This window comes from Cavia porcellus, unplaced genomic scaffold, assembly GCF_034190915.1.
Source record: "Cavia porcellus strain 051 isolate PalLab524CR breed Dunkin Hartley unplaced genomic scaffold, mCavPor4.1 scaffold_8, whole genome shotgun sequence".
Taxonomy (NCBI): domain Eukaryota; kingdom Metazoa; phylum Chordata; class Mammalia; order Rodentia; family Caviidae; genus Cavia; species Cavia porcellus.
The window spans coordinates 22,117,811-22,189,899 of record NW_026947491.1 but is presented as its reverse complement, the minus strand read 5'-3'; the positions used below and the strand labels follow the sequence as shown (position 1 = coordinate 22,189,899).

The window sequence follows — 72,089 nt, the reverse complement described above, 5'->3', positions numbered from 1 at the left end:
GCAATGAGGTTAAGTAGACATCATGGCCAGATGTCTGACTGTACAGTTTGATCTAATTACTTAAGGAACATATTTGGAACAGCACAGATTTTGAATGAGACCTAGAAAAGCTGTGGAGTGGTGGTGTGCTGAGCCGGAACCCTGGTGAGTTACCAGCTTTGGGACTAATGTGGGATGAAGTATGGACAGTGCAAATTGACACACATAAAGAGATGAATAGCAGTGATTAAATTTACACTTCCAGCAAATGTGTACTGTAGTTTCTTTGTATGCGTACAACAAGCTCTTTAGCCCTGGAGACAGGAATCATGTGTTTAATAATTTCACTGAATTCTGACACTAACTCACATTAAAGTCTCACTTCACGCTGTTGCACTAGAACTCTTTTAGAGCTTAAATAGGTAAAATTTGTGTTCCTGTCTTACTTTCTTTTACCCAGGATGGCCAATGAGACATTCTCACAAACTACCCTTTTATTCTTTTATTCTAATTTCTGGACTGAATGATAGGACTCAGGACAACAGTTAACTTTTGTGCATATTTCAATGTATTGGAAAAACAGTGTAGACCTAGAATATTCTCATGATCTCAAAGTCATTATGCATCTCAGGATTAACCAACCCAATAGTTTTGGTTAAAACACTGTTTAAGAGAGCCAGGAATGGTGATGCCTGGAATCCCAGCACTTGGGAGGCCGAGGCAGGATGATTAATGCAAATTCGAGACCAGCCTGAGCTACAAAGTGAGCTCAAGGCCAGCCTGAACTGCATATTGAGATCTTCTCAAAAAGACAAACAAAAAACATGGTTTAAGAATTTTTAAGACTTTGTATTGTGCAGATTTAATTAACTCATTGTCATTGACTCATTGCCAGTTCTCTTTTCCTTTTTAACAGATCAAGTGGGATTACTCAATATTTCTACCAAGTGGATAATTACAAACAAAACTGCTTTTAAAATTTCAACTTTTAAGTATTGTTTTGTCTTTCTACATGTCTGTTAAGGATAGCTGCATACAAAATCAATGCACTGCAGTATACCTGTGAGAAATGCTGAAAGAGAAATTAGAGAAACCATTACTTTCACAAGAGCATACAAAAAATCTTAGACTCAAACTACTAAAGCAAATGAAAGAACTTTATATTGTACAATACAGGACTTTGAAAAAAAAAGAGATCACAAAAAATGTATGAACATGGAGAGATTCCTTGTTCTTAGGCAGGAAGAAGCAGTACTATGAAAATGGTCATAGTCCCAAGATTTCTATACAGATTTAATGCAATCCAAGTCAAAATTTCAATACATGCCTCAGAGAACTAGACAAAACAAACTTAAAATTCATTTAGAGCTAGAGGAGACCTAGCATAGCAACAGCATTTCTGAGAAACAAATGCATGGCAGAGTTAAAAACAACCCCTGACCTAACATGGTATCACACACACACAAAAAGCTATACTGTTAAGAACAGCATGGCAGCTGGGGATTTAGCTCAGCAGCATAAGCGCCTGCCTTGCAAATGCAAGGTTGTGAGTTTGATCCCCAATGCCCCCCACCCAAAAGAACAGCGTGGGACTGGCATAAAAGAACACTGCATCATGAAACAGACTAGAAGATACTGAAAACAATCCAAATACTCAGCCATCATGTATTTGACAAGGGGCCAAACATCTTCACTGGAAGAAAGATATTCTCTTTATTAAGTAGTGCTTTAGTATTTGGCTTTCCCTATGCAAATGACTAAAAGTAGACCCATACCTCTCACCATGCAGCAAACCAAAATTGAAAAGGATCAAAGATCTAAATACTGAATGGCAAACAGTAAATCTTTTGAAAGAGGAATTTTAGAACTCTTGGAGACATAAGTGTAGGCAAAGTCTTTATGAACAAAACCCTTATTGCACAGAAAATATCACAAAGTATCAACAACAGCAATCTCATTTTATGAAAGCTTTTGCACTGCAAAAGGAACCTCCAATATAGTGAAGCAACAACACACGGAGTGGGAAAAAACTTTTGCAAGCTCTTCCTAAAAGGAGTATTATGTAGAAAACATAAAGAACTCAAAACAAATTCCTTGTGTTTAAAGACACAATCTTGAAAAAGATTTCTGACACATGTATGATGAAGAAGTAGAACAGACAATAAACATGAATCAACGTTGAACCTCACTGGTCATTTTAGGGATGCAAATTGAAACAATGCTGAGATTCCTCCTCACTCCAGGATGAAAGGCTATTATCAAGCAATCAACCAATAACAAATGTTGGTGGGGTTGTGGGGATACACTTCTAAATTTTTGATACATGTTTAGACTGGTGCGTTCTCTATAGAAATCAATGTCAAGATTCCTCAAAATCCAAAACAAGAGGCTCCTTCTAACACAGGTATTTCCCTTCTAGGTATCTTTCAGTAGGATTAAAAGCATCATACCACAGTGATAGACTGGCATCTGTGTTTACAGCCACACAATTTGCAATGGCAAAACCTCGGAAACACATCCGATACCCATCAATTGATGAATGGATAAAAAAGATATATTTATTTTTTAACCAAATGGAACACTACTATGCCTTAAAGAAGAATCAACTTGAGACATTTCTAGGTAATGTCTTTTTTTTTTATTTAAAGAGAGAAGAAAAAAAAAAGAAGACATGAAAAAAAACAATGCAGTAAAAGGGTACAAATAATACAGTATTTCTAGAAAAAAATATATACAATATGAAATCACCAGTTAACAGGCTACACATTATCTTCCCAGAAACAGCTGTCCATATTACTAAATTAAAGCATGTAAAGTGAACATTCATACAGTGGAATTGGAGACAGTTCCATTCAATGATCCAACAAAAGCTCAGTTATATGGTTTTCTGTCCTATACTCTCGAATATACCTGCGGTTATATCCCTTAGTCCACCTTACTTTACTCTCTTTTTTACAGTAACAATTAGACTTTTAGGGTTTTATTACTCTCACGGTTCTTATTACATTTTGAAGAGAATAAAAACAAATGTGACTAAGCAAAACAGAGTCAGAACAGAAGGGTGGGCATAGCACGTGATGCAAAAATAGAATAGCAGGTGATCAAAAGTGGTTACCATTGTGCCTCTTGCTATTTTCAAATTGAGTTGTCTATATCATCAGGTGTAACATAATTGATCAAAACAATATGGAACAAAACCAATAAAATCTACACTGAGGACCTTACAGGACTTCAAAAAAAAAAAAAAAAAAAAAAAAGGATGACAGTCAATCCATATTGGGCATCATAGTATATTTTATTGCCTTCAAAGTGATTGCCTATACCCTCAAACTTGATACTATCAAACAAAATAGAATATATAACAATCAGACAGAACAAGATGGGGAGAGCAATACTGGGGTTCAAGTCAGGTTAATAGGACAACAAAAAAGTTACTATAATATGTCCTGTTTTTTTTTTTATTTAAGGAGAAAAGAAAAAAAAAGTGAAAGGGTACAAGTTATACAGATTTACAGAAGAAAAAAATGAACAGTAGGAAATCACTAGTTAATGGATTACATATTGCCATCTTAAAAATAATTGTTCAAGTCACAAGATTAAAGCTTGTAGAGTGGACATTCCACCAATGATACTGCCAACAGTTCTGTTCAATGATCCAATAAAACTCTGTGATATCATTTTCTATCTTATACACTTAAATATACATGCAGTTATATAGTTTAGAGCACTTTCTTTTCCTCTCTTTTGTACAATGACTATTACACATTTTGGGTTTCATTGCTCCCACGGTTCTTATTGCTTTTTTGGAAGAGAGTAAAACCAAATGAGACATAACAGGAATATGTCCTGTTTTTTTTTTAATTTAGTTTTCCCTTAATTAAAAAAATGAGAGAAAATAGATTAATTTAAAAATAGGGGGAAGATTGAGATAAAAGAGGATATTGTAATAGAACAATGCAGGGCAGAACCGAGCAATTCAAGCATCATTGTGTTTCATCACCAGATAATCTAACATAATAATAGTCACCATAGTGCCTCTTTCCTTAAATTATTTGAGTGTAACTTCGTGTGCTATAATATCAAGCGTATCTAGACAGTGTGAAGCCTTTCAAGAGAATGCAAGAATTACAGGGTATTCAGAACCTACTAATAGAAAACAAATAATGGTTTCTATATTATCCCTTTGCCTATAAAGAGTTTTGTTTATACTATAGCATATAGTGAAATATAGTAAGATACAATATGTTAAAACCAGTGGAAACAGATGTACTACAGCTTGATGGGACTTTAAAACAAGACTTTATTAAATAGAGGACTTCTGGGAGAACATGGCGGACAGATAACAGCAACTACCGCAGGCTCTCTGAAAAACTAGGCTCAGAAGCCAGGTATGGTGCGGACTAAAGAGACATAAGCAGGTGGAGTTATGCTCTGCTGACTCAGGAACGAACTCGGCTGACAGAAACAAACTTGGAATGCAGTCCTGGTGCTAAAACAGGAACAGAAAAGTCTCGCTGCTGAGGCTGGAGCCTGCGCCATTGGAAGCCACGATTTGGGTTTCCCGCCGCGTAGTGGCTGGCTGCCTCTACATTGGCTCGGCAAGGAGAGAGAAGCGCAGAAACTCTGAAAACGGGAGTCTGTGAACGGAGTCGAAAACAGGACGGGCAGGGAGGCATGTTCTGACTTGTGGCGAGGTGAGTGAGAGAAACTGACACTCCACCACAGTTTGACTCCAGTGGACTTACTGGGCCCGAGCAGTCCTGCGGGAGCAGGGCGTGGTGGCGACTCCAGCCACACATTCCCCTCTCGGGCGGGATTGGTGAAAAGTGCCTGGCCTGCGTGACGCTGCCGGCGGACCCCGTAGGCTGGCCTAACCCAGATCCCAGAGCCTGACGGAGGCCGGGAGGGGCGGGCCCCCGAGTAGGCTGCCTGGTGCGCAGCGGTGAGTGGGAACACCTAACCGGCGCAATTCGATCAGGCTGTGGCTGACAGGGAGAGAAGCTGGGCCTCTCATATAAGCTTGCATATATAAGGAACAGAGAATATGGGAAGAGGCAGCAACAAGAAAGGCTCCTCGGCCCCCAATTCTGAGAAACAGGCAATAGCGGACACCACACCAATACACATAAAGCACCATATAGAGAGCCTCATAGACCAATTCAGGAATGAAGTTATCAACGACCTGAAGCTAGAAGTATGCAAAATAGTTAGAGAAATGCTAAGCCTCACCCAAGAAAAAACAGATGGTGGAATGGAAGAACAGAAAAAGAGGGGAGAATTGTTTGATGGAGAAAACAGGGAAAGCATAGAATACGTGAAGCAGGTTCAAAGGGACTACCAAGAAACTAAGAAGTCTATAGAAGACTGGCATAACAGCTTGAAAGAAACTAAGGACAGACTATCTGAACTGGAGGGCAGAATTGTAACATGGGAGAATGAAATGAAAAACTTCTTAAAAATAACAAAGAAACAAACAGCAATAATACAAAGACAAGAAGATGATAAGAGGATCCATAACTTAAGGATTAAGAACATAAAAGAAGAAGTAGGGACACAAACAAATGAACTACAAAAGCTACTCACAGAAATAATCCAGGAGAATTTTCCTAATTTAGCAAAAGGTAAAGATACCCAGATGTATGAGGCATACAGGACCCCAGCTACCTACAACCCAAACAGAGCAACACCCAGGCATATAATAATAAAAATTCCAGAAATTCAATACAAGAACAGAATATTAAAAGCTGTCAGAGACAAGAAACAGACCACTTACAAGGGAGCACCCATCAGAATTACAGCAGATTTCTCTGCACAAACCATCAAATCACGAAGAGCGTGGGGGGAAATAATTCAAGCTTTGAAAGATAATAATCTCCAGCCAAGATTGAGATATCCTGCACAACTGTCCCTGGAAATTGATGGAAAAACAAGGTGCTTCCAGGATAAAGAGGAACTGGGGGAATTTGCAACCACCAATTCAACTCTACAGAGAGTATTGCAGGATATTCTAAAAAAAGAAAAATACAAAGAATCCAGAAATAGTGGAGGCCACAACTAATGGAGCAGAGAACAAAGTGAAGAAGACAAACTGACAGCTACTGACAGAATAAGAGCTCAACAGAAATGAGGCAGAGAAGATTGGATGATAGGAACAGCTATTTTCGAGAAAATGACATCTTAATAGGTAATACTGATTTAGTATCATCTTGTTTTGAAGTCTCATCTAGCTTTTGTCCTTCTGTCTCCAATGGTCTAAATAGGTTGTATCTTACTGGATTTTATTATGTACGATAGTATAAGCAAAAACCTTTTAAAGACAAGGAGATTATACAGAAACCATTATTCATTTTCTGTTAGTCGATTCTAAATACTCTGTAATGCTGTCATTCTCTTAAATGGTTTTACACTGTTTTGATATACTTAATGCTACAGTATACAAAGTTGTACTCAAGGATTTCAAGGAAAGAGACAATATGGTAACTACTTTTAGGTCAGGATTATCTGGTGGTGAAACACTATTCTGCTTAAATTGTTATGTTTTGATCTGTGCTGTTTCGTTGTTATGCCCTCTTTTATCTCAATCTCCACTCCATTATTTACTTTTTTAATACTTTTTTAAAATTTTTATCCTTTTAATTAAAGAAAAAAAAATAACAGGATATATTATAGTAACCCACTTTGATTTTCCATTACCTCGATTTAAAGCCCTGTATTACTCTCACCATCTGGTTTTTAACTGATGTTCCCCTATTCTGTTTTGCTGGATAGTATCAGGTTTGAAAATTTAGGCATCAGCTGTGAAGATAATGAGATTCATTATAACGCCCATTCTCATTGACTTTTATCTACTTTTGAAGACCTACAATGTCTCCAATGGTTTGGTTTTGTCGGTTTTGTTCTTTACTGTTTTGTTCAATTGTATTATAACTAATGGTATAGGCAATTCTATTAGAGATAGAGGGAGGCATTATGGTAACCATTGTTGATCACCTTGTATTATGTTTTCACATTATCTATTATGTCCACCCTTTTGACTTGATCGATTCTGTTCTGTTATGTCATATTTGGTTTTACTCTCTTCCAAAAAAGTAATAAGAACCGTGAGAGCAATGAAACCCAAAATGTGTAATAGTCATTGTACAAAAGAGAGGAAAAGAAAGTGCTCTAAACTATATAACTGCATGTATATTTAAGTGTATAAGATAGAATATGATATCACAGAGTTTTATTGGATCATTGAACAGAACTGTTTGCAGTATCATTGATGGAATGTCCACTTTACAAGCTTTAATTTTGTGACTTGAACAATTATTTCTAAGATGACAATATGTAATCCATTAACTAGTAATTTCCTACTGTTCATTTTTTTTCTGCAAATCTGTATAACTTGTACCCTTTCTCTGCTTTTTTTTCTTTTCTCCTTAAATAAAATTTAAAAAAAAAGAAAAAAAAAGACTTTATTAAATCAGCACTACCTTTTATGTTGTGTTGCTTTCTTCAAAATAGCTATTCGTGCTATCATAGATACTAAAATCGAACAACCCAGGTTAAAACCATTGCGGTTAATGAGTGAAAACATTATATGGCTTCAAACCAATATGATTGGGAATCATGATTACCATGTACTTCTATATATTCTTATCATTTCTTACACTAGGGAAACTATTTGGTATTTATACATGTGAGTTTGATTTATTTCACTTATGAGTATGGTCTCAAGCTGTGCCCATTTATTTACAAATGTCTCAATGCAGTCATTCTTTATAGCTAAGTAGTACTCCATTGTATAAAAATACCACAACTTTTTTTATCCATTCTTCTGTCGATGGACACTTAGGTTGTTTCCAAGATCTGGCTATTACAAATTGTGCTGCTATAAACATGGGTGCACATATATCACTGTGGTATGATGCTTTCAGTTCTTCTGGGAATATGACTAGAAGTGGAATACCTGGGTCATAATGGGGCTTCCAGGCCTAGTTTTCTGAGAAATCTCCAGACTGACCTCCACAATGGTTGCACTAGCCTACACTCCCACCAACAGTGCAAGAGAGTTCCTTTTTCCCCACAGCCTCTCCAGCATTTGTTGTTGTTGGTTTTCTTGATCGTGGCCATTCTTTCAGGAGTGAGATGAAATCTCAGTGTGATTTTGATTTGTATTTCTCTAATGACCAATGATGATGAACATTTTTTCATATATTTATTTGCCATTTGTATTTCTTCATCTGAGAATTGTTTATTCATCTCAGATGCCCATTTTTGGATGGGGCCTTTGAATTTTAGGGGTTGGTTTTTTTTTTTTACTTCTTTGTATATTTTAGACAGAAGTCCTTTGTCTGAGGGGCAGTTCATTAAGATTTTTTTCCCAGTTTGTGGGTTTTCTTCTCACCACGCTGGAGACTTCTTTTGACATGCAGAAACTTTTTAATAAGAAGTGGTCCCAGTTATTGATTCTGGGAAGTATTTCCCGTGTGGTTTGAGTCCTGTGCATGAATTCTCTACCTACTCCTATATCTTCAAGGTTTTTACCCAATTTGTTTTCCAATAGATTTAGTGTTTCTGTTTTAATATTTAGATCTTTGATCCATTTAGATTTTATTTTAGTACATGGTGATAGGCATGGGTCTAGTTTTAGTTTTCGACATATGGAGAGCCAGTTTTTCCAGTACCATTTATTAAAGATACTGTCGTTCTTCCAGTGAACGTGTTTGGCCCCTTTATTGAAGACAAGGTGGTTGAGTGTGTTTGCAGTTGTGGTTGTATATTCTAATCTATTTCACTGATCTTCAGCTCTGTTTTGGTTTCAGTACCATGTTGATTTTACTACGGTTGCTTTGCAGTATAATTTCAAGTCAGGGATTGTGATACCTCCTGCCTTGCTTTTGCTGCTTAGAACTGTCCTTGCTATTCTAGGTATCTTATCACTCCAGATGAATTTTAGGAGTGATTTCTCGAGTTCTATGAGGTATGTTGATGGTATTTTTATCGGGATTGCATTGAATCTGTATAACAGTTTTTGGAGAATGGCCATTTTCACAATATTTATTCTTCCTATCCATGAGCAAGGGATGTTTTTTCCATTTTCTGAGGTCATCTTCAATTTCATTTTTCAGTGTAATATAATTTTCCCTGTACAGGTCTTTCACTTCTTTCGTGAGAATAATTTCTAGATATTTCATTTTTTGGGTTCCTAGTGTGAAGGGTGTGGTTTCTCTTATTTTTCTTTCTGTGACTTTGTTGTTAGTGTATAGGAATGCTATTCATTTTTGAGTATTGATTTTATAGCCAGCTACATTACTAAATTTATTTATTATATCTAGCAGTCTTTCAATGGAGTTTTGGGGATCTTCTATATAGAGTATCCTGTCATCTGCAAATAATAATAGCTTAAGTTCTTCTTTTCCCACCTTTACACCTTTTATTTCTCTCTCTTGTCTAATTTCTTTGGCTAGTATTTCCAGTACTATATTAAATAGGAGTGCCGATAAGGGACATCCTTGCCTTGTGCCTGATTTTAAAGTAAAAGCCTTCAATTTTTGGCCATTTAGAATGATATTGGCTGTTGGTTTGTCATAGATGGCCTTTATTATATTGAGGTAAAGACCATCTATTCCCATTTTCTGCAGGGTTCTTATCATGAATGAATGTTGGACCTTATCAAAAGCTTTTTCTGCATCTATAGAAATGATCATGTGGTTCTTACTTTTGGCTCTATTGATATGATATATTACATTTATTGATTTACGTATATTGAACCATCCCTGCATGCCTGGGATGAATCTCCCTTGGTCATGGTGTATGATCTTCTTGATGATTCGCTGCATCCTATTTGCCAATATTTTATTGAGGATTTTTGCATCTATGTTCATTAGGGAGATTGGTCTGCAGTTCTCTTTTTTAGTTGGGTCTTTCTCAGGTTTTGGTACTAGAGTAATGTTTGCCTCCAGGAATGACTTAGGAAGGATTGCTTCCCTTTCAATTTCATTGAAGTGTTTGAGGAGTGTCGGCATTAGGTCTTCTTTGTATTTCTTATAGAATTCTGCAGTGAATCTGTCTGGGCCTAGGCTCTTCTTTGTAGGTAAGGACTTAATTACATTTTCGATTTCATTAATAGAAATTAGGTTATTCAGTAGTTTTACATCTTCATGACCTAGCTTTGGTACTTCATATGCTTCTAGGAATCTGTCCATTTACTCTGTGTTATCAAACCTTTGAGAGTAGAGGTTTTCAAAATAGGTGTTGATGATTTTCTGTATTTTTATAGGGTCTGTAGTGATTTCTCCTCTTTCATTCTTTATTGCATGAATTTGAGCTTTTTCTTCCCTTTTTAAAAATAAGGTTGACTAGGGGCTTATCAATTTTATTTATTCTTTCAAAGAATCAACTCTCTGATTCATTGATTTTTTGGATTTTTTTTTTTTTAGTCTCTATTGCATTGATTTCTGCTCTGATTTTTATAATTTCCTCTCTTCTTTTGGCTTTGGGCTTGACTTACTCTTCTTTTCTGGATGTCTGAGGTGTAACATTAGGTTATTTATTTGTATTCGTTCTGTTTTCCTGATGTGTGAACTCAGTGCTATAAATTTTCCTCTGAGGACAGCTTTCATTGCATCCCACAGATTCCAGTAAGTTGTATTTGTGTTTTCATTTTCCTGTAGGTAGTGTTTAACTTGATTTCCTCTGTGACTCACTGATTACTCATGAGTGTGTTTTCAGTTTCCATGTCTTTATGAGATTTTGTAGTATCTTTTATCATTAATTTCTAATTTCATAGTGCTATGGTCTGATAGCATGCAAGGGATGATTTCAACCCTTTTGCATTTATTTAGATATGTTTTGTGAATTAATATATGGTCTATTTTAGAAAATGGCCCATGTCCTGCTGAGAAGAATGTGTATTCTCTTGTTGTTGGGTGGAATACTCTGTATATGCCTATTAAGTCTATTTGTTCCCAAGTGCGATTCAGTTCTTTTATTTCTTTGCTGATTTTCTGTCTGGTTGATCTGTCCATTGGTGAGAATGGTGTGTTAAGATCTCCTGTTAGAATTGTGTTACTGCTGATTTGGTTTTTCATTTCTGTTAGTACTTGTTTTATATAACTGGGTGCTCTGGAATTTGGTGCATGTATATTTAAGATAGTTATCTCTTCCTCTTGGAGTTTTCCCCTAACTAGTATGTAGTGACCTTCTTTATCCCTTCTGATCATTATTGGCTTGAAGTTCACATTGCCTGCAAACAGAATGGCTACACCTGCTTTTTGCGGGTCCTGTGGCATGAAATATTGTTTTACATCCTTTGACTTTTTATCTGTGAGTATCCTTTTGGGTTAGATGGGTTTCTTGTAGACAGCCTATGGTTGGATTTTGTTTCTTGATCCATTCTGCCAGTCTGTTTCTTTTAATTGGTGCATTGAGACCATTTACATTAATGGTTATAACTGTTATATATTGGTTTATTGTTGACATGTTTTCTTTCTGCTATTGCATCTTTGTCTTTCGGTTCTGTTTAATTGTCTGCTTTGTTTAGTGGTTTTTTCCTAGATGCATCTAGGCTGTATTTCAGTATTCTTTGCAGGGTTGGCTTGGTGATCATGTAGTTTTTCAGCTGTTCTTTGTCATGGAAGTATCTTATTTCTCCATCCATTTTGAAGGACAGTTTTGCAGGATACATCAGCCTAGGTTGGAAATCATTTTACTTTAGGATCTGAAATACTTCACTCCATGATCTTCTTGACTTTATTGTTTGTGCTGAGAAGTCTGCTTTGATTCTGATAGGTTTTCCTTTATAGATGATGTCTTTTCTCTCTTACAGCTTTTAATATTTAATTCTTTTGTTCGATTTCTGGGATGGCCATTACTATGTGTCTGGGTGTAGTTTTATTTTGATTGTGGCTATTTGGAGTTCTATATGGTTCACTGATCCTAATATTGGTTTCCAGTCTCATGTTTGGGAAATTTTCAGCAATTACTTCTCTAGATATCCTCTTGACATCCTTTATATTGTTCCCTTGTTTTTCATTTATCCCTATTAACTTATGTTGTTCCTTTTTGCGTCATCTTGCAGGTGTTGAATTGTTATTTCCTGATTCCTTGTTATTTTTAAAAGATCTTTCCTGTTCAATGGCTGCAATCTTGTCTTCAAGGTCTGAAATTCTATCTTCACATTCATTGAGGTGGTTTTTACAACTTTTGATGGAGTTTTTGATTTCCTGTATATCTCTTTGCATCTGCTTTATATATTGTTTGTTTCTTATATTGTTCATCCAGGGATTCTATCTTTTTATTTATCTCCTCAAGTTTTTTTTTTTAACTGTGTCTTCTTTAGATATGTTCAGCATCTCGTTCATTTCTTTTATCATTCCTTCTTTTACCTGAGAGATTATTTCTAGTTTGATTTCCTTTAAGGCTTCCCAGAGTTGCTTCTTTATTTCAGTTACTATTATTTCAGGTATGTGGCATATATTTTCTTCGATGCACATGGCTCCTAGGCTTTCTTGGGATGGGCTGGATGTTTGAGACTGCATTTTGGTCTTTCGTTTTGTCATTTTCCTATATTTTTGCACTTCAAGTTGTTCCAAGTGAAGTAGAGAGGTCAGCCAGGCTGGGACAGAGGTCCCTGCTCCCTCCTTACTTGCTGATTTCGACAGGAAGCCGAATCCTGGGCCCCAGGCAAAGAAAACAGTTTGCCAGCCTAGGGTGGGGTTCCCTGTCTCTGCTGGTCTTACTGGACCAACAGGGAACCAGAGGAGCCCGGCCTGCAGGCAAAGAGGAGAGTTCCACACCTCCACTGGACTTACACATCCTACAGACGGGGATCCTGGACCCCAGGCAGAGAAAACAGTTCGCCGGCCTAGGGCGGTGTTCCCTGCCTCTGCTGGTCTTACCAGACCAACAGGGAGCCGGAGTAGCCCGGCTTGCAGGCGAAGAGGAGAGTTCCACCTCTAGGTAATGTCTTAAGGACCCACCTTGAGACCACACTTGAGTGAAATAAAGTGGACACATGTGTTGAACTATCATTGCTTCCCTGATGTGACAAACTGAAAGTGGAATAAATAATAAAATGAAGGTTACATATTGTAAAATAGGAAAAAAAATGTCCAAATGAGGAAGGGAACTAGGGAGGAGGAGGGCATAATAGAAGAAAAGACAGAATCAAAGGAAAAATGGAAACAATGATTTTGTAATTTGGAAAGGAAAAAATGAAGCAAGAGAAAGGAAATAGGAAGAAAGATGAGTCAAGATCTACAGGTACAAATTCCATATGGTGGAGGGCAACATTATGTGTACATAAAATTTACCAATAAAATTAATCCAAAAACATTGAATACATCTAATGAGTCTTATTTATGATTTTGTATTTATATATAGTGTTCAACATTTTAATGAGGGTAAACATATCTTCTCAAATGTTTATCATGAAGCAAAGCTGAATTGGTATGGCAGATTCTATTCAACCAGCATCACTGCAATCCCCAAACTAGACACTGATACCACAAAAATATCAATCCAACATCTTAGGAAATATCAACATCAAAATCCTCAACAAAAATCACATCATGTAGTATCACAGGTGATTTAAAGCAACATTCAACCTGACAAAGTTGGGCACAATTAAGCTGAATCAATCAATCAAACAGAAGTGTTCAACGTAGTTAAGTCAATAAACATGATGCATGACATGGAAAGAAGGAAATAAACAATATGCAATTATCTCAATAGACTTTGAAAACACAATCTTTTAAATTTTATTTTAAACAGAAAAACAAATAACAATGAAAACCAGTTTCAAAACTAGGTAGTAAGACAGTTATAACACTTGATACATTGTGTATTGGTACCTTATAGTTATGCAGAGTACAGGATATTAGCATAATGTCTAAACAATATTAGCACAAAATATTCTTTTCAAGGAATAAACAGAAGCTAGCTATATAACTACCTTAATTATTTTGTATATAATATATATTTTTCCTTTTACCTATTCTTTCTTTCCTCTATCAATTTGTCTTTTCTTTTTAAGTTTCTTCCCAATTCACAATAACTACTGTACATTTTTTAATTTTAAATAAAAGAAAGAAAAAACAGAAAAATCAAGATGCAAACAAACTTTAAAACCAACAAAAGCAAAATGACAGGAACAACAACAAATAAACAGTAGCTATATAGGTTTTCAAAATAAGATGACAGTAATTTAGCAATGGTTGTTACACTGCATATTGTTATCTTCACAATATTTGCTTAGGTTACCAGAAAGAACAACAAAATAGTAAAATGAAACAAAACATTGGATTTCAAAAACAAAGCGGAGGGAAATTCCCCCCAGTGTCACAAGGTACATTAACATCCTCTAACTAGACAACGCCCAGACCACCAGCCCCAGGCCTGCAAAGTCAACCAAACAACATAAGAATCGAGCTGTCCTTTTAATATCAGCTGTGTTCATTTCACCCAGTCCTCAGGATCAGCCAGCTGCTTACAGGGTGGGAGATGCTCTTCTGGTTTTCCAGGCTGCGCATCTGTGGGTTCACAGGAGGGCATGCACCTCCTGCTGAGTAGTCTCCTCCAGATCCCCATGCAGACAGAAAAGGCATTCTTTTTTTTTTTTTTTTTTTAATTTAAGAGGAAAAAGAGAAAAACACAAAACAAACCAAAGCGGCGTAAGGGTACACGCAATACAGAACTACAAAACAAAACAAAACAAAACAAAACAAAAAACCATAACAGTAAGAAATTACCTGCTAGTAGATTACACACTATTTTCTTGAAAATAGTTCCTCAAATCACAGTATCAAAGAACACAAGGTGGACATTCAAACAGGGAGACTGCAAACAGCTGTGTTCAATGTTCCAAAAACATTGATAAAGTCAGCTATTTAACACCCCCAAACACACTTGCTGTTATATCCGTTAGAGCTCCTAGAAAAGGCATTCTTAAAGAATTAAAAACTGGAGTTTTAAAAATCTAAAGAAATTTGATAAAGACTAGTATATCCTGAAATAAAGAATGAACACACAGATAAGTAGAGACTGAGATAGTGATATATGACAAGTACACAAATAACATCCTGATGAATACAAAATGTTTAAATTTTGAGATAAAAAATATAAACATTTCCACTGTCATGTCCTGTATTAAACTTAAGTCTTCAAAATCCTAGGCAGATATAAAGAAAAAGAAAAAAATACACAAATTGAGAACAAGTCAAAGTCAGACAGAGTGGCAAATATCTCAGCCTTGTGAGACTGAGGCAGAGGGATTGCTGCGCTGAGCTACACAGTTAAAGCCAGCCTGAATCATGCAGTGAAAATGAATTAAAAAAAAAAGAACAAATTAAATTTTCCTGGTCTCCAGATGATATATTCGCTGATGCAGAAAATGATTCCACCAAAAAATCATATAATTGATGAAGAAATTTGGCAAAACAGAATGTCATTAACCTTAAAAAAACCAGTGATCTTTTAATATGCCTATTGAGAAATGCAAAATAAATATGTATAGAATTATAGGATAAAAATACTGTAAAATTTGAAGGACAGTATCAAGTAAAATTTGGATTTAAATGAAGAACAAAATATTGATAAATCAATCTGAAGAGGAAAAAATAATTTGAAAGACATTTCCGAGAGAAAGGATTAATATGCATATAGAAAACATTTCTGTTGGCTACACATTGCTGTGATGAATGTCTGAGATGAATTTATTAAAAACATGGACAGCATGTCAGAGCTTTGTGTCCAGTTTCTACAGCCCTATTAGTTTAGGACTGTTCTCTGTTGTCCCCTAAGAGGATACACAGCTAATGACATATGCTTTCCACTGATTGCGCACCATAAAATTTCCTGTGTCTTCAAGTAGTGCAGCATGCTGAGGACCAAACCTTCATCACAAGATTGAGTGACAGCCAGGTGCAGTGACTCCTGCCTGCAATCCCAGCACTCTAGAGCCAAGATCGATGTGAGTTTCAATCCCACCTGGACCGAGCATTTTCAAGGGTACCCTGCACTGCACAGCAAGAGCCTGTCTCAAAAACAAAAAAACACAAAGAAAAACAAAAAACATTTAAATGGAAGACAAAAAATAAAACCACTAACATTTGACACTAAATTACATAGATTTAGAAACTTTTTATTTTTTTGAGGCAGGGTTTCACTACACAGTTCAGGCTGGTCTTGAACCTGCAACGATCTCCTGCCTCAGCCTCCCAAATGCTGGGAGTATAGGCCTGTGCCATCATGCCCAGTGAACTTTTTATGACTGATGGAAAAACTATTCCTGTGTTTTAGAAACAGGGCCTTGATATGCAGGTAAGTATGTCATTGAACACATTCTGTAGCCCAGACTGGGTTTGAATTTATACTGACCCTCTTGTCTCTCTCTCCTGTGTGATTGGATCACAGGTGATCAGAAAGAGACCTGGAGTGCTAATATAATAACTATTTTGCATCTAAAACATAGAGAGGTCTAGAAAAATATCTCACTGGTAAAGTACATGCTTATTAGGAATGATTTCTGGTAATGTTTTCAGCATGGAAAAAAATAACAGATTTCTAAAGTTAACATTTTTCTGTAATTTTTACTTTTTCTCTGTTATAACCCAGAAAATATTTGTAATTCAGATTTCAAGGAAGACCTAAATTTGCAATATTTTATAACTTAACTATATTTGGAATAGGTATCAGTTCTGTTTTATAAGCACTGAAAATGTCTGAATATTATATACATACTTCAAACTTAAGTTCTTCAAAGATACAATATTGAACAAAGTGCTGCATTGAGATTTTAGAAAAAGAAAAATAACACAATAGGAGATGTCATGAAGGGAAAGTCAACAAATAGTCAAGATGTAAAAGTAAGGTGCACCACCTTTAATTTTGAGGTCCTATGAAGTAAATATTCAAAGGTAAATAACTACTAAGGAGCTTTTTTACGCTCATAAGTCATTGAGGATGTCAGTGCTGTTTCCTTTTTAAATATTTTTTTATCATTTTATGGGAAAAATTAAACAACTTCATTCACAAATAAAAGGAGAATAACGATGCACTGCACATTGATATTTCAAAGCACATACTCAGAGTATAAGACATGGGCATAAAATACTCCCTAAATGACAATAGTAGAAGTCTTTTACAAGAAGAAAAACTAGTAGTGTAACTGTCTTGTATTTTTTTTTCCTTTTACCCTTCCTTTCCCCATTCCCACATCTTACTTCCTCTTTTCTATGGAACAACTTCCCACTTCACAATATCTATTGTAAATTTTGGCCCTTATTTACAGTTTCAATTTCTCACCTCAGTGAGTTAATATGATGTTTAAACATTGAGTCACATTTATTTCATTTATGGGTATAATCTCAACTTGAATCCACTTAGCTATAAAGTCTCAAGTTTATCCTTGATTATGGCTAAGTAGAAAGTACTTCATAGCATGAAAACACCATAATTTATCCATTCTTTGGTTGATGGGCAATTGAGTTGTTTTCAAGATCTGGCTATTGGGGCTGGGGATTTAGCTCAACGGCATAAGCACCTGACTTGCAAGCAGGCAGTCTTGAGTTCAATCCCTGGTAGTGATTAAAAAAAAAAGATCTGGCTATTACAAATTATGCTGTGATAAACATATGTGCACATATATGACTATGGTATGATGTTTTTAATTTTTCCAGGAAGACACACAGATGGGGAATAGGTGAGTTGACAGGGACCTCTAATTCTACTTTTTAGAAGAAAATCATACAAATTTCCACAGTGGTTACACTAATCAATACTCCCAAAACAGTACAGAAGGGTTCCTTTTTTATCCCCACAGCCCCTCCAGCATTTCATATTGGTTTATTTCTTGATGACAGCCATTCTTTCTGGAATCAAATGGGATCTCAGTGTTGTTTTCATTCCACATTTCTCAAATGACCAATGATTTGAAATGTTTTCTCGTATCAGTGTCAGTTCTCCCATAACAGTGTCAGTTCACGGTTTGTTTCAAGTTGAGTACTATACGGCCAACTAAATTTGCCCAGCAAATTATGGACGGGGAAGACCTAAGATTTGTTGACAGAATGTCATAAAAAAAAAAAAAAAAACAAAGAAAGGCTTCCCATGTGCATTTGTGGAGGAATTCCGGTGTTCACTCTCACACTGGAAGCCATCTCCTGGCTTCCAGCACTGGCTTTTCAGCCTATAGGACAGACCATTTAGTCTTATGGCACAGACACTTCAGTTTCTGACACAGATTCAAGGGAGCACAATTGTGGGTTCCAGGACTGGAACTGGATTGTTTGGATATCCAGTGCACAGACAGACTGTTTATATCCACATCTGAGCGTGTGTACTGACACTGCAAGACATTCTTATATAATGGAATATCTCACATTAAAACTGCTTCTCTAGTAAGTGATAACTGATAAACTATTACAGTTCAAGATAACTTTATTACACAGGGTATAGTTCATCTGATGTGTTTCAAGCAGAAACACATAGCAGTATCATCTGCTGTATAAATTGTGGTAAAATAATCACCAAATTCAAGTTATAACAATATAAGCATGAAATATAAAATGTTGATTGTAAGAAAACATTTTCTGTAAATCATGATACTGATACCAACAGGAAACAAAATAGGTGAACTGATGTGTCTTATATAATTATGTTGGGATATAAACAGGTATCTAGTTAGGACATAAAAAATACATTTGGTGATCCACAAGCTGTGTGGAAAAATATGAACTTTTTTTTTTGTATTTTTACCAGTACCAGAGATTGAACTCACAACCACATGCTTGCAAGGCAGGCGCTTATGCTGCTGAGCTAAATCCCCAGCCCCCAAAATATGAACTTTTAAAAATACATGTCTCTAAATATGTATACATTTACAAATATATCACCAAACTAAAGCTATCTTTTTGTATATAGAATATGAATCATACACAAGACATTTAAATTAAGGCTAGTAGGAAATCCCAGTTAAAAAGTATTAAAATTTATTTTTTATCAGACTATACCTCACCATATTAGCTATATCATCAGTCTCAAAAATATGTTATGTCAATATTGTTTCTAGGAAAGACTACGAAGTTCAGTTTTTAAGTGACTTTTCTAAAAAACACAAAACACATTCTAGAAGAATGGGAGTGTATTTTCTTAAAAGTCCATGAAGAAATACTGACATCAAATTTTACATTTCAATGTGTACAAGTCTCCATTACAGGAGGAATTTTCACCCTTTTTTCCAAATAGGCTTACATATATAGGGTCACTCTCCAGTGAATTCTTTCACGTAGTTGATAAAAAATGTGTTCACTGAATTCTTTCTCCACATTGTTGATTTACATAGGGCTCCTCCTCAGGGTGAGTTCTATGTATACAAAATGAGGAATTACTAGCAAATCTTTTGCCCAATGGCTCATATGCATATGGTCTTTTGTCTGTGTGAGTTCTTTCATGTATTTGACAAGATTGGTGTGTAGTAAATGTCTTTCCACATAGTTTGCACAGATAAGGTTTCACCCCAGTGTGACTACTTTCATGTCTTTTACAGCTACTCCTTTGAGTGAATGCCTTCCCGCATTGCTTGCACACGTAAGGTTTCTCCCCGGTATGAGTTCTTTCATGTTTTTGACAAGACTGATGTGTAGTGAATGTCTTCCCACATTGCTTGCACACATAAGGTTTCTCCCCCGTGTGAGTACTTTCATGTCTTTTACAACTACTCCGTTGAGTGAATGCTTTCCCACATTGCGTGCATACATAAGGCTTTTCCCCTGTGTGAATTCTTTGATGTCTTCTGTATCCATTCCTAATAGTGAATGCTTTTCCACAATGCTTGCACATATAAGGTTTCTCCCCATTGTGAATTCTTTCATGTATTTTACAGTAAGACTTTGTATGGAATGCTTTTCCACATTGCTGGCACATAAAAGGTTTTTCCACAGTGTGAGTGCTTTTATGTCTTTGACAATCATTGTGTGTAGTGAATGCTTTTCCACATTTCCTGCATATATAATGTTTCTCAGCAGTGTGAGTTCTTTCATGCACTTGACAATATTGGTTTGTCGTGAATGCCTTCCCACACAGTTTGCAAACATAAGGTTTCTCCCCAGTATGAGTTCTTTCATGTCTTTGCCTTTTACTGGGTGTAGTGAATGCCTTCCCACACTGTCTGCACACATAAGGTTTCTCTCCAGTGTGAGTTCTTTCATGTCTTTGACAATCATTGAATGTACTGAATGCCTTCCCACATTGTTTACAACCATGAGGTTTTTCCCCAGTGTGGTTTCTTTCATGTCTTTGACAATGACTCTGTGTAGTGAACGTCTTTCCACATTGCTTGCACACATACAGTTTCTGGCCAGTGTGAATGTTTTCATGTATTTTGGAATAAGTCTTTGTAGTGAATGCTTTTCCACACTGGTTGCACACATAAGGTTTCACTCCAGTGTGACTGCGTTCATGTCTTTGACAAGAGTGGTGTGTAGTGAATGCTTTCCCACATTGCTTGCAACCATAAGGTTTTTCCCCAGTGTGAGTTCTTCCATGTACTTGACAATCATTCTGAGTAGTGAATGCTTTCCCACATTGTTTGCACACATAGGGTTTCACCCCACTGTGAAGTCTTTTGTGTTTTTGACAATTATTATGTGTACTGAATGCCTTTCCACAGTGCTTGCACAAGTAAGGTTTCAGTCCTGTGTGAATTCTTTCATGTATTTTGGAATAACTCTTTGTGGTAAATGCTTTTCCACATTGCTTGCACACATAAGGTTTCATTCCCATGTGATTTCTTTCATGTACTTGACAAGATTTGTGGGTAGTGAATGTCTTCCCACATTGCTTGCACACATAAGGTTTGTTTTCCATGTGAATTCTTTCAAGAACTTCACAATTTTGAGTGTGGCAGGTTTTTTCATATTGCTTGCATTCATATGGTCTCTTCCCAGAGTGAATTCTTTCAGTGATCTGAGGACCAGTGCGGGTGCTGGAGGCTTTCTCATTTTCCTGATCAACAACTATCTTCTCTTCAGAGTGAGCTCTTTCACTAAATTCAGAGTAGGATTTCATGCACTGCTCATGTTGATAGGGTTTCTCTCCATTCTTTGTCCTTGCATGCTTCTGAAAGCACTGGAAATCACTGCAGGGTTTTCTATGTTCATTATATTTACTCAGTTTGTCATCAAATCCCAAATACTCACGTGGCTTTCCTCCAGGGTGAGGTAAGATGGGCATATTCAGTGATAAATGCACAATCAGGGGCTCTCCACAAACAAAACTTTCGGCTGGATTTAAAGCAGATTTTGTCTTGTCTGCATTAACATTTGAAGGCCAAAGGTATACGTTTTTATGTTGATTGCAAGTTTTACATTGATACCACATTGCTACCTCTTCATTTCTGTACAGAAATAAAATATTAATCACGATAAAAGTATCTCCATATCAATAATTTAGCAGCACAAATTCTGGCTCACTGCCTTCTAAGAAATTTTCAGAAATATTTGGCTGGAGGATGACTGCACAACATACACTTCCCAAAGGACGATATTTGCTGGGAATTTTAAACTGGTTTTGTAATAAGTAAGATCAAGTTTCATTTAAGTCATTTATTCTTATGTATATAACAAAGTGCTCATTTTTGAAGCCTTATCACAGCCCTCTATCCTTCTATCTCTTCTTAATTTTACTCCCTATTTTATAGTTTAGAATCTTATGTAATAGAAAACACATGATAATTCATTGTGTGTCTGACTTACTGCATTTAACATTGTGAGGCAGAGTGTTGCTTTTTGTGCTGATAAATAAATTAAGAGTCTGAGCAATAAAGTACATTTTTAGCTTTTTCACTTATGATTTTGAGAGAAATTTCCATTGATCACTCATGTGATATCAGCGTGAACTTCATGAAGTCACCCTGCCGGTTCAGCTTACCAGAGTGCTTAGAGTATAAGAAGGCAAAACAATGTTGAGACTATGCCACCTCCTCACTTCCGAAGAACACAGTGACAGACACCTAGATTCTTACCAGAGTTTACATATTGTGAATTATCACAGTTATCTTCTGTGAATACCCATGTAGACCCTGCTTTGAGCATAAGTATAAATGTATAACTAAGACATTATACATGGTAAGGGTGTTTGTAAGAACTTTAAAACATGAAGGAACACAACCCTCTGGAGGATGCTTCCAACATTTATTAAAACATCAGCATTCATATGCATTTTGAATATTGCTTCCAGATTAGCAATTGTTTATATAACCCATATCTAATATATATATGAGTTCCTGATGAACTTAATATTTATTCTTTTTTATGTGTCTATATATAAAAACTAAAGGCAACTTCATACGTTTTCATGATGTTGATCATGAAAGAACATCTTCATTCCAATGTATGAGGTAATGTTTCTTGTTGCATGTCACTACTGACTTAGTTTCCTGATATGGAATATCTTTCTATTCAATTATCAGGTTATACAACATCAACCTGTATGCATATCAGTAAAATATATGATATTAAGTAAATTTAAACATGACCTTATTTATAAAGATTCCTTGTAATATTTCTGATCACAGGCACTGTTGAGAAGCACTGCTTTTCCTTATGAATGCCAATTACCTCAGCTTTCTTGAATAATTTCTGAATCCTTTTTCCATTTGCTGGCTGTCCCAAGTCCTTCCTGGATTGTAGCCATAGAAACACAAACAGTCACCATATCATTATATAAAAATTAGAAGCAGCAGTTAGATTCATGGTATAATGTTAACAAGACTAATATACTATTCAAAATAATTTTTATTCTATTTAATGAATCTGTACCCATCAGCAAGAACAAATTATCTCTAACTGTAATATGAGAAAATGATGTCTTCCTTACCTATAGCGTTTATATTCTTAAATGTTTCCCACATCACATCTCTGTAGAGCTTCTTCTGGGATGGATTCAGCAGAGCCCACTCCTCCTTGGTGAAGTTCACGGTTACATCCTCCAAGCTCATTGCCTCCTAAAGAATCACATATATTTTTCCTGAAAGAAGGTTCACACTCATACCCTGAGAACTTGAACTCCTTCAAATAAAAATTCCATATCTACACTGTTTCTCTGTGCTACAATAAAAGCAAATTAGGAAGCACTGGTTGACTGGGAGGGTTACTGAAATTATATCGTGGACTATTTCCAAAGTGAAGCTCATAGAAGTAGCCTCCAAATCACAATTTCCAGAAAAAAGCAGGCAGAAAAGTATCGAATGAAGGGTTGCGACAGACAACAGATTACACCTCTTTTGACATCAGACTTCTCATATAATTGAGACATTCTTTCTTAAGTGGCATATAATCAACATTTTGAAAACTGAAGTTTTTTTTGGAAAAACATTAATTGAACATTACACAAAATATACACATTTCATTCCTTTTGCATTTTCACATCACAGAAACCAAGTGATATTTATATTTGTGTGTCCACTTTGTTTCACTTGACAGTGTGTTTTCTAGGTATAAACATTTAGCAAATAGTTTCTCAAATTATCCTCCTCTATGGCAGAGTAGTTTGCCATTGTTCAAAAAACTATCACATCTTTTTTTATCCATTCAATAGTGGATAAACTTTTGGGCTGTTTTCAAGTTTTACCTATTGCAAGCTATGCCTGTATAAATATGAGTGTATATTTATCATGGTGGTGTGGTGTTTTTAATTTTTTTACGGAGAGATCAAGAAAGGAAATAGGCAGGTATTGAAATCATGACTTTGCAAATGCCAGGTAGCCACTTGTGCAGCTGAGCTAAACTCCTAGCCCTTGCCCTTGCTTTTTATGTGCTATAACATATTTATTAATTATGTATGTTTCACCTTTCCTGCATCCCTGGAAAGGGCCCTAATGGGTCATATTTTATGATGATTTCCTGTATTCTGTTTGCCAGATGTTCTTGAAGATTTTGACATCAAAGCTCTTCAAAGAGACTGACTTCCAGTCTTTTGTTCAGTTGGGTCCTTTTCTGGAATTGAATTCAGGATAATGCTTGCTTCCCGATTGATTTTCAAAGTAGGTCTCCCCTTTCAATATCATTTCTATGTGGAGTATTGTCAATAAAGGCCAACACTCACAACATACTGAAGACTTAACTATGCCTTTCACAAAATTCTCTTCTAAACTACTATGCATGTTATGTGCTGAACCATGAGCAACTTCTTTCTTTCTTTTTCTTTGTTTCTTTTATGGTAGCAGGGCTCAAACTCCCAGCCTTGTGCTTACCAGGGAAGTGCTTAAGCCATTGAGCTAAATCCCCAGCCCCTATGAGCAATTTCTTAACGAAAATGATGGGCCCAAAATTTAACACAGCACCAAGAGTTTCCCCAACCCTGACAAATGCAGAACTAAGCACAATTAAAATGCTTCAAGAGTATATTGCAGACTGAAGCACATGCTGCTGTATTTACCATGAGCTATCACCCTGAAGTTATCAAAGGGTAACATTCTAACATAATAGGGTGAGTCACCCTATTATGAAAAATTAAGATATTTTGTGAAGGGGCTCACAATAAAGGGTTAATGCTTCCTCTGTTCAAGAAATTACAATAATCATAGATCTCCACTCTAGAATCACCAAGAACAAATTTTCAAAACTAAATTATGTGGCATAGACAACTAATCACAAATTCACATCCATATATCTATATCTGGAAGATTCCAAGGATATTTCTCAGAATTGTTCTATTTTCAATAGATACAAATTATAACTTTTTTGATATGAAGCGAATTGATGATTTTTTACCTTATGCAAGCACAGTGGCTTTGGTATATTGGTATGAGTATTAAAATATTTACCCCGACTTTCTCCAAAATAGACCACATACTAACCCTTAGAACTGTGTAAGTAAATGAAAAGGAATTGAAATTATCACGCACATATTATAGGATTATAGTGCAATGAAAATGGAAATCAAGAGCAAAAGAAACCACAAAAGACATGGAAATTAAATAACACTCTACTAAACAACAAATGGATCACAGATACAATCAAAGCTGAATTAAAGAGAATCTACAATTAAACAATAATGCCAATACAACATATCTCAACTTATGTGACACAATGAAAGTCCTAAGAGAAAAATTTATAGTGATGAAGACCCATACCAGGAAGACAGAATGAGCTCAAATAGACAACCTAATGTTGAATCTTAAACTTCTAGAAAAAGAACAACTCAAGCCCAAAACTCAGTAGGGAAGGACTCATAAAAATCAGAGTATAAATTAATGCAACTGAGATTAGGAAAACAATACAAAGAATCAATGAATTGAGATTATAAATAAAATTGATAAACCCTTAATCAACTGTATCAGAAAAGGGGAAACCTCAAAATAATGCAATTAGAATAAACAGGGTAAAATCACAACAAATCCTGCAGAAATCCTGATGATCATCAATACTTAATCTGATGTTTTATTCTAATAAAATGGAAAGCAAAAACCAAATAAGAGATTTATATACATATGAAGTACCAAATCAAGAGGACATAAAAATTCTAAGTAACCCAATATTAGTTAATGAAATTGAAAACATAATTTAAAAAAACCTAACAACAAAGAAAACCCCAGGACCTAATAGATATATACAAAGCAGAATTCTAAAAAAATTTAGAGAAGATCTACAGTCCTCACTCCAAAAACTGTTCAATGAAATGAAAAGCAAAGCAATACTCCCAACTCATTACTAGAAGCAAATATTACCAGGATTTCAAAACCAGAGGAAGATTCATCAAAAAATGAGAACTACAGGCCTATCTCCCTAATGATCTCTGATGCAAAAATCCTCAACAAGATACTGGCAAACAGAATGCAGGAAATCCACAAGATTATACACCATGACCACTTAGAATTCATTCCAGGGATGCAAGGTTGGTTAGAAATGCAAATCAATTAATGTAATATAACATATAAACAGAGCAAAGGAAAAAAATCACATGATCATCTCAACAGATGCAGAAAAAGCATCTGACAAAGTCTAACACCCATTCATGGTAAAAATACTGCAGAAAACTGGAGCAGATGGTCTTTATCTAAATCTGATAAAAATCACCTGTGACACACCAAAAGCCAACATCATGCTAAATGGTCAAAACCTTAAAGCTTTCACTCTAAAATCAGGAACAAGACAAGAATATTCAGTATTCCAACTACTATTCAGTTCACTATCACCAATCATATTCGGTATAGTTCTGGAAACATTAGTGGGAGCATGTAGAAAAGAGAAAGAAGTAAAAGGATTAAGAATAGGAAAGCAGCTGGGGATTTAGCTCTGTGGCATAAGTGTTTGCCTTGCATGTGGCACAATCCTGAGTTTGATCCCCAGTACAAAAAAAAAAAAAAAAAAAAAAAAAAAGAATAGGAAAGCAAGAAGTTAAATTATTTGCAGAAGACATTATACTCTACCTAGAAGACCCCCAAAATTTCACCATAAGATTTGTATATTTAATAACCCAATTTAGTAATGGAGCTAGATACAATAAAAAATTAATACCATTTCTTAGTAAATAACAAATTTACTAAGAGAAATTAGGGAAACAATCCTTCAAAATAGCATCCAAAAAAAATGAAGCATTTATGAATCAATCTGACAAAGGAAGGGAAATATGAATACAATGAAAGTGGTCATTCCACCAAAATTGTTATAAAGATTTCATGCAATCTCAATCAAAATACTATTTTCAGACATCACAGAACTAGAGAAAACATTAATAAAATTTATTTAGAACCAGAAGAGACCTACAAGAGCAAACATATAACTGGGAAACAAAAGACAGGGTGCATCGCAATCCCTGACATGAAATTATAGTACAAAGCCACTGTGATACAATCAGCATTGAACTGGCAAACAAACAGACAAAACAAAACAAAACAAACCCGAGGAGTGGAACAGATCAGAAGATGTAGACTGAACTCCAAACACACTCCGCCATCATATCGTGGACAAAAGGGCCAAACATGTTCACTGGCAGGAAAACAGCCTCTTTAATATAAACAGCATTTTCCATGGGTCAAAATCAAACTAAATCCATGTCTGATCCCATGCACTAAAGTAAAAATAGATCAAAGCTCTAAATATTGAAATAGAAACCCTAAATCTACTAGAACAGAAAGTAGGTAGAAATCTTGAAGATATAGGTGTAGGCAAAGACTTCATGAACAAAACCAAGCCCACACAGGAAGTACTACAAAGAATCAACAAATAGGATCTCAACTTACTGAAAGCTATTCCACAACAAAAGAAATCACTGGCAGAGTGAAAATACAACCTACAGAGCGGGAAAAAATTTAGCCACACAAAGAATTTACATCTAGAACACATAAAGAGTAAAAAAAAAAAAAAAAAAATCAGATCCCACAATTAAAATACCCAATCCAAAAAATGGGCATCTGCAATGAGTTGAAAAAACACTAATGGCTAATAAAAGTATTAGTGGGAGTGTAAACTGTTGCAACCACTGTGAAAATCAGTATGGAAATTCCTGAAAAAACTAGGATTAGACGTCCCACTCAACCCAACTTATTCTTGTACTGAGTATCTTCCTGGAAGAATTAAACACATCATATCATAGGGATATATGTGGATAAATGTGTATAGCAGCAAAATTTGTAACAGCTAAATCTTGGAAACAATACAAATGCCTATCAACTGAGGAATGCATATAAAAAAGTGGTCTTTTTATACAATGGTATACTACTCAGTCATAATGAAGTATAAACTTGAGACTTATATTTGTAAACGGTTGCAACTGGAGAGCATACTCATAAGTGAAATAAAACAGACTCACCTGTGTAAACATGGTATTACTGTCTCCTTCCTATAAGAAACCGAAAACATAAATAGGATGGGAAACCTACAATAGCTATTCTGAGAAGTGAAGAAATTGTTCATGAGGAAAAAGGAATTAGGATGGGCAAAATGAGAGAGAAAGAAAGGAAAAAATATAGTTATACTAACTGTTCCTCTTAATTTACTGAAAAGAAAGTTTTATGCCAATATCATTTGGAGAATTTTTTATGCCCATATATTGTACTCTGATCATCTAGTTGAAAGATGACAATACTTAGTGTACTACCTGTTATTGTCCTGTTATATTGTTATGAAATTTTATTTTACTGTTTTCAAAAAAAAAAAAAAAATCTACCCCAGTTGGGCTTCATATATCTGTAATAACACCAGTCTATGTCCATACCATCCTGAACATGCCCAATCTCATCTGTAATAATACCAGTCTGGGTGACTGAGGCAAAAATCACCAGATATATTTTAAGACCTAGACTAGCCAAAAATAGTGAAACTCTGTTGTTCCTGAATTAAAAATCTAATAACAATTATAAAAATGGCTACTAGACCACAAAGCAGAGCTTCTGTGTTCAGTGTACACACACACATTCACAAGCTATGTAAACTATTCTATGTTGAAAAAGTACCCTTTCCATCACACTTAGAAAACTGTGTCACCCAATTTTAACCAAAAACAAGGACACAACATTTGGGTCTCCAATTTTGCCTAAAAAATAATCAGGTAAACTTAGGGGATAACATAAAGTTTATTAATGTAAAGTTTTTCTCAATTTCAGTCTACATTAAGCTTATATTCTCTAACTGACTGTCTACCAGAGCCAGTGTACAACATCTTGAATGTCTGCATAGAAACTTTCTGACATCAAGGGAAAAAACTGCTGGGCATGGTGGCACACTCTGTAATCCCAGTAGTTGGAAGGTTGGAGCAGGCAGATTGTGGCAAGTTTGAGACCAGCCTGGGCTACAACATGAGCTGAAGGCCAGCCTGAACTGCACAGTGAAACCCTGTCTCAAAAAGACAAAAAAAAAAAAAAAAGAAAATTTTTTTAAGATCTAATTTTGCAACCATCGTTTGTTATGCCCTCTACCTGCATTCTACATACTTCTATTTTCTCCTCTGTACATAAACACAAACAAAACCTTTTATGCTTAAAATTCCAATGCTTGCACACTTTCATTTGAGTTTTTAGTCTACTGTATTATTGCTTTTATACATATTCCTGCTTCAATCTTCCTTTGAGTAAAAAAAAAAAAAAAAACATGTCTGCACATTTTTCAAAAACTACAGGAACAATGTGAGAGACGGTGCCTGTCTGTCCTTCCAGTCATACCCAAATCACATGACCAGGTCACTGCTCATCTTCAAAGACATTCTCACTTGTGCTTAGCCATGCACCCAGCTCTAAAAGTTGTGCTGTGGAGAAATCTTCCATTCCTGAACTGGTACTTTCCCTCCCTTATTCCTGGCTTTCTAAACTCTATGGTGAAAGTGTGATGAATTAATTGATTGACTGCATTGTTAGAAATGTAACACTGGAGTTTAAGGCTACTTGGGAAGTGCTCTACCATGTAGTCTCAGCACCAGGAACCTTAAACATTTCTCCAGATCCACCCTCTTTATTTATAAACATTCTCTAATTTGGTAATGTGTGAACATAATTGGAAATTGAGGAATTAATTGTTATTACAATGAAGTCCAGGATTGGGAAGACAGCTTGTGAGAGGGTCTGTATCCTAAACTTTTGTCCAACTCATCATTGCAAGCTTTCTTATCCTGTCACAGGGACAAAACACTAGATACAACTTAAGAGAGCATATATATTGTCTATATCCAACTGAACTTATGCCATATATTGGCTCAAATATTCAAACTAAGACAAAATAATGCTTAAGGAGTATCGCAGTGGAAAATCTACTGAACGTACCACAGTTAAGTAGAAAAAAATGGCAGGGGCTGGGGACAAGAACATACTTTCTCACCATGTGTCCCAAAAGAAATCCTTCCAGCCAGGTCTCATCATCTTAGAGCACATTCAGTGCACTTATCAAAGGACTAAACCAAAAGCTGTGAAGTCGATATAATCCAACCACGATCCAAACAAAACTGTATGTAGGCGGTATTTTAGACATAAACCACAGCACAAGGTTTCCTGTGGGAAGAAGAGACAAGGGACACATGACACACAGTGTCATTCAAACTCAAATACCACACATGAGTCAACAGATCCACAAATACTGTCCAGTTTTCAGTGTACACTCTCATGAGAAGTGACCCAGTTAGCGCTCAGCTGTCCATGACAGGGCCATGGGCATGCTTCTGCCACCTCACATGCACAGCACAGGATGCGAGGACCTGGTGGTTTCTCAGCCTCACCCTCAGACCCAGAAAAGAACCAGAGCATAAGGCAGCAGCTGATGTACAGGAATAAGGCTTCACAGTTGATGTGATTTGGTCTAATTCCTCGAAAGCTCCTTCTGTCTATATCCAACTGAACTTATGCCTCCACCACATACTCCACTCCTAGGGTCACCATCACCACTCCCAGGAGTTCTCAAAGCCCTGCCCATGGAACCAGCAGTCAGTGAATCTCAGAGAGCCACGCAGTGTGAGCCAGCCAAGCTGCCTTTCAGTAGCACACTGGGAGCTTTGACTTGGGTTCCTAACAGAGGAAAAGTCCTCATTCTGGATGTCCAGTGTGCCTGACTGGACAGTTTAGAGAGAGCCAGCCTTTATTTCTGATGTATTGCCGCTCCATTTCCCACCCTCTCAGCTGAAAAAGACATTAGAAAATGCACACTACCTCACTGAAAGGAATCCAATGACAGCCTCTCACCAAAATGCTTCCAAACACAGGCTTCCTGCCTAAATACAGATTTCATCCAGAATGAAGTTCAGTGTCATTGAAGCAGAATTGGCACCTACATGTCTAGAGCTGCTGCTGCTTTCTTACTGAACTCAATAGGCTCTTCCTGAGTGTTGTTTCTGCAAATCTGTCCACAAATACAGTCCTGTACATCCAGACTCTAAGTCACATGATGAAAACCCTGTACCCAAAGAAGAACTAGACTGCAGGCAAGGGTAGGACAAAACAGAAGAGAAGGAAAGGTTTAAAGTTGTCAGAGGATAGAAATATAAACAAGGTACTTGACTTTGCTGTACAGTCTTTTCCATACCTTTTTCCTTACTTTACTTATTTTCAGAAAAAATTATAAAAACACATGAAAAAGAAATTATAATATCTAATAAATAACAAAATTATATTTTACATTACCAGTATTGTCCAAAATGAATCAAGATGAACGAAAAGGAAACACTTTTACTGTCTCAGACAGGCAACCTACTTCATCCAATATCACAAAAACCTGAATTCTGAATACTGGGCACGTTCCTCATGAGGACCACAATGATTGCTGAAAAGCAGCACCACTCTCAAATCGGCTCCTTACAATGAGGCAGGGTCACAGTAAACTTTGTAGTAGAACTTCCCGAACTCAGTTTGAAAGCCTCTCTCCTCTATCCAGTAGTTTCACAAAAACTATCCGGTCCTATAACACGTCATCTTGATGATCAGCCTGACTGCCTTGACAGATGACAAGGATATCAGTAAGGCAAAAACCTTCAAACTATCTGCACACGATGCAAACTATCTGCATCAACTTCAAACTATTTGACACCTTCTTCCCATCACTCTGCAGTCTGTTACAAACAGCTGTCCTTCTAGAGCTGTTTTGTGCATAGAGGGTACAAGGATGGTCTGCGGCCCATGATGTGACAAGAAGTACACTGCCATACATTTGCTTTTCCAAATGAACCTCTTTCTAGTCACCAGGCTTAAGTTCCTGTTTCTAAGTCCAGGATATTCACCTATATTAAGAAAACATTCCTAAATTGAATGACACAAAGATTCTCAATTCAAATCTATAAGGAAGAGGTGACACTGCCTTACTTCTGAGTTCACACATGAAGGAAAACATATTGTGAGATATTAGAAAACAGAACTGGGATGGCAGCACAATAGGACAGTGCACGCATGAAGCCCTGGATTCAATCCTCCCTCATATTGGAATTTCAAAAAAAAAGCAAACAAAAATGCCAGAAAAGTTGCTTTCAAATGACAAAATATACAGATCACATAATCAAGTATGAATTATCCATTTTTTCCTATGCATGGGTGATCCCCTCACCATTCTAGTTGAATTGTGTCACAAGATGCTCTGCCTAGGATCTTAACAAGTTTTGTTTACCTTTTTAAAAAACTGTAACTTGACTCCTGCACACTAGTCCACCCCCTTTAATCATGTCTTTCAAAAACAGCACTTTAGAATCACCTCTACTTTTCAAAAAGTGGCATTGCCCTAATGTCACATGCTCCTGCGGAATAATTGCATTTTTAAATTTAAGCCACCCAGGTGAAGCTGTGTAACAGGACATATGGTGATGATTTAGGTCAATACTAGTGACTTTTCTGTATGATCTGTCAAGTGACAGAAGGTAGAAAAACATACAAATATTAAATTACTGGATCATAGCCTAGAGACTGTAACCTATAAACTTCTAAGATGCTTGAGATCTCTCTAGAGAAAATCCTGTTTTATATCCTAATAATATGCTCAAAGGATAGTAAAACTGACATGCACAAAGACAAAGAAATGTTTAAAAGGTGAAATGTTAAAACTACTTTAGTGTGTAACTATTCAGATCATTTCACTTGATCTGTGTAAGGGGAAAAAAGAGAACTGACAATAACTTAAACACAAAGAGTTCATTAAATTTGTAATAAACAAAGCCTTCTTCAAAAACCCTTAAACAATGTTCTAACCAAAACTTTCAAGTTGCTTAATCCTGATAGCCACAAATATTTGGAGATTTCCAGACAGAAAAACTGAGATCTAAACTGTTCTTCAACTATACATTCAAAAAAGCAAAAACACTGAGTTCTATGATTCATTCCAGCAATTCGAATAAAAAAACAAGAGGGAAGATTGTGAGAATGTCTCTTTGGCCATGCTGGGTAAAAGCAGGTGATACAGGAACACAAATTTGAGTAGTCTAAGATCTAAACAAGTTCTATGGGAACTGTACAAGCACAATTATGATCTCAGAATGTAACTTCAGATGTCAGAATTCAATGGAATTATTAGAGATTTATTCCTGTCTCCAAACCTGATACACTTGTTTCAGTAGGCACAGAAAGAAATTGCAGTACACATTGGTTGGAAATGCTATAAGTAAAATCAGTGCTATTCATCTCTCCTTGTGTGTGAAATTTGGCAATTCACCAGAGTTCAGGCCAAACACACTACCCCACTATAAATTTCTGGGTCTGCCTCCAAACCTGTGTCCCTCAGAGTGCGCATTTTAAGCAGCTAGGACAAACCATATCCAATGAGACATTTGGCCATGAAGTTGTACTTAACCTCACTGCTGCATACACCTGCTAAATTTTTCACAATATGTATGTCAACTGATGGGAACTTTATCAAGTATCAATGACACTTGCAGCTATAGAATCAAATGAGTCCATAAGGATTATCTACAAGATTACTTAGATGTTCAGAAGAGCACATTATCCAAAAGATTAAATTACCTCTGAAAGAGTTGACACTGTAATATTACACAAATTCCAACTGAATATATTAAAAATATTTGGTTTTCAAATTGGAATTTCTTGTCTTCTAAGCTCTGGAGGCTTCCTAGCCAGCCCATGAACACATAGCTCTTTGCACACAGTGACCTTGGTGAGTGCACCAGAATTCATTCTTCCTGACCAGCAATAAGCAATGGTCAATGAGGACATATGATAAGTAAAGCAGCCACAGTGTCCCTGTGGAGTGAACAGAACACTACAGGAACCAAGTTCTGTATCTGAGGGCACAGGTGTGTCTTTTGTCCCATTTTAGCAGTGTGAAATGAGAATGTTTATTACATTTCTCTATTGGGTGATTCACCAAGAGTATCAATTCAAATACAAGTAGAGCTCATGAGGTCATTATGAAGCATTATGAATCTAGCGCACAATATGTCCTGCACATGAGAACTGCATTTTTTCTAAGTGTAGGACAGTAGACTACAGACACAGGGTTGGAACTTAAACGGCATGCAGGAGGAATAATTCCAGTGTTGGAAGGCATATGATAAAGTTTAGAACAGTAAAAAGAGTGCGTATAATCAGCATAAATTAAAAGTGGAAATGGAAATGCTTTCCCTTCAACCTTGCATGTGCTTTGTGTCTTGTATTTTAACTACTCAGCCCTATAACTTTCATTGAAAATTTCCATCCTATTGCGTTGTCCTGGTGATATAATCCAAAGAATGCAACCCCAAGTGGGGCAGCTCTTTATAAAATGGAAAAAAAAAAAAAAAGCAAAGCATATTTCCCCCTTTCCAATTATACTGTTTCCCTAATTTGGTTGCTCAAGATAAATGATTAATGAACATTCAAAACAAGAAACAGCCTGATGAATGCCATGCTCAACTGTACACTATACAAAGTTTGAAGATGCCTTTACTGATGCTACTTGATTTACAAAGGGAAAATATTTTTATCAACCTAAAGGCAACTGAAAATAAAATATACTGAAAGGTATAGAATATAAGCAAACATCAGTGTTAAACCTTGGATCTTTTAAACCTGTCTTGATGATCATTTGGGGAATTTTATGTAACAGAAAGCAATATTGATAATAAAACACTATATATCTCATGCGTGTTATTTCACAGAGTACACTTCTGTTTCTGATTAAGCAGGACTCATTACTGCTATCCACCACCAAGAGGGAGTACTACAGTATGTGCCACTAGGTTTGATCAGTGAGTATACAGCAAAATTAAAAGTAAGATTGGCACTAAATATTTTTCATTTGCCCTGCATCACTGGAGATTCACTCGGGTTTCTCACACATTATACCAGTTTAGAGTTGAGGCACACCCCCAAAACATTCCATTTAGAAAAATAGTCTTGGTCACTTATTCAGCTTGGTGAGTTCATACTCTTGTCTAAGTTTCCCAAGCAGCTGGAATTAAAGTTGTGCACTACCAAGCCTACTGATGTTTACTGAGATCTAGGCTAAATCATGGTGATTTAAGAACATCAGCCTCAAACTAGCAAGGTGACACATGTCTGTGCTCCCAACAGGAAAGGAGGTGTAAACTATTAAAATGTCTTGCAAACCTTGGCAACTTAATAAGATCTGGACTCAAAAAGTTAAACAAAAAAAAAAAAAAAATAGAGAAGGAAAAGGTGAAGAACTTCTGGGGATATATCTCAGGGTAAAATTGTTGTGTTCACTCTGTACAATGAAAAAGCTCAAACACATATTGCAAGTTTTTCTGTCCAAAAGAACCCCTTCTCATTCTACATCAGTGATGATGTCTACCACCACCCTTTTTGTTTGTTTGTTTGTTTGTTTTCGCTACTGGGGAGAGAATTCACGACCTTGTGCTTGCCAGACAGACACTTATACCACTGAGCTAAATACTCAGCCCTGTCTACCCTAATTTCCTAATTTCTAATTCTGCCTCAAAAATGATTAGCTGGGTTGATCAGTAGCCACGGAGAAATATTTACCTGTTTCTAAACTGTCCTTTTGTAGGCCTCTGACCTTTGACCTATCTTAGAACAGAAAATCTAGCAGAAAATCCTTCATTTATTATCACACTGAGAATAATCTGACTTCTGGAAACTTAAAGTTGTAAAGCTGATCATTTTTGCCACCTTTCCAATTTCCCACTCTCCCAATTCTTTTCACATTCATTTGCTCTTGCCTATTCAAAAACTTTCATTCTATTAATTAAAGTCCCAACAGATTAAACTATGTGTATTTATCCCTACTTCAGTAATTGTGTGTGTGTATGTGTGTGTGTTTGAGACAAGGTTTCACTACTCAGCTCAGTGGCCTTGAAGTCACTCTGTAGCCCAGGCTGGCCTGGAACTCAAACATCCTCATATCTCAGCTTCCCAAGTGATGGAATCACAGGCACAGGTCACACCTGACCAAGTACTTCTTTTATATAAATATCTCACTTGATTTTTCAATTTTTAAAAGTGTCTAGAAACAGCCCTCAGACTATGAAGCAATTGTTTCAGAGATGATTCCCCTTTCCCTTTCCCATCATACAAGGTAACAACTTCACATTCCTGTAGATGACTCAGTTCAAAGCATTTCTCAGTGTGAGTTTAAGGCATAGCCCCTTCCAGAAGTTCTTCTTAGCAGAAACACTTGCCATTCCCTTGGAAGGAGATTAACATCTTTCTTTTATGCTAAACTCTATGGAAAGTTCCATTGAAATAGTATACGTGTAAAAAATTGTTTTATTAACATATAAATAAGGCATTTAACAAGAGAAGGCCCTGAGATACAACTGGGAAATTAGCCATTTTGCAAAGTCTTAAAATGAGAATAGAAAGTTGAACCAGCAAAACTTGCTGCCTAACAAGGAATGCAGATCCTCTACTAAAAGGAGTTGCAGCCATGCCTTACTAAGCTCCTGAGTTTCCAGGAACTAAAAATGCAAAATAACCAGTGTTTCCCTAAAACCTGTTTCTTTTCACAGTGCATGATGAGTTACATCGCCCGAGTTTAGACCTGTTGCTTTAAATCCAGGGAGGCATGTGTGACAGGTGCCCACTAAACAACTGAAAATATATTTATAATGCTATACTTATCCTCAGATATCTCTAGATAGCATGGCTATCTAGAGATAGGGCCACTCAAGAAAATTTCGAAAATCAAGGAGCTTCCTACTTATTTCCAATAAAGTCTCTCCTAACATCTTTTTCTTTTTGTTCACATCATTCCAGAACGTTGTTAGACCACGAGCTCTGTTCACGCAATAATCACCACTGCAAACAGAGGTCTCACGTAAAATATTATAGTGATGATTTCTTCACTGCTGAGTATGAAACTCCTGTCTTCCCAAAGCTGCGACACACTGCAGAGTGGTGGAGACACAGCGGTGTTTAGGACAGAACAAGAAGGCAGGGTCGCTTGTGGCAGCGCACGCCTGTCATCACAGCAGTTGGAAGGCTGAGGCAGCAAGAGTACTGCGAGTTCAAGGCCAGTTTGGTAACATAACGAGTTCAAACCAGCCTGAACTACATAGCAAGCCCCGTTTAAAAAAAACTGATAAATAAACAAGCTGAACTGTCACAGTGTACTGCCTTATGCTGGAGACTCAGAACTCTCCCTGCCTGAGCAGAGAACACGTTACACAAGAACACGCAGCCCCAAAGACGAGGAAGACCCCGTGTCGGAGTTCAGCAGGGAGGCTGCAGGCTGTCACGGCTCTTTCTGACACTTCCATCCGGAACGCACCCCCATCCCATTCCACCCCCAGCGCCCGTCCCACAGCATTACCATTGCGTGGCTTGAGGGTCTCCCGGGATCCTTCGTGTGCACGCTGCAGCCAGGACAAATTAGAGAAGGCAGTTGAAAAAGACAAAAACAAATTAAAATAGAAAGGGCGGTCTAGACAACTGGGGTCTCTCAGCAATGAACTCAAAAGAGCTCACTGCAGCGCCATGACACAGGAAGTGCCCGCCCCCTAGGCTCACCTGATTGGGTACTTCGCAGAGCCAGCCTCCATCGCTAATTGCTTAATTGCCAATCATCGGGGCTGAAAGTGAGGGGAGAAACAAACTTCTGAGAGCAGGGGTAGACTTAACTGATAGCTCCTAGCCTAGGAAACTCAGGACCAGTCGTTTTCCTTAGATTCCCCTGTCACCTTGTGTGAGGAATGCTTGCCTTTAAGGGCTTTGCTCCTGGCTTTTCAGAGCGCCCTGGTTTTCGTAATGGACTCTGTGGACTCTTCTGGAAAATGGGTCATAAATGTTCTCAGAAGCGTCCAGGGTCAATGTCCTATGGAAGAATCCCACCCCTGATGACCAATAATATCATGCAGGCAGGCCAGGATTAAATGGAACAGAGGGAGGCCTTGCTGTTAGGAATGAGGCAGTCAATTTCGTTGGCAAGACTTCCACCCTGTCTCTCAATCTACTCATTTTCATCCAGCAAAATGTATATATGGCCCCAGAGAGGAGTACAAGCATCGCGTAAATAAAGAAATTAGAGTGGCATGATAGCAAGACTCTGCAAGAGTAAAAATGAAAGAGCAGCAAGCATTCCACCTCCCTCAGACAACATTCACAGTTATCCATGTTTGTAAAAAATACTTCACTCCTGAAGATAAACCTAATTCCTAGCATGAAGGTCAACAGGATTGGAGAAACAGCGTCACATTTGATCCATGTGATCACTGCCTGGTGATGAGACTGGTTTACAAAAAGGACTTTTAACGGTAAGCTCCCCATTCTGTGTCGTGGGGCATGAGGTTGAAATTCTCCACCTTGTAACAGTCGTATTCCTCGAACAAAAATACATGGGGTCAGGATACAGTTGTGTGACTAGCTTATTTTGCTTGACAGATACATGATATATCAGTAAAACACACTTCTTGAGGGTCTGGCTGAGGCATGATAGTATGACCTAAGGGACCAAATCTAGACTCTGGGCCCTTCTTCTCTGTGTTTCCCTTCTCTCTGGATCCTGGGTCTCTAAAAGTCAGTATCTTTGTCCTTTATGTCTATGTACTGTGACATTTCAGGAATAGAAGATTGTTGTCTTAGAAATAATGAAAAATAAACATTTTCATTTGCTTGTTGTTGTTGTTCTCCTGCTCCTCCTCATCCTCTTTCTTCTTTTGGAACTGTTTTGGTGTTTTTTGGTACCAGAAATCAAACTCATTATTGCCAGGCTTGTGCTGAATTGCTGAGCTATATCCCTGGTGTCATTTGCATTTTATGTCAGGACTTTTTCCTTGTGACAAGAGTAACTGTGACAAAAACTTAATAAAATTCCTATTAGGTATCTGTTATCCACAAACTTTCAAATACGTCAATTTTTTTCTTCAGAAAAGCATACAATTTAATTTTTCTGTGTGAATATTGAAAACTAATTTCTTTCATGTGCACATATTTTAGTTTGAATGCTTCAGTTCTTTGCACATCACAGTGACTTTGTCGCTGTACAATCTAAATAAGCAGAGATAACTCACTACATACAGACATCTGGCCCTAAACACACACATGGCTTCAGATACCTCGTATCTTGTTGCAAAGCATTATGCAAGCTACTGATGGTCTAATTATTAGCTATCAGTTAAAATTCTAGGTGGCAAAATCTATGAAGAATATCCACAATGATGTTATGTTATATATGACAATGATTTCTGAGAAAACATTCTAAAAATCCTTACTAGACTGATATGAGCTAACATCCTAATAGTTCTATCTGGAAGTACCCCCGAAGTATACAGGCTTTCTATTTCATTGGTAAATTCGTTCCACAAGTCATCACTTTATCCTAATCATAAATATGTATGTTTCAGGGCTCATTTATGTATAATCATTTCCAGATGTTTTCTTTCATGACATAGCATTTCCAGATGACTAAACTTGATGACCCAGGCAGAGGCAAGACCAGGCTCCAGACTGGCCATGTCCTGAAGTTCTTGGGGGTGAGGACAATGAGAGGATGGAGAAAAAAACACTTAAGTAGGAATACAGAAAACTGGCAAAATGGAGCTCTGTTTCCTGATGGGAAGAAAGGAAAGGAGAAGGAAGAGTAGGAGAAGAGAGTTCCAATGGCTGCAGCATGTTTATTTTGTACACGTGGAAGTTGGAATACCATGTGAAACCCCTTCCCCTGAGAGCTTATTCCCTTAACTTGCCTCAGTGCCTGGTGTTCTTGAGACTAAAGCAGCTCATTCATGTGACTTTTCTCAGGCACTCTGCGATCTTGAGGCTGGCCTTGCTCCTGCCAGGATTATGATCCATCTCCAGCTGCAGCTGTGCCCTACAGTTTTAACATTGCCTGAAAAATTCCTTTCTTCATTCAAACTACTACAAGTAAAATGCCACCCCATTCACTAAACCATTGGGATTCACCCTGCCTTATTTTATCATTTTTATCGGTACTGGGGATCGAACTCAGGACTGCCTGCTTGCAAGGCAGGTGCTTATGCCACTGAGCTAAACCCCCAGCCCCAACCCTGCCTTATTTTATAATGTCACAACAACTTGTCCTTTTAAAAATTTTCTCATAATGCCACCACTATGAGTTTCATGGTCATGTGATTTAGAAATATTATGCATGCAGTGAGACAGGAATAAGTATGGACACAGCTCTTCTGTGGTCTAGGCTTATCATGGTTCTAGTGGAGAACTCCTCTTACACCTAGCATGACATTGCAATAAAGTGTGATAAGGTAATCCAAGTGTTCATCCAAGTTTTTTCACATTGCAATAACATGGCAAGCAGTGAAAGAAGACATCTACATGTGATTATATATCAAGAGCCCTGAAACATATGTATTTATGATTTGGGTTAAATGATGACATATAGATTCAATTTACAGATAGAAGAAACAGCATGTATATCTGGGGGGTATGTGCAGATGGAACTGGTAAGATATTACATCATGTGAAGCTGGTAAGGATTTTTAGAGTGTTTTCCCAGAAATCCCTGTTGTATGTAACTTCACATCATTGTGGATATTCTTCATGAGTTTTTCTGAGTTACTACCTACTAGTGTAAGTGGTAGCCAATAATTAGACCATCCTTAATTTGCATCATACTGTGCATCAAAATACCAGGCGTCTGAAGTCACACATTGATATTATGTATGTATTTAGGTCCAGATGTCTATATGTGGTGAATTATTTCTGCTTATATTCATCGCACAAGGGCAAAGCTATGGTGATGGGCAAAGAATTGAAGCAATCAAACCAAAATACGTGCACATGAAAGAAATTGGTTTAGAATATTTACACAGAACAACTCAATTGTATAATTTTCTGAGGAAAGAATTGATGTATTTACAAGATTGTTGTAATAGGGACTGTAATAAATTTTTGTTGTTGATTTTGTCACAGGAAAAAATTATTGACATAAAAAGCAAATGAAGAGACCAGGAGTACAACTCAGCAGCACAGCAACTGACTGGTAAGCATGAAATCCTCAGTTTGATTCCCAGTACCAAAAAAAAAGCAAATTAAAAAGTTGATTTTGTCATCATTTCTGAGACTGTAGTCTTCATTTGAACAATTCCAATGCAAAAATATCATAGTAAATATAAATATAGGATAAACATACTGACTTCAAGAACCACCGGATCCAGATAAAAGAGAAACAAGCTGATAGGAATGGGCCAGGGTCAAGGTTTGGTCTCTCTGGTGACACTATCTTGTCTTGGCAAGACACATTAAGAATTGCGAGGTACTAAGATCCCTTACATTTCTCATGCAAAACAAGCTAGAAACACAAGTGTATCGCCTGACTCCATGTATTTTTTCTTCAAGGAATATTGACGTTAAAAGATGGGGAATTTCAATCTGTGATGAGTCATAGCAGAACACCAGGAGCTTACAATTAAAATCCTTTTGTATCTCAGTCTCATCACCAGGAAGTTTTCAAGTAGATCAAATGTGGGGATGTTTCTGCAATCTTTCTGGCCCTCATGCTGGGAAATAGGTTTATCTTTGGAAATGAAGTATTTTTGTGAGGATAGATAACTGTGAATGTTGTCTGAGGGAGCTGGAATGCTTGATTTTCTTTCATTTTTATGTTTTGCAGAGTATTGCTACCATGCAACTCTAATTTCTTGTCTTTCTTTCTTTCTTGTTTTTGTTTTTGTTTTATGGTATGAGGGATTAAACTCTCACCAACTTTGGCTTGCCAAGCAGGGACTTGTGCCTCTGAGCAAAATCCCTGGCCCTCTTATTTATTTATTTACACCATGATTGCATTCCTCTCAGTAGTCATGTATTCTTTTTCATGGATGAAAATGAGTAGACTGAGAGATAGTGTGAAAGTCTTGCCAATGAAACTGACTGCCTCATTTCTAACAGCAGGACCTCACTGTGTTCCATGCTATCCTGGCCTGGCCTCCTATATTTTCAATCATCAGGGTCGGGATTCTTCCATAGAACATTGACCCTGGCACATTCTGAGAACATTTGTAATCCATTTTCTGGAAGAGTCCACTGAGTCCATTAGGAAAATGAGTGCGGCTCTGAAAAGTCAAGCAAGAAGCCCTTAAATGCAAGGATTCCTCAGGCGAGGTGAGGTTGTCATCTAGGAAAGCCAGCTGTCCAGAATTTCCTGGGTTACAAGCTAACAGTGGAGGCCACCCCTGGTTCTGTTGTGTGATTTCTACTGGCTGTGTGGTGAACTCGAAGGATCCTTGGAAACTGTCAAGCCAAGCAATGGTGACCTTGTGGGATGGATGTGGGGGTGTGTTCCAGATGGAAGTGGTTGGAAACAGCCCTGGAGATCCACAGCCTCCCTGCTGAGCTCCAGACACTGGGGATAGCCATTCTCTGGTGCTGCATCTTCATCTGTAATGTGTTCTCCTCTGTTAAAGAGCAGAGAGCTCTGGGTCTCCAGCAAACAGTGTCCTGTGACATTACTATTCTTACTGGTTTACTAACATTGGCTTTTTGAGACAAGCTCTTCCTGTGTAGCTTAGAGTGATCCTAAACTCACTATGTAACCTAGGCTGGCCTTGAACTTGTAGCAATCCTCCTGCCTCAACCTCCTGACAGCTGTGATTTGAATAATGTGCCACCACACCCTTCCAATCCAGGACACACTCTTCGTGGTTCCTGAGGTACAACTTGATGTCCAGTGGTCTACAGAGAGCAGATACTTGGGAAAAGAAGTGATTTCATACTCAGCTGTGAAAAAGTCATCACTGTAATTTCTTAAATGAGACCGCTACTTGCAATTGTGGTTACTGCATGAACAGAGCTCGTGCTCTAACAACATCTTGGAATGATTTCCTGAACCAAAAAAATGTGTTAGGTTTTGTACTCTAAGAAAAATAGCTTCGTTTTATGTGTATTATAGCAAGGCCTGTAAAGTGGCCTTATTGTATATGTGTTTTCTTTCTCCCTCTGGGTGACCTAAATGATATGTTAATCAATGCTCTTCTCTGAAAAGAATTGCAAAACCTTAGTCATACGTTAACCATTGTTACCCTCTATAAATAACAGATGTGGTGCTAAGATAAGCTAATAGGAGTTGTTAATTACTCCTAGGCTTCCCCATTCTCTGCTGAGGAAAACAGGATTTCTTCTTATCTAAACTTGCTTATATGCAGGGAGACTTGCTTGTTAGCGCAACCCTTACCTGACCTTGCTCTCCCCAAGGAATGTAATCTCGCCATATTTTCTGTTCTGTAATGCGCTGCACTGCCTTCCCCCTTTCCCTACCCAGTGGTAGTCTGTTATAAAATGTGCTAAATGTGCTGTTCTTAAGAATTGCTTAACTTCAAAGAAATTACAGGAAAAGTGTTATGGCTTAACTCTAACCAATGCTCTTCTTTTGTTCTGTATGCATCAAAAGGGTTAAGTTTCAAATCCTTGTAAAAACTTAAGTTTCAGCTTCTTGTAACTTTTGACCCCTTCTCACGCTAGCACTAATGAACTGTCCTGAGATAATTAACTTTCTACTTCCTTCTCCAAATGTTATTGCAGATGTGCTATTCCAAGATAATGCTTATCTGCAGGATGGGAGTAACTTGAAAGGCACCAAAGGCTCCTGATGTTGTCAGAACTAAGTGGACAGCTTTACAGTTTCCAGGTTTGGGTCAACAGCTTAACAGCTCCGCAGGTTTCTTTTGTTTTCTTCCCCTCTCTTGTTTTTAAAATCCTATTCTTCAGAATCTGGGGCACACAGTCTCCAAATTGGTTCCTGGGGATTGCGTTGCCAAGGCCTGGCCTAAAATAAAGCCTTTTCTCCCTAAATTTTAATTTCTTGCTTCCTTGGGTTTTATTCTGGGGTCCGAGAAATCACATTAGGTTTTTAGGCGCAGTTGAGAGACAAAGAGAGATAAGGAAAAGCCTTTATTGCCTGCGTGGGAGGGCTGCAGGAGATGGCAAGAACCCTTGGACAGGGGAAGCTGGGAGTCTGCTTTTAGAGAGTTAGGCTCAGGGTGGTCACTGGATCTCAGTGTCAGGAGAGGACTGGAGGATCTTTGTCGTGCGCGGAAGAAGAGCAGGAAATTCATTTTTGAGTGAGAAGGGGACCAGGGGATTTAGCGTTAGGGTTAGCATTAGCATTAGGGTTAGGGTTAGCTGGACTTGAGGTTGGAGGCCTCCTGTTGAATCACCACAGTGGTGGTTCAGGAAGTGTCATCCATGCAAAACCCTTATAAAATGTTAGGAGAGATTTTATTGGCAAGAAGAAGTAGGATAGCTTGTTGATTTTTGGAAGTGTCCGGAGTGAGTAGCTCCATAGCTGTGGTACTACAGTTAATTACAGATCAGTGGAGCATAAGAAAAAAAAATACTCCGTTGTTTAGTAGGCACCTATCACAGGTGTCTCTGTGGATTTAAAACAGCTGCTTTAAACATAGACAATGTGGCACATTTCAGCACACATTGTTTAAAAGAAAAATATTTCGGATAAAAACTGATTATTTTGCACTTAAATTCCTGGAAACTCAGGAGCTTAGGATGAAATGGGAACAACTCCCTGTAGTAGGGAAGGGTCTGCATTCCTGGTTAGATAGAATGTTCACAGTTGGTCCAACAGTCTAGTCATTTTAATTCTTACCAAAATGGTTCACATCACAATTGAATCTCAGGTCCTACTCTTGCGTTATTTATATGCTAAAAAGTAGTGAAATAGGGATAAATTCTCATAGTTGTCAGCAGGCAATTGAATGAATAGAATAAAAATATTTTTTGAATAGGCAAAAACACATGGGTGTGAAATGAAAAGGCCAGAGGGAGCATTTGGAAAAGTGGCAGAAGTCGGCATCCACAGAATTAAATTTCTCCAGAAATCAGATTGTTCTCAGTGTGATGATGAATGCACAATTCTTTGATGGCTTGTTCTGAGATTAGATCAGCGGTCACAGGTCTAAAGAAAGGAAGAGATCTTGGTAACTAAATATTTCTTCTGTGATTACTTATCAGGTTACCTAATGAGTTTTGAGGCAAAATGAGCAACTAGGAAACTTGTCTTAAGTTTAAAAATGGGGCAGACATTATCACTGATGTACAATGGGAAGGCGTTTCTCTTGGCAACAAAAGATTTCAAGGTGTGTTTGAGCTTTTTCTTTGTACAGAGTGAACTCGGGAATTTTACCCTGAGCTATCTTGCTTCCTTCCTTCCTTCTTTCCTTCCTTCCTTTGTTCCTTCCTTCCATCCTTCCTGCCTCCCTCCCTGTCTTCCTTTCTTCCTTCCTTAAATTTTTGAGTCAACATCTTTTTAAGTTACCCAGGCTTTGGAGGAATTTTAATTGTTTACGCACACCTCATTGAGTATTGGGAACAGACATGTGTCACTTTGCTAGGCTAAGATTGTGCTTCTTTAGTCAGCATGATTCAGCAAGATCCCAGTGCTTGGGGCAAGTAAACATCACTAGGCAAGGTGGTACACACCTTTAATGCCAGCTACTTGGGAAAGTCAAGAGGGTAAATCACCAAGGCCAGTCTGGATACCTGAGCAAGATCCATTTTCAATATGAAATGTGGGGGTATAACTCGAGACTAAAGTAACTTGTTTAACATGAAACACTGAATGAAGTCTCCAATAATGAACGGAAAATGAAAAATACTGCCAATCCTACTTTTAATTTTGCTGTATATTCACTGTTCACAAAATGGTACAGGGTACAATACTTCCTCATTGTGGATGGTAGCAGTAATGAGTCACTGTTCAATCAGAAACAGGACACTGAGTGTGCACAAGCAGTTATTTACAGTGTACTCTGTTAAATAACACATGAGGCATATTGTGTGTTTTTACCAATTTTTCTTTCTGTTATACAAATGTCCCCAAATGAACATCAAGACATAGTGATTACCCAGGTTTAAAAGATCCAAGGCTTAGCAGTGACATTTGCTTATATTCTGTACCTTTTTAGTACATTTTATTTTCAATTACCTTTGGGGTGATGAATATATTTTCCCTTTTCAAGTCAAGTATCTCTGTAGAGAAACTGATGGAAGTCTTCATATAGTCCTCTGTTGAACATGACACTCATCAGGGAGTTTCTTGTTTTGAATGCTTATTAATTATCTATCCTCAGAAACCAAATTAAAACAGCATAATAATTGAAAAAGGGGGAAAACAGTCTGCTATTTTTGGCTTTCTTATTTTTCTTGCTTTATTGTTTTTCTAATAAGAAGCTGCCTCACTTTGGTCACATTCTTTGGATTACATCACTGTCACAAGGAGTTAGGATGCAAATTTTCTATGAAAGGTTATAGCACTGAGAAGTTAGAACAAAAGACACCAAGCACGTGCAAGTTTAAAGGGAAAACATTCCATTTCCACTTTTAATTTATGCTGAGTATGAGAACTCTTCTTGCCATTTTTAAGTTTATTATCATCTGTTTTCCAACACTGAAAGTATTCCTCCTACATGCATTTTAAGTTTGAATCCTGTATCTATATATAGCCTATTGTCCTACACTTAGAAAGAATGTAGTTCTTATGCAGGACATATTGTGCACTGGATACTTTTATCTTCATAATGACCTCATGAGTTTCACTTGCATTTGAATTGGTACTCTTGGTGAATCACCTGATAGAGAAATGTAATAACCATTCTCATATCACACAGCTAAAATGAAACAAAAGACACACGTGTACCTTCAGATACAGGACTGGATTTCTGCAGTGTGCTGTCCACTCTACTGGGACACTGTGGTCCTTTATTTATCATATGCCCTTATTGGCAATCTGTACCCAGTACTTACTGTTGGTCAGCAAGACTGAATTTTGGTGCCCTCACCAAGAGTGGTGTGTGCAAAGAGCCATGTATTCATAGGCTGGCTTAGAAAGTTTGAAGAAATAAAGGATGCAGTGAGAAGCCTCCAGCCTTAGTAGACAGGAAATTCCAGTATGAAGACTAAATGTTTTTAATATATTCAGGTGGAATTTGTGTTACAGTACACTGTGTAAACATTTTCAGAGATAATTTTTTCTTTTTGGATATAGTGCTCTATTGAACATGTACATAATCTTGCAGGTAATCCAAATAGACTCAATTGGTTCTATACCTACAAGTGTCATTGGTAAGTTCCCATTAGTTTAGATACATATTGTGAAAAATTTAGCAGGTGTGTGCAGCAGTGATGTTATGTTTGACTTCATAACCAGATGTCTAATCATACAGAGTTTTTCTTAGCTGTTTAAAAAGCACACTCCAAGGGACAGAGGATTTGGGGAGACCCAGAAATTTGTTCAGCGTGGTATGTTCAGCCTGAACTCAGGTGAATTGCCAAATTTGGGACTAATATGGAATCAAGCATGGACAGTGTAAGGAGAGAGAATAGCAATGATTTTACTCATAACATTTCCAGCAAATTTGTACTGGACATGAGTTCTATGATTACAGCAGCCTCTTCAGCTTTGGAGACAGGAACTATGTCTCTGTTAATTCCATTGCATTCTCACCTGATCTCGGTTACAGTCTGAGATCACAGGTGTGCTTGTGCAGTTCTACCAGAACTCTTTTAGATCTCTGGTTAGTTAACTTTGTGTTCTTATATTACCTTCTTTTACCCAGCATGGCCAAAGAGACATTCTCACAATCTACCTTCCTATTTTTTGTTGTACTTTCTTGAATGAATCATAGGACTCAGGGCAACAGTGAAATTTGTTTTGCATATTTCAAGGTATAGTTGAAGAATATTTTGAATCTTTAGTATTGTATCTAGAAATCTCAAAATCTTTATGGCTCTCAGAATAGAGCAACTTTATTAAGTTTTTGTTAAAACACTGTTTAGGGATTTTTGAAGAGTTTGTCACAAACTGAATTAAATCTTTGTCTTTAATTAACTTGTCAGTTTTTTTTTCTTTTCATAGGTCAATTGCAATGATTGGATAACTACAAATGAAATTGCTTTTAACATTTCAACTTTTAAACATTTCTTTGACTTTATGAATGTCAGTTATAGCTATCCAGAAGTTCCAGAGTTACCCATCCTCTGAGTATACTATTAGGATACAAAACAGAATTGTTTCTTGGGATCTGAAGCACTTTAGAAGTTGGTAAGTCACAGTCTTTAGAGTGTGATCCAGTAATTTTATATTGTATATATATATATATATATACATATATATACATATATATATGTGTGTGTATATTTTCGTAGTTTTATGTTTTATATATATATGTGTGTGTGTGTGTGTGTGTGTGTGTGTGTATTTTTTCATAGTTTCTGTTTCATGACAGTCCATAAAGAAAAGGTACAAAAATGTCACCAGTGTGTGGTGGGGGTTTACCTCAGCTGCACAAGTGCCTACTTGGCAAGCATGAAGTCCTCAGTTAGATCACCAATACAAAAAAACCCAAACCAAACAAAATAAAAAACTAAAAACAAAAGTCACTAGTGTGGACTTCAATCATCACCACATGCTCTGTTACACAGTTTCACACGGGTAACTTAAATTGAAAGAAGGAATCACACCTCAGGAGCATACAACATTACAACAATTCCAATTTTGAAAAGTAGAAGAAATTCTAAAATGCTAAGCATGTTTCAAAGACATGACTAAATAGGTCAGATTAGTGTGAAGGAGTCAAGATACAGTTTTAAAAAAGGTAAACCAAACATGTAAAATCCTAGGCAGAGCATCTTGTCACAAGACTGAACTCGAATGGTGAGAGAATCGCCCATACATAGGTGATGGATAACTGATTATTTGATCAGTATGTTTTGTCAGTTGAAAGAAGTTTTCTGGCATTTTTGTTTCCTTTTTTAAATTCCAGTATGAGGGAGAGTTGATTCCAGGGCTTCATGCACGCCCGGCAAGCACTGTCCTATGGTGCTGCCATCCCCAGTTCTCTTTTCTGATACCTCACAATGTGTTCTCCTTCATGTGTGAACTCAGAAGCAAAGCAGTGTTACCTCTTCCTTGCAAATTTGGATTGATAATCTTTGTGTCATTCAATTTAGGAATGTTGGCTTGATACAGGTGAGTATCCTGGGCTTAGAAACAGGAACTTCAGGCGGGTGATTATAGAAAGAAGTCCATTTTGAAAAGCAAATGTATGCCAATGTACTTCTTGTCACATCCTGGGCCGCAGAGCATACTTGTTGTACTCTCTGTGCACAGAACAGCTCTAGAAGGACTGCTGTCTGTAACACAGTGCAGAGTGATGGGAAGAAGGAATCTCCTGTGCAGATGGTTTGGAGGATTTTGCTTTGCTAATATGTTGGTCATCTCTCAAGCCACTCAAGCCTGCATGGCAAGTGTAAGGTTCTGAGTCCTGTTCCCTGTAACAAAGTACACAAAATAAAAGGAAAAAAATAAAGAAAGAAGACTATTCAAGGTTTGTGTTGAACAGCCTAGTGGGTGTAGAATCGTTTTGAAGTTAGTATTTCAGAAACATCACTGCCCTACTCCACTGCCTCTGGGCTTGTGTTATTTCGAATTGGTTTCTGTTATTTATTACCTATCAGATATTTAAAAATATTAATGGTGATTTTCTGTGCAATGGACATTGAACTAATACTTTTGCTAGAAGAAAAATACGCATGAGCAGGTGATAAAAAATTCAACATTTGTACAAATGTTCCTATATAAAAGCAAACAAACAAAAGCAAATTAATATTAACATTATTGGTAATTTGCTATTTAAAAATTGTGTGTCAAATTTATTCTCAAATTTTGCTGAGGTTTAATGTTAATAACAAGATAAATATCCTTGGGGTCTGGGGATTTAGCTCAGCGGCATATGCGCCTGCTTTGCAAGCTGGCAGTCGTGAGTTTGATCCCTGGTACTGATAAAAAAAAGATAAGTATCCTTGGTGTGTTCAAAACACTTCATGATTGTGTAGTGGGCAGTAGATAAGAGTTTATATGTGATAAATTCCCTACCTGAGTCAGTCATTTTTTGTCTTATTTTTGACCATTCTCAGTCTTTGGAAATGTTTCCTCAGTTTACCATGTGTGATTTTTACATGAGTTGTGTTGTTTTAGTTTCCCTCTATATATTTTTTGATGAAATATTATAGAAGATGCACAGGGATATACTTTGGAAATTCTTTGTCTCATTCACAAATCCTGATGTCTGAATGAAAGGAAAAACGTTTACTCATCAACTGTATTGATCATGAGAGTCAAGATTTTTCAAGTTTACTTAACATTACTCATGTGTCTAGTAGTGCAATAGCACAATGCATTCTCTGGACACTGGAAAGAAGTTACTTTAATTTTAGCAAATTCTAAAAAGGAGATGACTGTGGAGAGTACCACTCAGATGCCTCTCCCTCCTTGGGTAACTCTCAGTGTTTCTTTTGCGCCTCAGTGTTTTTTCTCAATATCTGGCATTTTATATTCAATGTTTCTTTTAAGTCAGATATGTTTTATATATTTTAGATATTTCCGTCCATTGGTCTTTACACTGTATGCAATATCTTTGACTCGTGTACACAGCAAATATTTTAGTCTTGTTTTATTTATGTCCCATGGCTTTCATAGACTTCATTTTCTCCTTCGAAATCTGCTGGCTACTTGTATCCACTGAGAAAGCTTCTTTTTTCTTATTTCGTTATAGAATACTAAAGTTTCAAGTTTTTCCTTCCCTTTTCATATGCAACTTTTGTAGATAAAATAGAAAATATACCATCTATAAATTCAAATGCATACCTGTTTGTCTTTCAACATAAACAAAACATATTGTGATTTCTTTCAGATGTTTTTAACACAAGCTGCAGCATGAGTCACTGTTGTACATAATAGTTAAACCATACAAGTCTGCCTTTCTTTCCTGGGATACATTTGTCATTCTCTTTATGAGTTGCAACCTGGAACAAAGGTGTAACATGAATGTGTTTTATGAAGAGTCCAGTTTGCAGGTATCACCTTTGCTCACGAGGTGGTGAAAGCTGTCAGTCTTCTGTTACACTACATGGTTGTCATTTTTTGAACAGAGTGAAGGAGTGATTCTTAAGTGGCACAGTTTATTTCACGTTTCCTTTAGTGGGGACTGTCTCTCTCAGGGTCTTACTTTGAAACCTTGACTGGCGTTGAAGTTACCTCCAAGCTGCAGCAGGACTTTGAACTCCTGGCAGTCACCAGACTCATGGAAATCCTTGCACAGAAGGCACCCAAATGCTGGGAATGCGAGCAGCTATCATCAATCCTGGCTGAAGTTTTCCTTTTGTAATTAGTGCCTAATCACTTTGCGATATCTTCATTTTTAATGTGTTTTATATATTTATTCTACATATGCTTCCCCCACTAAATCAGACAGTGGTAGAGCTTCTTTTATGTGATTGCAGGGTGGTCATTTGGCATCTCTGTGCTATAAGTAAATAAGGCACTTGACTCTTATTTGATTATCCATAGACTTGCTCCAAGAATATTGGTTTTCTATTGGTATTATAATATTATTAATAAACCTCTTTATTTTCTTTTTTTACTGCTACATACTGATAATATTCATCTGGGAAGTTTGTATCTGTACATGGTATATCTTGCTGCTTCTTTTTCTTCCACCCTCTTTGGTTCTCCTCAGACTCTCTTCCCCTCTTTGTTTATAAAATTGTTTCTTTTTTGTCTTCCTATGCCATTTACTTGTCCCTGCTTTCTTCCCCTACAACCTCATGGTTCCCTTATCATTCAAATATTTTGTCAGACACCTCAAAACACAAAATCTTGAAGGTCCAATCATCCACCTATTCCCTTTCTTTGTCTTTTCACAAAAGAATTAAAAGCATCACACCACAGTGATATATACACACTCATGTTTATACAGGCACAGTTTGAAATGGATAAATCTTAAAAGCAGCCCAAATGTTCATCCACTGTTGATTGGATGAAGAAAATATGAGTGTTTTTATTTTCTTTCTTTTAAGAATAGAGGACTACTGTGCCATAAAGCATGATTTGAGGAATTACTTGCTAAACAGTTGTACCTTGAGATGACACTGTCAAGTGAATTAGACACACATGTGGAAATATCACTTGGTTTATCTAGTATGAGATTCCAAGTGTAAATAAGAAAAGCCACATGTGTTGGTGCACACCTGTAATCCCAGCACTTAGAAGGCTAAAGCAGAATTGTTACATGTTCAAGACCAGCCCAGACTACAAAATGAGTTTAAAGCCAGCTCAAACTGTATAAGAAGTCTCTGTCTCAAAACACACACACACACACACACACACACACACACACACACACACACAAAATGTGAAATGTGTATATTTTATATAATGTACAATTGAGATCTTTCCAAAGAAAGAAATTCAGTTTTCAGAAAGCTGCTTATGTGCAATATAAGAAAGAATGTCTCAATTACATGAAAAAGCAGATTTGAAAAAAGGTGTAATCTATTGTCTGTCACAACCTCTGCCTCCTTGTTTTGGAAATTGTGATTTGTAGGATACTTCTATGAGCTTCACTTTAGAAACATTTTACAAGTACAACTTCTGTGACTCGGCAACAAGTGCTTCTGTTTTGCTGGGGCTGTAGCAGAGAGAAGCAACCGAGACATGGAGTTTTTATTTGAAGGTACAAACGCAATTTAGCCTTTACATGAGGAGTTCAAGTTCTCAGGGTATGAGTGTGAATCTTGTTCAGGACATATGTATGTGATATTTTAGGAGACAGTGACTAGAGGATGTAACTGTGAACTTCACCAAGGAGGAGTGGGCTCTGCTGAATCCATCTGAGAAGAAGCTCTACAAAGATGTGATGAGGGAAACACTGCTGAATATAAATGCTATAGGTAAGGATGACATCATATAGTCACATGCTCGGTGGAGAGTTGTGGTTCATTTTGATGCGTACAAATTCATTAGAACAGGAAAATATTTTGAAGGAGAGACGCGACTGCCGAGCTCTGGGAACGGGAGTCTCCGAACAGAGTCGGAAACGCGACGGACAGGGAGGAAGGCTGACTGGTGGCGAGGTGAGCGAGGAACTGACTCCCTACCGCAGTTTGACTCCAGCGGAGGTTTTTCTGGGCACGGGCAGTCCTGTAAGAGCAGGGCGCGGTGGCAACTGCAGCCGCACACTTTCCTCTCGGACGGGATTGGTGAAAGGTGCCTGGCCGGAGGGACGCTGCTCGCGGACTCCCTAGGCTGGCCTAACCCAGATCCCAGAGCCTGACGGTGGCCCGGAGGAGCGACCGACTCCTGTGTAGGCTGCCTCCTCCGCAACTCCCTGGGGCGCAGCGGTGAGTGGGAACAACTAACCAGCGCAATTTGATCAAGCTGTGGCTGACAGGCAGGGAAGCCGGGCCTCCTGTGTAAGATTACATTTTATAAGGAACAGAAAATATGGGGAAGGGAAGCAACAAAAAAGGCTCCTCGACCCCCAATCCTGAGAATCAGGCAATTGTGGACACTGCACCAATATACATTAAGCGCCATTTAGAGAGCCTCATAGACCAATTCAGGAATGAAGTTATCAATGACCTGAAGCTAGAAGTATGCAGAATAGTTAGAGAAATGCTAAGCACCACCCAGGAAAAAGCAGATGGTGGAATGGAAGAACAAAAAAAGAGGGGAGAATTGCTTGATGGAGAAAACAGAGAAAGCATTGAGTATGTGAAGCAGGTGCAAAGGGACTATCAAGAAATTAAGAAGTCTACCCAAGACTGGCATAACAGCTTGAAAGAAACTAAGGACAGACTATCTGAATTGGAGGGCAGACTTGAAACATGGGAGAATGAAATGAAAAACTTCTTAAAAATAACAAAGAAACACACAGCAATAATACAAAGACAAGAAGATGATAAGAGGAGCCATAACTTAAGGATTAAGAACATAAAAGAAGAAGTAGGGACACAAACAAGTGATCTACAAAAGCTACTCACAGAAATAATACAGGAGAATTTTCCTAATTTAGCAAAAGGTAAAGATACTCAAATGTATGAGGCATACAGGACCCCAGCTACCTACAACCCTAACAGAGAAACACCCAGGCATATAATAATAAAAATTCCAGAAATTCAATACAAGAACAGAATATTAAAAGCTGTAAGAGACAAGAAACAGATCACTTACAAGGGAAGACCCATCAGAATTACAGCAGATTTCTCTTCACAAACCATCAAATCACGAAGAGCATGGGGAGAAATAATTCAAGCTTTGAAAGATAATAATCTCCAGCCAAGATTGAGATATCCTGCACAACTGTCCCTGGAAATTGATGGAAAAACGAGGTGCTTCCAGGATAAAGAGGAACTGGGGGAATTTGCAACCACCAATTCAACCCTACAGAAAGTATTGCAGGATATTCTAAAAAAAGAAAAATACAAAGAACCCAGAAATAGGGGCGGGGAGGCCACAACAAATGGAGCAGAGAACAAAATGAAGAAGACAAACTGACAGCTACTGACAGAAAAAGAGCTCAACAGAAATGAGACAGAAGATTGGATGATAGGAACAGCTTTTTTTGGAGAAAATGACATCTTAATAGGTGATGCTGATTTAGTACCATCTTGTTTTGAAGTCTCATCTAGCTTTTGTTCTTCTGTCTCCAATGGTCTAAACAGGTTGTATCTTATTGGATTTTGTTATGTACGATAGTATAAGAAAAAACCTTTTAAAGACAAGGAGATTATACAGAGACCATTGTTCATTTTCTGTTAGTCGATTCTAAATACTCTATAATGCTGTCATTCTCTTAAATGGATTTACATTGTTTTGATATACTTAATGCTACAGTATATGAAGTTGTACTCAAGGACTTCAGGGAGGGAGTCAATATGGTAACTATTTTTGGGTCAGGATTAGCTGGTGGTGAAACACTATTCTGCTTAAATGGTTATGTTTTGATCTGCCCTGTTTCGCTGTTATGCCCTCCTTTTTCTCAATCTCCACTCCATTATTTACTTTTTTATTTTTATCCATTTAATTAAAGGGAAAAATATAGCAGGATATAATATAGTAACCCACTTTGACTTTCTATTATCTCGATTTGAAGCCCTGCATTACTCTCACCATCTTGTTTTTGACTGAGGTTCCTATATTCTGTTTTGCTGGATAGTATCAGGTTCGAAAGTTTAGGCATCAGCTGAGAAGATAATGAGATTCATTATAACGCCCATTCTCGTTGACTTTTATCTACTTTTGAAGACCTACAATATCTCCAATGTTTTGGTTTTTGTCGGTTTTATTCTTTACGGTTTTGTTCAATTGTATTACAACTAATGATATAGGCAATTCTATTAGAAATAGTGGGAGGCATTATGGTAACCATTGTTGATCACCTTGTATTATGTTTTTATATTATCTATTATGTCCACCCTTTTGACTTGACCGATTCTGTTCTGTTATGTCACATTTGGTTTTACTCTCTTCCAAAAAAAGCAACAAGAACCGTGGGAGCAATGAAACCCAAAATGTGTAATAGTCACTGTACAAAAGAGAGGAAAAGAAAGTGCTCTAAACTATATAACTGCATGTATATTTAAATGTATAAGATAGAAAATGATATCACAGAGTTTTATTGGATCATTGAACAGAACTGTTTGCAGTATCATTGTTGGAATGTCCACTCTACAAGCTTTAATTTTGTGACTTAAACAATTATTTCTAAGATGGCAATATGTAATTCATTAACTAGTGATTTCCTACTGCGCATTTTATTATTCTGTAAATCTGTATAACTTGTACCCCTTCACTGTTTTTTTTTCTTTCTTTTCTTTTCTCCTTAAATAAAAATAAAAAAAAAATCTTAGAACTATGACCATTTTTAGAGTGTTGCTTCTTTTTGCCTAAGAACAAGGGATCTCTCCATGTTTGTACACTTTTTATTATCTATTTTTCCAAGGTCCTGTATTGTACAATATGAAATTCTTTCATTTGTTTTAGTAGGTTTGAGTCTAAGATTTTTTGTATGATCTTGTGAAAGTAATAGTTCCTCTAATTTCTTTCAGTGTTTCCTACAGGTGTATTGCAATGCTATCGAGTCTTGAATATTGATTGTCCAGCTATGTTACTAAATTTGGTAAATAATTTTGGGGCAGGTTTTGGAATCTCCCACATAAAGTGTTATATAAAAAGAGTGATGTTTAACTTCTTACTTTCTTGTCCTTAACTCATTTCATTTCTGTCTCTTGTCAAGTGCTCTGGGTAATACTTCCAGAATTATATTTCATAGGCGTGTTGATATTGGACAACCTTGTCTTCTTCCTGATTTTAGAGTGAAACCTTTCATTTTTGGGTCATTTTGTATGCTGTTGGCAATTGGTTTGTCATAGATGGATTTTTATCAGATTGAGATAAAGACCATCTCTTCCAATTCTATGGGGCTTTTTTTAATCATAAATTTTTGGTATATCTCAAATGCTTTTTCTGCCATTTTAAAGACCATGTGTTTTTTGTCCTTAGTTCTGCTGATACAATGTATTACATTTATCCTTTTGTGTATGCAACCCTCTGATGAATTTTTCATGATGTATACTCATATTGATGATTTTCTACATTTTGTTTGATAATATCTCAATGAGAATTTTTGCATTTATGTTCATTACAGATATTGGCCTGTAGCTCTCTTTTCAGTGGTTTGTTTTCTTATTTTGCCAAGGTAATAGGTCATTTCATGAAAACTTTACAAGTATAGTTTGCCTTCAATTTCATTAAAGAGTTTCATCAATAGTGATATTAGATCTTGTCTAAAGTTCCTGTAGAATTCACTAGTGCATTAGTTGGGATGTGGGGTTTCTTTACTGATATTTAAAATTACTTCTTGAATTTAACAGACTGACATTGATTTATTTACATTTTTGTCTTTTTGATACAGATTTTGTATTTGAGCTGCATCCAGGAATTTGTCTGTTTGCTTTGTGTTTTCCATCTTAGGTGAATATGTGCCCTCAAAACCCATATTAATGATCTTCCATACTCATCCAAAATCTGTTGTGGTTTCTCTCTTACATTCATAATTACAAGTCTTTTATTATGAGTCTTTTCTTTCATTTTTGAAAAGGTTTTAAAAGGTTAGTGAATTTTATTTTATTTAAAGAGAAAAACAAAACAAGACAAAGCAAGACAGTAAAAGGCTACAAGTAGTACAGAATTTCAAGAGAAAAAATATACAGTAAGAATTCACTAGTAAATAGATTACATATTGTCATCTCAGAAACAGTTGTCCAGGTTACAAAATTAAAGCATACAAAGTGGACATTAATACAATGAGATTGCAGACAGTTCTGTTCAATGATCCAAGAAAAACTCAGTAATATGGTTTTCTATCCTACACTCTTAAATACTCTTGCAGTTATATCCTTTAGATCACTTTCTTTCCTCCCTATTTTACGCTAACAATCACACATTTTGAGTTCCATTACTCCCACAGTTCTTATAACTTTTTCGTTAAAGAGGAAAAGAAAAAAATATATAAAACAAGAAACAAGACAAAACAAAACAGAACAAAAAAAAAACCCCCAATGTGACAAAGCAAAACAGAGTCAGTTAGAACAGGAGGATTGACATAGTATATAATTCTAAAAGAGATTACCAGGTGATCAACAACGGTTACCATTATGCCTCTTGTTATCCTACAAAGAGATGCCTATATCAGCTGGTATGAAAGAATTTAACAAAACAGTATAGAATAAGATCAGTAAAACCCAAATTGGAGACCTTGCAGGACTTCCAAAGAAGATAATAGTCAAACCATAATGGATATCATAGAGTATCTGGTTGCCTTCAAAGTGGTTGCCTATACCCTCAAATTTGATACTATTAAACAAAACAGAATATAATAAAATCAGTCAGAACAAGAGGTGGAGAACAATACAAGGGTTCAAATCAGGTTAATAGGAAAACAAAAAAGTTACTATAATATATCCCGCTATTTTTAATTTAGTTGTCCCTTAATTAAAAGATTCTAAGAAATAAATTAATTTAAAAAAAAAGAAAAAAAGGTGGGGGGGGAGATTGAGATAAAAAAGAGCATATCAATAGCACAACACAGGTCAGAACCGAACAATTTAAGCATCATTGTGTTTCACCACCAGATAGCCTGACATTAATAGTAGTTACCATAGTGTCTCTTTCCTTGAATTATTTGAGTCTAACTTTGTATACTATAGCATCAAACTTATCAAAACAGTGTGAAACCATTGAAGAGAATGAAAGTATTGCAGGGTATTTAGAACCAGCTAACAAAACCGAACATCGGTTTCTATGTGATCTCTTTGCCTATAAAAAATTTTGCTTATACTATTGCATACATTAAAATATAATAAGATACAACATGTTAAAACTAATGGAAACAGATGAAAAACAACTTGATGGGGCTTCAAAACAGAGTGATATTAAATCAGGACTAGCTATTATGCTGTCTTATTTTCCTCAAAATAGCTATTCGTAGTATCGCAGACAATAATATAAAACAACCCAGATTAAAACCATTCCAATTAATGAGTGAAAACATTATATGGCTTCAAACCAGTGTGACTGGGGACCATGATTACCACGTACTTTTATGTATTCTTATCATTGCTTACACTAGGGAAACAATTCGGTATTTATATATGTGAGTTTGATTTATTTCACTTATGAGTATGGTTTCAAGGTGCGTCCATTTATTTATAAATGTCTCAATGTGATCATTCTTTATAGCTGAGCAGTACTCCATTGTATAAAAATACCACAACTTTTTTTATCCATTCCTCAGTTGATGGACACTTAGGTTGTTTCCAAGATCTGGCTATTACACATTGTGCTGCTATAAACATGGGTGCACATATATCACTGTGGTTTGATGCTTTCAGTTCTTCTGGGAATATGCCTAGAAATGGAATACCTGGGTCAAATGGGGCTTCCAGTCCCAGCTTTCTGAGAAATCTCCAGACTGACCTCCACAATGGTTGCACTAGTTTACACTTCCACCAACAGTGCAGGAGAGTTCCTTTTTCCCAGAGCCTCTCCAGCATTTGTTGTTGTTGGTTTTCTTGATCTTGGCCATTCTTTCAGGAGTGAGATGAAATCTCAGTGTGGTTTTAATTTGCATTTCTCTGACTAATGATGATGAACATTTTTTCATATATTTATTTGCCATTTGCATTTCTTCATCTGAAAATTGTTTATTCATCTCAGATGCCCATTTTTGGATGGGGTCTTTGAATTTTGGGGGTCTGATTTTTTAAAAATTCTTTATATGTTTTAGACAGAAGTCCTTTGTCTGAGGGGCAGTTCACTAAGATTTTTTCCCAGTTTGTAAGTTTTCTTTTCACTATGTTAGAGATTTCTGTTGATGTGCAGAAACTTTTAATAAGATGTGATCCCAGTTATTGACTCTGGGAAGTATTTCCCATGTGGTTTGAGTCTTGTTCATGAATTCTCTACCTACCCCTATGCCTTCAAGGTTTTTACTCAATTTGTCTTCCAATAAATTTAGTGTTTCTGTTTTAATATTTAGATCTTTGATCCATTTAGATTTTATTTTAGTATGTGGTAATAGGCATGGGTCTAGTTTTAGTTTTTGGCATATGGAGAGCCAGTTTTTCCAGCACCATTTATTAAAGAGACTGTCGTTCTGCCAGTGAACCTGCTTGGCTCCTTTATCAAAGATAAGGTGGTTGAGTGTGTTTGTAGTTGTGGTTGTATCTTCTAATCTATTCCACTGATCTTCAGCTCTGTTTTGATTCCAGTACCATGTTGATTTAACTACAGATGCTTTGTAGTATAACTTCAAGTCAGGGATTGTGATATCTCCTGCCTTGCCTTTGTTGCTTAGAACTGTCTTTGCTATTCTAGGTCTCTTCTCACTCCAGATGAATTTTAGGAGTGATTTCTCGAAATCTATGAAGTATGCGGATGGTATTTTTATCGGGATTGCATTGAATCTGTATAACAGTTTTTGGAGAATGGCCATTTTCACAATATTCATTCTTCCTATCCATGAGCAAGGGATGTCTTTCCATTTTCTGAGATCCTCTTCAATTTCATTTTTCAGTGTATAATAATTTACCTTGTATAGGCCTCTCACTTCTTTCATGAGAATAATTCCTAAATATTTCATTTTTTTGGTTGCTAGTGTGAAGGGTGTGACCTCTCTTATTTCTCTCTCTGTGATTTTGTTGTTAGTGTATAGTTATGCTATTGATTTTTGAGTATTGATTTTGTATCCAGTTACATTGCTGAGTTTATTTATTATATCTAGGAGTCTTTCAATGGAGTTTTGGGGGTCTTCTATGTAGAGTATCATATCATCTGCAAATAGTGATAATTTAAATCTTCTTTTCCTATCTTTACCCCTTTTATTTCTCTCTCTTGTTTAATTGCTCTGGCTAGAATTTCTTTTTTTTAAATTTTACTTAAAAGGAAACAGAGAAAAACACAAAACAAAACAAAGCGGTGTAAGGGTACACGTAATACAGAACTACAAAAAAAAAAAAGTAAGAAATCACCAGGTAATAGATTACATATTATCATCTTAGAAATAGTTGCTCAAATCACAGTATCAAAGAATACAAAGTGGACATTCAAACAGTGAGACTGCAAACAGCTGTGTTCAATGATCCAACCAAAAACATTAATATGGTCAGCTATTTAACACCCCTAAACACACTTGCTGTTGTATCCTTTAGAGCTCTTTTTTTCCCCCTCTCTTTTTTACAACAAAATTTACACATTTTGGGTTTTATTACTTCTTAGTTCTTATTACTTTTTTTGGGGGGGGAGAGAATAAAGTCAAATATGGCAAAACAAAGCTGTCAGTCAAAACCAAGGATAGACATAGCACATGATGTAAAACAGAGTACAAGATTATCAACAATGGTTATCAACGATGTCTCTTGTGTCCTTAAAAAGAATTGTCTATCTCATTAGATATTATAAAGTTGAACAAAACTGTAGAGAACAAGACCAATAAAACTTAGGCATTGTAAACATTACAGGACTTCCAAAGGAGACAATAGTCAGACCAGAATGGGCATCTTAGTGAATCTTATTGCCTTCAAAGTAGTTGCCTATATCCTCAAACTTGATACTATAGCACAGAATGGAACAGAGTCTAATCAGTCAAAACAAGATCATGGGAGTATTACAGGATTCAAAACAAGTTAATAGGAAATCAAAAAAAGTTACTATTATAAGTCCTGCTAATTTTATAAAATTTTCCCCTTAATTAAAACAAGCATAAGAAATAACTAAATAATTTTTTAAAAGAATAAGGCAGAGATTGAGTTAAAACAGGACATAACAATATAACAATAGAGGTCACAGCATGACTGTTTCAGCAACCTAGTGCTTCACCACCAAATAATCCGACTTAATAGTAGTTACCATAGTGTCTGATTTTTCCTTGAAATATTTGAATAAAACTTCTTATACTATAGCTTCAAATATTTCCATATCAAGAAGCCCAGAATAAAGCCTTTCCAATTAATAAGTGAAAACTTTATAAGGCTTCAAGGCCACATAATGGGGAATCATGATCACCACATATTTTTAAATATTTGAATCATTACTTACATTAGGGAAACTATTCGGTATTCACACATGCGAGATTGATTTACTTCACTTATGAGTATGGTCTCAAGTTGCGCCCATTTACAGTCAAATATCTCAATGTGATCCTTCTTTATAGCTGAATAATACTCCATTGTATAGAAATACCACAACTTTTTTATCCATTCCTCAGTTGATGGACACTTGGGTTGTTACCAAGATCTGGCCATTACAAATTGTGCTGCTATAAACATAGGTGCACATATATCCCTGTGGTATGATGCTTTCATTTCTTCTGGGAATATGCCTAGAAGTGGAATAGCTGGAATAAATGGGATTTCCAATCCCAACTTTTTGAGAAATCTCCAGACAGACCTCCACAAGGCTGTACCACTCTACACTCACCAACAGTGCAGGAGAGTTCTTTTTTCCCCACAGCCTCTCCAACATTTGTTGTTGTTGGGTTTCTTGATCCTGGCCATTCTTTCAGGAGTGAGATGGTATCTCAGTGTGGTTTTAATTTGCATTTCTCTAATGACCAATGATGATGAGCATTTTTTCATGTATTTATTTGCCATTTGCATTTCTTCGTCTGAGAAGTGCGTATTCATCTCAGATGCCCATTTTTGGATTGGATCTTTGAATTTTGGGGGTCTGAGTTTTTTTAATTCTTTATACGTTTTAGACAAGAGTCCCTTGTCTGAGAGAGAGTTCACTAAAATCTTTTCCCAGTTTGTGGGTTTTCTTTTCACTATGCTGGAGATTTCTTTTGACATGCAGAAACTTTTTAATAAGAAGTGGTCCCAGTTATTGATTCTGGGAAGTATTTCCCATGCGGTTTGAGTCCTGTTCATGAATTCTCTACTTACTCCTATGTCTTCAAGGTTTCTACCCAATTTGTCTTCCAATAGATTTAGTGTTTCTGTTTTAATATTCAGGTCTTTGACCCATTTAGATTTTAATTTAGTACATGGTGATAGACATGGGTCTAGCTTTAGTTTTCAGCAAATGGAGAGCCAGTTTTTCCAACACCATTTATTAAAGAGACTGTCGTTCTTCCAGTGAACCTGCTTGGCTCCTTTATCAAAGATAAAGTGGTTGAGTGTGTTTGTAGATGTGGTTGTATCTTCTAATCTATTCCATTGATCTTTGGCTCTGTTTTGATTCCAATACCATGTTGATTTTACTACTGTTGCTTTGTAGTATAACTTCAAGTCAGGGATTGTGATGCCTCCTGCTTTGTCTTTGCTGCTTAGAATTGCCTTTATATTCTAGGTCTCTTCTGGTTCCAGATGAAATTTAGGAGTGATTTCTCTAGATCTATAAAGTATGTTGACGGTATTTCTATTGGGATTGCATTGAATCTGTACAACAGTTTTGGGAGAATGGCCATCTTCACAATGTTTGTTCTTCCTATCTATGAGCAAGGGATGTCTTTCCATTTTCTGAGATCATCCTCAATTCCCTTTTTCAGTGTATTATAATTTTCACTGTATAAGTCTTTCACTTCTTTTGTAAGAGTAATTCCTAAATATTTCATTTTTTTGCTTGCTAATGTGAAGAGTGCAGTTTCTCTTATTTCCCTCTCTGTGATTTTGTTGTTCGTGTATAGGAATGCTATTGATTTCTGAGTATTGATTTTGTATCCAGCCACATTACTGAATTTATTTATTGTATCTAAGAGTCTTTCAATGGAGTTTAGGGGGTCTTCTATGTAGAGTATCATGTCATCTACAAACAATGATAATTTAACTTCTTCTTTTCCTATCTTTACCCCTTTTATTTCTCTCTCTTGTCTAATTGCTCTGGCTAGAACTTCCAGTACTATATTAAACAGGAGTGGTGATAAAGGACATCCTTGTCTTGTGCCTGATTTTAAAGTAAAGGCTTTCACTTTTTGGCCATTTAGTATGATGCTGAATGTTGGTTTGTCATAAATGGCCTTTATTATATTGAGGTAAAGACCATCTATTCCAATTTTCTGTAAAGTTCTTATCATGAATAAATGTTAGTCCTTATTAAAGGCTTTTTCTGCATCTATAGAAATGATCATGTGATTCTTATTTTTGGCTTTATTGATATGGTGGATTACATTTATTGATTTGCGTATGTTGAACCATCGTTGCATTCCTGGGATGAATCCCACTTGGTCATGGTGCATAATCTTCTTGATGATTTGCTGGATCCTATTTGCCAATATTTTATTGAGGATTTTTGCATCTGTGTTCATTAGGGAGATCGGTCTATAGTTCTCTTTTTTAGTTGGGTCTTTCTCAGGTTTTGGTACTAGAGTAATATTTGCTTCCAGGAATGACTTAGGAAGGATTGCTTCCCTTTCAATTTCATTGAATAGTTTGAGGAGTGTCGGCATTATGTCTTCCTTGTATTTCTTGTAGAATTCTGCAGTGAATCCATCTGGGTCTGGGCTCTTCTTGGTGGGTAAGGACTTAATTACATTTTCAATTTCAGTAACAGAGATTGGGTTATTCAACAGTTTTACATCCTCTTGATCTAGCTTTGGCACTTCATATGCTTCTAAGAATCTGTCTATTTCTTCTGTGTTATCAAACTTTTGAGAGTAGAGGTTTTCGAAATAGGTGATCTTCTGTATTTCTATTGGGTCTGTAGTGATTTCACGTGTTTCATTTCTTATTGCATGAATTTGAGCTTTTACTTCCCTTTTTAAAAATAAGGTTGGCTAGGGGCTTATCGATTTTATTTATTCTTTCAAAGAATCAAGTCTTTGATTCGTTGATTCTTTGGATTGTTTTCTTAGTCTCTATTGTATTGATTTCTGCTCTGATTTTTATAATTTCCTCTCTTCTTTTTGCTTTGGGCTTGACTTGCTCTTCTTTTTCTAGCTGTTTGAGGTGTAGCATCAGTTATTTATTTGTATTCATTCTGTTTTCCTGATGTGGGAACTCAGTGCAATAAATTTTCCTCTCAGGACGGCTTTCATTGCATCCCACAGATTCCGGTAAGTTGTATCTGCATTTTCATTTTCTTTTAGGTATTGTTTAATTTCTTCTGTGACCCACTGATTACTCAAGAGTGTGTTATTCAGTTTCCATGTGTTTGTGGGATTTTTGCAGTATCTTTTATCATTAATTTCTAATTTCAGAGCGCTATCATCTGATAACATGCAAGGGATAATTTCAACTCTTTTGCATTTGTTTAAATATGTTCTGTGAGCTAATATATGGTCTATTTTAGAGAATGATCCATGTACTGCTGAGAAGAATGTGTATTCTGATGTTGTTGGGTGGAACATTCTGTATATGTCTATCAAACCCATTTGTTCACAGGTATGATTCAGTTCTGTTATTTCTTTGCTCATTTTCTGTCTGGTTGATCTGTCCCTTGGTGTCAATGGCGTATTAAGGTCTCCTGTTACAATTGTGTTACTGATAATTTGAGTTTTCATTTCTGTTAATAATTGTTTTATATAACTGGGTGCTCTGGAGTTTCGTGCGTATATATTTAAGATAGTTATCTCTTCCTCTTGGAGTTTTCCCCTTATGAGTATGTAGTGACCTTCTTTATCCTTAATGGTCATTGTTGGTTTAAAGTTCACGTTGTCTGCAAACAGAATGGCTACTCCTGCCTTTTTTTGGATTCCTGCTGCATGAAGAATTGTTTTCCATCCTTTGACTTTCAGTCTGTGAGTATCCTTCTGGGTTAGATGGGTTTCCTGTAAACAGCATATGGTTGGATTTTGTTTCTTGATCCATTCTGCTAGTCTGTTTCTTTTGATTGGTGCATTGAGACCATTTACATTAATGGTTATTACTGTTAAATGCTGGTTAATTGTAGGAATCTTATCTCTCTGCTGTTGCATCTTTATCTTTCTGTTCTGTTTAATTATTTGCTTTGCTTAGTGGTTTTTCCTTTGTGTATCTAAACTGTTTTTCAATATTTTTTGCAGGGTTGGTTTGGTGTTCATGAAGTTCTTCAGCTGTTCTTTGTCATGGAAGTATCGTATTGCACCATCTATTTTGAATGATAGTTTTGCAGGATATATCAGTCTAGGTTGGAAATCATTTTGCTTTAGGATCTGGAATACTTCACTCCATGCTCTTCTTGACTTTATTGTTTGTGATGAGAAGTCTGCTGTGATTCTGATAGGTTTTCCTTTATAAGTGATTTGTCTTTTATCTCTGACAGCTTTTAATAATCTACTCTTGTGTTGGATTTCTGGGATGGTGATTACTATATGCCTGGGTGTAGTTTTATTTTGGTTATGACTATTTGGAGTTCTATATGCTTCACTGATCCTGATGTCAGTTTCTGATCTCATGCTTGGGAAATTTTCAGCTATTACTTCTCTTAATATCCTCTTGATATCCTTTATGTTGTCTCCTTCTTTTTCATTAATCCCTATCATTGTTATGTTATTCTTCTTTGCATCGTCTTGCAGTTGTTGAATTGTTGTTTCCTGATTCCTTGTTATTTTTAAAAGATCTTTCCTTTCCTGTTCACTAGCTGAAATCCTGTCTTCAAGGTTTGAAATTCTATCTTCACTTTCATTAAGGCGGTTTTTACAACTTTCTGTGGAGTTTTTTATTTCCTGTATATCTCTGTGCATCTGTATTGTGTATTCTGTTTGTTTCTTATATTGCTCGTCTAGGGATTCTTTTTGTTTAGTTCCTCCAATTTTTTATCTGTGTTTTCTTTAGATATATTCAGAATCTCTTTCATTTGTTTTATCATTTCTTCTTTTATCTGGGAGATTGTTTCAAGTTTGAATTTCTTTAAAGCTTCCTGGAGTTGCTTGTCAATTTCAGTAGCTATTGTGTCCGATATTTGAGTTGAATGGCATATATTTTCTTCTATATACATTGCCCCTAGGGTTTCTTGAGATGGGCTGGAGGTTTGAGGTTGTAATTTGGTCTTTCGTTTTGTCAGTTTCCTATATTTCTGTGTTTCAAGTGTTATTTGAAAGCTTCCTCAGGATCTGTTGAAAATCCCCTTCTATGTTTGCAGCTACTGAGACTCTGGCACCACGCTACCCCAAGCCACTGGGCCTGCAGAACCAATGGCCCTCCTCTGCCTGCTCAGAACTCCGCAGTTCCAGACAAGCTGGGCCTCAGGGACACTGTGCGCCCCCCTGCCCCTTGGAAGCTCCACAGCTCTCCAATCCCAGCCGGGATGTGGAGGCAGATTTAGATGCCTCAAACCCACCTCTCCACTTCACTGCACCTGGAAGCCTGGAGGGTCCCAAACAGTCTGGGCTCTGGGCAGAGTGTGCTGAGCACTCACCACATGCTGCAGGGCCTCCGCAACCCGCGATGCTCCACTGCCTGCCGAGACATCCCCAGTCCTCCAGACACACAGTGAGGCCGATGCAGGCGCCCCAGATCTGCCCAGCCCTTCCTCTGCACACCGATGGCTAGGCGTGACAGTCTGAAACAGGCTGGGCTCCGGGGTTAGTGTGGGCCCGCCAACCGTCAGAAGCTCAACAGTTCTCCAAGTGCAGCCGGGATGGGGAGGCGGAGGTAGAGGCCTCAAACCCACTTCTCCACTTCACTGCACCCAGAAGCCTGGAGGGTCCGGAACAGTCTGAGATTTGGGCAGAGTGTGCTGAGCACTCACCACAGGCCATGTTGCCTCAGGAACCTGCGATCCCTTCCTGCTTGCTGAGATATCCACAATCCTCCAGACACACGGGGAGGCCGATGCAGGCACCCCAGATCCGCCCAGCCCCTCCTCTGCACACCGATGGCTAGGCGCCTAGAATTGCCAGTATCATATTAAATAGGAGCAGTGACAGGATATCCTTGTCTTGTGCCTGATTTCAAAGTAAAGGCCTTCAATTTTTCGCCATTTAGTATGATACTGGCTGTTGGTTTGCAATAGATGGCTTTTATTATGTTGAGTTAAAAACCATCTATTCCAATTTTCTGCAAGGTTCTTATCATAAATGAATGTTGTACCTTGTGAAAAGCTTTTTCTGCATCTATGGAGATGATCATGTGAGTCTTACGTTTGACTCTATTGATATGGTGGATTACATGTATTGATTTACATATGTTGAACCATCCCTGCATTCCTGGGATGAATCCCACTTGGTCAAGGTATATAATCTTCTTGATGATTTACTGCATCCTATTTGCCAATATTTTATTGAGGATTTTTGCATCTGTGTTCATTAGGGTGATTGCTCTGTAGTTCTCTTTTTCAGTTGGGTCTTTCTCAGGTTTTGGTACTAGAGTAATATTTTATTTCAGGAATGACTTGGGAAGGATTGCTTCCCTTTCAATTTTATTGAAGATTTTGAGGAGTGTTGGCATTAGGTCTTCTTTGTATTTCTTGTAGAATTCTGCAGTGAATCCGTCTGGGCCTGGGCTCTTCTTTTTAGGTAAGGACTTAATTACATTTTCAATTTCATTAACAGAGATTGGGTTATTCAACAGTTTTACATCCTCTTGATCTAGCTTTGGTACTTAATATGTTTCTAGGAATCTGTCTATTTCTTCTGTGTTATCAAACTTTTGAGAGTAGAGGATTTTGAAATAGGTGTTGATGATCTTCTGTATGTCTATTGGTCTGTAGTGATTTCTCCTTTTTGATTTCTTATTGCATGAATTTGAGCTTTTTCTTCCCTTTTTTTAATAAGGTTGGCTAGGGGCTTATCAATTTTATTTATTCTTTCAAAAAACCAACTCTTTGATTCATTGATTTTTTTGGATTGTTTCCTTAGTCTCTATTGCATTGATTTGTGCTCTGATTTTTATAATTTCCTCTCTTCTTTTGGCTTTGGGCTTGACTTGCTCTTCTTTTTCTAGATGTTTGAGGTGTAACATCAGGTTATTTATTTGTATTTGTTTTGTTTTCCTGATGTGGGAACTCAGTGCAATAAATTTTCCTCTCAGGACAGCTTTCATTGCATCCCAAAGATTCCAGTAAGTTGTATTTGTGTTTTCATTTGTTTGTAGGTATTGTTTAATTTCTTGTTTAATTTCTCTGTGACCCACTGATTACTCAAGAGTGTGTTATTCAGGTTCCATGTGTTTGTGGAATTTTTGCAGTATCTTTTATCATTAATATCTAATTTCATAGCAGAATTATCCAATAACATGTGAGGGATAATTTCAACTCTTTTGCATTTGTTTAAATATGTTCTGTGAGTTAATATGTGGTCTATTTTAGAGAATGACCCATGTACTGCTGAGAAGAATGTGTATTCTGTTGTTGTTGGGTGGTATACTCTGTACATGTCTATCAATTCCATTTGTTCACAGGTGTGATTCAGTTCTTTTATTTCTTTGCTGATTTTCTGTCTGGTTGATCTGTCCATTGGTGTCGATGGTGTGTTGAAATCGCCTGTTATAATTGTATTGCTGCTAATTTTGTGTTTCATTTCTGATATTACTTGTTTTATATAACTAGGTGCTCTAGAATTTGGTGCATATATATTTAAGATAGTTATCTCTTCCTCTTGATGTTTTCCCTTAACCAGTATTGTAGTGACCTTCTTTATCTCTTCTGATCATTATTGGTTTGAAGTTCACATTGTCTGCAAACAGAATAGCTATCCCTGCTTTTTTTTTGATTCCTGTTGTATGGAGTATTGTTTTCTATTCTTTGACTTTTAGTCTGTGAGTATCCTCTTGGGTTAGATGGGTTTCTTTTAGACAGCCTATGGTTAGATGTTGTTTCCTGATCCATTCTGCCAGTCTATTTCTCTTAATTGGTGCATTGAGACCATTTACATTAATGGTTATAAGTGTTATATATTGGTTTATTGCTGACATGTTACATTTCTGCCATTGCATCCTTATCTTTCTGTTCTGCTTATTTGCTTTGTTTAGTGTTTTTTTCCCAAGTGTATCTAAGCTGTCTTTCAGTATTTTTTGCAGGATTGGCTTGGTGATCATGAAGTTCTTCAGCTGTTCTTTGTCATGGAAGTATCTTATTTCTCCATCGATTTTCAAGGACAGTTTTGCAGGGTACGTCAGTCTAGGTTGGAAATGATTTTCCTTTAGGATCGGAAATACTACACTCCATGCTCTTCTTGCCTTTACTGCTTGTGGTGAGAAGTCTGCTGTGATTCTGATAGGTTTTCCTTTATAGGTGATCTGTCTTTTCTCTCTGACAGCTTTCAATATTCTATTTTGTTCGATTTCTGGATGGTAATTATTATATGTCTGTGTGTAATTATAATTTGGCTATGGTTATTTGGAGTTTATATGCTTCATTGATCCTGATATTAGTTTCCAATTTCATGTTTGGGAAATTTTCAGCTATTACGTCTCTAAATATCCTCTTGACATCCTTTGTATTGTCTCCTTCTTTTTCATTTATCCCTATCAACCTTATGTTGTTTTTCTTTGCATCATCTTGCAGGTGTTGAATTGTTATTTCTTGATTTCTTGTTATTTTAAAAAATCTTTCCTTCCTGTTCACTGGCTGCAGTCTTTTCTTCATGGTCTGAAATTCTATCTTTGCATTTATTGGGGTGGTTTTTACAACTTTCAATGGAATTTTTGATTTCCTGTATATCTCTTTGCATCTGTTTTATATATTCTGTTTGTTGCTTATATTGTTCATCCAGGGATTCTATCTTTTTGTTTAGTTCCTCCAATTTTTTTTAACTGTGTCTTCTTTAGATATGTTTAGCATCTCCTTCATTTCTTTTATCATTTCTTCTTTTACCTGAGAGATTATTTCTAGTTTGATTTCCTTTAAAGCTTCCCAGAGTTGCTTCTTTATTGCATTTACTATTATTTCAGGTATATGGCATGTATTTTCTTCTATGATATTGCTCCTAAGCTTTCTTGGGATGGGCTGGATGTTTGAGATTGCATTTTGGTCTTTTGTTTTGTCATTTTCCTATATTTCCGTGTTTCAAGTGTTGTTCCAGAGTTTCCCCTGTGTATGTTGGAAATTGTCTCTTATGACCTGGGCTCTTGGCACTCCTCTGTTAGTGTAACTCCCTCCTTGGGCAGCAGAGCCCCTGGATTAAAAGAGAGTTGCCAGGCTTCTCTCAGGTAGACCTAAATCCTCCTCAAGCTGCACAGTTTCCCCCTGTGGTAGCAAAGCTCCCCTGAGGGAAAGAAGGCCACCTGGTATGGTTCAGGCAATCCCAAATCCTGCTAAGCCCAATCTAGTGTGGCTGCAAGCCCAGCAGATCCCCCAACCCACCAAAGCCAGGATCTCATACTCTCCCAGGGATTGGATGTTGTGTAGTCATCCAGCTCCTTGGATGGCAAAGCTGCCCAGGCTGATAGAGGTCCCCCCTATGGCCTAGGTAGGCCTCAAACCTCCTTAGCAGGGCTGCTCCCTCCTCCAGGCAGTGGCAGTAGTGCTGGTGCTCTCCAGGTCAAAAGAAGGTCACAGACGAGGCCCGAGCAGGTTCCAGCAGCTCAGCCCAGCTCTCTCCTTCCCGCTGGGAGCTGTGGTGCGCTCCTCCAGCTGGAGAGGTGGCAGGTGGGGCTGAGCGGACTCCTTGTGCTGGTCCATTGTCTCTCCTTCCTGCCGGCCCTTGTGGTGCACTCCTCCAGTTGGAGAGGCAGCGGACGGGGCTGAGTGGACTCCGTCCACTGGGCTGTTGTCTTTCCTTCCTGCTGGCCCCTCGTGAATTTTATTTTTTATTTCAAACTAATCTCCTTTTGATTTCTTGATTTTTTTTTTCATGCTAGGGATCAAACTCATGACCTTGTGCTTCAGGCAGGTGCTTGTACCGCTGAGCTAAATCCTTAGTCCTTGCATTGATTTCTTAATCTGAGTTTGATTAGTTATCACTGTGAACTTTATAATTTTCTTCACCATACAAGATCATGGAATGACATGTTTTTCTTCAACTTTGAATTTCAACATTGGGTTTTCTATTGGCGCTCCCTCAGTTTTCCTGATGTGGGAATTCATGGATTAAATCTGTCCTCATAGGACTGCTTTCATTGCATCCCATAGGTTTCAGTATGTTAATCAATTTACAAATTAGGAAGAGGAAGTTAATGTCCCTGTTACAATTGTGATAGTGCCTATTTTATTCATCAGGTTTGTAAATATTTATTTACATATTTGTGTGAACTGGTATTTGGCGCATATATATTTATCATTTAAAAAACTTCCTCTTTTGAGTTTTCCTTTAACAAGTATGCACTGACCCTTTTTGCTCTTGTTCAGAGTTGGCTTAGAGTATACAGCCAATATAATAGGTCTTCTGTTTTTTTCCCCATTTCCTGTCTCATGAAGTACCCTTTTCATTCTTTTTCAATGTATGAAAAATTTTTAGTGTCTTCTTTCAGCATATTCTTGGATCTTATTTCTTGATCTGTCAATTTATTTCATCAGTATCAAGAGCATTTGTATTTAAAAAAGAGCATTTTTATTATTATAACACACATATTGACTAACGCTTGTCATATTTTTCTGTTGTCAATTCCCTTTCTTTCACCTCTGTTTATTTTTTTGTTTTACCCACAAGATTACCTGGTCAATGATTTCCACTGGTGATCAGAGAAATGTAGTCTTTTTTAATCTTTAAACTTTAATCTTTAAACTTTTAATCTTCTGAAATAACCTTAAATTATTTTGTACTGCTGTCTTGTCATAATATTCTTCAGTTTTTCTTTTCATGGAAATATCTTACTCCTCCATTAGTTTTGAAAGGCAGTTTTGTGGGATAAAACACTGTGTTGAACATTATTTTATTTGAGATACTTCAGTGGAAGGTCCCTTGAGTAAAGGGTTGTGTTTAAATGTTTTCTATGATTTTGATGGGTTTTCCTTTATAGGAGATGTTCCAGATTTTCTCTACCAGATTTTAATATAATATTCATGTGCTGAATTTCTGGATTTTTTTGTAATTTTTTAAAATAAATTCACTATGCAGTTCAGGCTGGCATAGAAATC

General features: G+C 36.9%; 1 protein-coding gene across 3 annotated transcripts; it reads right to left on the bottom strand.

Moving 5' to 3' along the window:
• Positions 1 to 13,691: 13,691 nt before the first annotated feature.
• Positions 13,692 to 37,323, bottom strand: LOC100723628 (zinc finger protein 14-like). 3 transcript variants are annotated; one of them, XM_063254158.1, is made up of 5 exons: positions 37,149 to 37,323; positions 29,764 to 29,941; positions 22,840 to 22,966; positions 22,581 to 22,641; positions 13,692 to 21,358 (listed from the first exon to the last, which is right to left on the bottom strand). In XM_063254158.1, the coding sequence occupies exons 3-5, from the start codon at positions 22,958 to 22,960 to the stop codon at positions 19,270 to 19,272; spliced, it is 2,271 nt and encodes a 756-aa protein (XP_063110228.1). In that variant the 5' UTR covers positions 22,961 to 22,966; positions 29,764 to 29,941; positions 37,149 to 37,323; the 3' UTR covers positions 13,692 to 19,269. The 3 variants fall into 3 exon arrangements, with proteins under 3 accessions (XP_063110228.1, XP_023419568.1, XP_013004842.2); XM_023563800.2 differs by lacking the exon at positions 29,764 to 29,941 and having other exon boundaries at positions 13,692 to 15,997; positions 21,162 to 21,358; XM_013149388.3 differs by lacking the exon at positions 29,764 to 29,941.
• Positions 37,324 to 72,089: the final 34,766 nt, after the last annotated feature.

What these genes read in the sequence shown, in the direction of transcription:
- LOC100723628 (XM_013149388.3), bottom strand. An exon ending in TAAGAATATAAACGCTATAG is followed by an intron (nt 22,642 to 22,839) that starts GTAAGGAAGACA and finishes GCTACAATCCAG; the next exon opens with GAAGGACTTGGGACAGCCAG. An exon ending in AATTATTCAAGAAAGCTGAG is followed by an intron (nt 21,359 to 22,580) that starts GTAATTGGCATT and finishes ATTTCTGTACAG; the next exon opens with AAATGAAGAGGTAGCAATGT.